This window comes from Chelonia mydas, chromosome 1 (assembly GCF_015237465.2).
Source record: "Chelonia mydas isolate rCheMyd1 chromosome 1, rCheMyd1.pri.v2, whole genome shotgun sequence".
Lineage (NCBI taxonomy): Eukaryota > Metazoa > Chordata > Testudines > Cheloniidae > Chelonia > Chelonia mydas.
This window is the reverse complement of record NC_057849.1, coordinates 7,486,508-7,556,698: the sequence shown is the minus strand read 5'-3', so window position 1 is coordinate 7,556,698 and position 70,191 is coordinate 7,486,508. Positions and strand designations below refer to the sequence as shown.

At 49.4% G+C, this 70,191-nt stretch overlaps 7 protein-coding genes across 8 annotated transcripts in view; 4 read left to right on the top strand and 3 right to left on the bottom strand.

Annotated features, from left to right (window-relative positions):
- Window positions 1-3,096: 3,096 nt before the first annotated feature.
- Window positions 3,097-4,191, top strand: LOC102947629 (olfactory receptor 51E2). Its single transcript, XM_007071381.3, has one exon. The coding sequence runs from the start codon at window positions 3,132-3,134 to the stop codon at window positions 4,068-4,070; it is 939 nt and encodes a 312-aa protein (XP_007071443.2). The 5' UTR covers window positions 3,097-3,131; the 3' UTR covers window positions 4,071-4,191.
- Window positions 4,192-11,429: 7,238 nt separating this feature from the next.
- On the bottom strand, window positions 11,430-12,484 carry LOC102946280 (olfactory receptor 52E4-like). The gene has a single exon (XM_037889641.2). The coding sequence runs from the start codon at window positions 12,396-12,398 to the stop codon at window positions 11,430-11,432; it is 969 nt and encodes a 322-aa protein (XP_037745569.2). The 5' UTR covers window positions 12,399-12,484.
- An 11,644-nt stretch (window positions 12,485-24,128) lies between these two features.
- On the top strand, window positions 24,129-25,091 carry LOC102946506 (olfactory receptor 52K1). The gene has a single exon (XM_007071376.2). It carries the CDS (start codon window positions 24,129-24,131, stop codon window positions 25,089-25,091), a length of 963 nt encoding a protein of 320 aa, XP_007071438.2.
- An 8,939-nt stretch (window positions 25,092-34,030) lies between these two features.
- Window positions 34,031-34,993, top strand: LOC102946737 (olfactory receptor 52K1). The gene has a single exon (XM_007071377.1). The coding sequence runs from the start codon at window positions 34,031-34,033 to the stop codon at window positions 34,991-34,993; it is 963 nt and encodes a 320-aa protein (XP_007071439.1).
- A 3,808-nt stretch (window positions 34,994-38,801) lies between these two features.
- LOC102946964 (olfactory receptor 52K1) lies at window positions 38,802-49,158 on the bottom strand. Of its 2 annotated transcripts, XM_043526786.1 has the most exons (2): window positions 49,146-49,158; window positions 38,802-39,739 (listed from the first exon to the last, which is right to left on the bottom strand). In XM_043526786.1, the coding sequence occupies exons 1-2, from the start codon at window positions 49,156-49,158 to the stop codon at window positions 38,802-38,804; spliced, it is 951 nt and encodes a 316-aa protein (XP_043382721.1). The 2 variants fall into 2 exon arrangements, with proteins under 2 accessions (XP_043382721.1, XP_007071440.2); XM_007071378.2 differs by lacking the exon at window positions 49,146-49,158 and having other exon boundaries at window positions 38,802-39,764.
- Window positions 49,159-52,657: 3,499 nt separating this feature from the next.
- On the top strand, window positions 52,658-53,626 carry LOC102947191 (olfactory receptor 52E4). The gene has a single exon (XM_007071379.4). The coding sequence runs from the start codon at window positions 52,658-52,660 to the stop codon at window positions 53,624-53,626; it is 969 nt and encodes a 322-aa protein (XP_007071441.4).
- A 13,572-nt stretch (window positions 53,627-67,198) lies between these two features.
- Window positions 67,199-70,191, bottom strand: part of LOC102947411 (olfactory receptor 52K1) — a 3,076-nt gene continuing 83 nt past the window's right edge. Inside the window, exon 2 of the mRNA XM_043526780.1 lies at window positions 67,199-67,868. Within this exon, the coding sequence (XP_043382715.1) occupies window positions 67,199-67,868 (670 nt within the window). The remainder of the gene's footprint in view (window positions 67,869-70,191) is intronic.

Here is a 70,191-nt window from a genome sequence, read left to right as displayed (position 1 = left end):
ACAGGAGGCAGCCAATCAGAGAGGGGCTGTGAGGAGCAGCCAATCGGGGCCGGGCTGGCCCATATAAGAAGGGGAGCAGAGCAGCTTCAGTCACTCCCTAGAGCTCGAGGAGGGAGGAGATTGGCTGCCTTGCAGGCTAATGGCAGAAAACACCCTGGACAGAGCAGTGCTGCAGGCAGAGACCCAGGGGGGCTAAAGGCAGCTCCTGGAGGGCTGCAGGGATCTGCACGCTGAGGACCTCAGGCAAGGGCCAAGAGGGTGCTGGGGCCATGGGGAAGTCGCCCAGGAAAACCTGCTGAAGAGTCGCAGGGGGTGCCAGAAGCAGCAGCCTTCTACTGGGTTGCTGGGCTGGGACCCGGCGTAGCGGGCGGGCCTGGGTCCCCCCCACTCATCACTGGGGAAGTGGCTAAACAGGAGAGTGTGGTCACCACAGAGAGAAGTGGCTGGACAGGGACTAAAGAGACGACCCCCGGAAGGGGGGAGCACCTAGTGTGGCACAGCCGGAAGGCTGTCACTGAAGAGGACATCACAGCCCTTGGAGGGACGTGGGTCCAGGAGCAGAAGAGGTGATGGACAGAGCACCACCAGAGCAGGGCGCACTGGCTACCCAAGCTAATTCCCGTATTGGCCACAAGGAGGCGCTGGAATGCTAAGCGCACCCCGTCACACTTGGATTTATATGGAGGCAATATGATATTTTCTGTCTTATTATTGTGGCGGGAAAAAATGTCCATGTGTTGTGTTTGGATCAGAACCAGCCTGAGGCCCTTTATTTCAAGCAATGCGCATTGCAAGGAGAAAAGGAGGACTTGTGGCACCTTAGAGACTAACCAATTTATTTGAGCATAAGCTTTCGTGGGCTACAGCCCACTTCATCAGATGCATAGAATGGAACATATAGTAAGATATACACATACAGATAAGTTGGAAGTTGCCATACAAATTGTCCAAATTTTGTCTTGTATGCAAATTTTGCCACTTCACTGTTTAACCCTTTTTCCAGATCTTTTATGAATATGTTGAATAGGACTGGTCCCAGTACAGACCCCTGGGGGACACCACTATTGACCTCTCTCCATTCTGAAAACTGACCATTTATTCCTACCCTTTGTTTCCTATCTTTTAACCTGTTGCTGATCCATGAGAGGACCTTCCTTCTAATCCCATGACTGCTTATTTTGCTTAAGAGTCTTTGGTGTGGGACCTTGTCAAAGGCTTTCTGAAAATCTAAATACACTATATCCACTGAATCTCCCTTGTCCACATGTTTGTTGACCCCCTCAAAGAATTCTAATAGATTTTTGAGGCATGATTTCCATTTACAAAAACCATGTTGACTCTTCCCCAGCAAATCATGTTCATCTATGTGTTAGATAATTCTGTGCTTTACTATAGTTTCGACCAATTTGCCTGGTACTGAAGTGAGGCTTACTGGTCTGTAATTGCCGGGATCACCTCTGGAGACTTTTTTAAAAATTGGCATCACATTAGCTGTCCTGCAGTCATCTGGTACAGTGGCTGATTTAAGCGATAGGTTACAGTCCACAGTTAGTAGTTCTGCAATTTCATATTTGAGTTAGTTCAGAACTCTTGGGTGATACCATCTGGTCCTGATAACTTACTACTGTTTAATTTATCAATTTATTTCAAAACCTTCTATAGACACCTCAACCTAGAACAGTTCCTCAGATTTGTCACCCAAAAAGAATGGCTCAGGTGTGAGAATCTCCCTCACATCCTCTGCAGTGACCCATCCCGGCTCACACAACTGGGTGACATTCATCCCCATGTCTCTTAGGCTTTCCGGAGCTTAATCCCTTTCCCCCTGAACTTGGCAACAATGCAACATATAGGGTAAACTGAGGCACACATAGGGGTCATAAAAATATTGCAGAAAATTCCCGTTTCATCACACCGGTACAGGGAGTAAAAGTAATATTATCCTGCAGCCAAGCAGCATTCCTAATGGTCTTCAGATGCTCGGAGCAGGTGCTACAGATTACATACATGCACCTTAAAATCTCAGCATGGACTGCAGTGGCTGGAGATGCAGGACAAAGGCAAACGGAAAGTCCCCCAGGGCATCCAAGCCAGAGAAGCAATTGAAACATTCTGCAATGGGCACTGCATGTGCTTTTTTCACCTGCAGCCCTCTCCATGGGGCTACCTACCCCTGACCCCTTTGGGGTGTCCATTACATTAGGTGGGGCTACAACCTCCCTCCTCCTTTTCACTCAGGGAGCAAAGGGCCCGAGAGTCAGGCCTCTCCCTGGTCCCTGTGAGCAGACCTGGGCCAGCGCCCCTGGGTCAGAGCAGGTGAGCCCAATCCAGCCGATGGAAAGGGGCTGGGCCGCACCTGGGCCTATTAAGGGCTGCAAGAGGCCAGCAGAGGGTGATTGGCGCAGGCAGTGACGGGGAAGGGAGGCCGCCGTGGGGTGGCGTGAACTCCTGTGGTGGGTCCCTGAAGGGAGGGGCTAGGGGCTCAGGGTGGAAGCCCTGGGCCTGCTGCGCTGACCAGAACTGGGAAGCAAATTTCTTGTTAGTGGCGTAGGCAGCGGGTGTCAAAGGCCAGGGCAGGCGAAGTCTCCCCTGACCCAGGCCCTGGTCCCGCCCGTGTTCTGCCCCGAGGCCCTGCCCTCACTCCCCCTCTACCCTGAAGCCGGCAGGGGCTCACTCAGCTCAAGCCGGTTGCCTGGAGCTCAGGCCCACAGGTGGCCAGAGGCAGCCCGGGGTGGTGCTTGGGCCAGCCTGGGGGCCAGTGGCCTGGGCGGCACTGGGGGGGGGCTGCAGTTCAGCCCGGCACTGAGGCCAGCGCTCAGGGGGCTGGCAGGCATGGCTGTGGAGGGTGTGGGGGAAAGTCCTTGGGGCTCTTCCAGCCTCACGGGTTGGGGGGTCCTCAGGGATCCTCTGGCTGAGCAGGGGGGGGGTCCTGGGGCAGATGGGGCAATGCTGGCAGGCTAGCCTCTCCGAAGGAGGGGTTCGTTCACCGCCCAGGGTTAGTGGCACCTACTTGCCGAAATCCCTTCAGACGCAGTATCACTAGACGTGCTTCATTTCAATACTCTTTCTCTGTCCCTGGCAGAGCGGAGAGACGACATGGAATAGCGTCACTGGATTTCAGCCGGCACACCATGCCCTCTCCTAACAACACTGACTTCAGCCCTTCCTCCTTCATCTTGTCTGGCACACCCGGTCTGGAAGTTGCCCGTTTCTGGCTGGCGTTCCCTCTGTGCTCCATGTACCTCGTGGCCATTGTAGGCAACGGCGCGGTGGTGTTCATTGTAAAAACGGAGCTGAGCCTCCATGCCCCCATGTATTTCTTCCTCTGTATGCTGGCTGCCGTCGACCTGGCGCTATCCACCAGCACCATGCCCAGAATGCTCTCCTACCTGTGGTTTGACTGGAGGGAAATCAGCTTCGGCGCCTGCCTGCTCCAGATGTTCCTCATCCACTCCCTGTCTGCTGTCGAGTCCACCGTCTTGCTGGCCATGGCCTGGGATAGGTACATGGCCATCTGCCACCCTCTGCGGCACGCCACCATCCTCACCAATCCAATGACGGCGAAGATAGGCCTGGTTGCTATGGCTAGGGGCGTGCTGTTCTTCCTCCCTTTGCCCTTGCTCATTCTTCACCTGTCGTTCTGCGGCTCCAATGTCCTGTCGCACTCCTATTGTTTGCACCAGGACGTTATGAACCTGGCCTGCACCAGCACCACAGCCAATGTCGTCTATGGCTTGACTGCTATCCTCTTGGTGATGGGACTCGACGCGCTGCTGATTGCCTTGTCCTACTTCATGATCATCAAGGCTGTCTTGCAGCTGTCCTCGAGGAAGGAGCGTGTCAAGGCTTTCAGCACCTGCGTGGCCCACCTCTGTGTGGTCCTGGCTTTCTACGTGCCACTGATTGGACTGTCCGTGGTGCACAGGTTTGGGAAAGGCCTCAGTCCACTGGTTCAGGTTGTCATGGGGGACGCCTACCTCCTGATGCCGCCCCTGCTGAATCCCATTGTCTATGGAGCAAGAACCAAACAGATACGCAGACAGATCCTGAGGTGGATTCTCCATCACTGACCATTTTTAAATCAAGATGGGATGTTTCTCTAACAGCTCTGTTCTGGGAATAATTCTGGGGCAGGTCTCTGGCCTGTGCTACGCAGGAGGTCAGACTAGATGATCACAATGGTCCCTTCCGGCCTTGAAATCCATAACTTAAGATAGTTAATGAAGGAGCCACTGAGAGACTTGCCTCCACTTTGTCTTCTGGATCCACCTGTCTTCTCTTAGAATCATAGAACATCGGGGGTGGAAGGGACCTCAGGAGGTCATCTAGTCCAGCCCCCTGCTCGAAGCAGGGCCAATCCCCAATTTTTGCCCCAGATCCCTAAATGGCTCCCTCAAGGATTGAACTCACAACCCTGGGTTTAGCAGGCCAATGCTCAAACCACTGAGCTCTCCCTCCCCACCAACTCGGTCACCCCACTCGCTTCTGAGCCCGTGCTCCAGTTGGCCCCCGCCTCCACTAGCCATTCTGAACCCCCCCAACCCCCCCGCAGCAGGCCTGGGTGCCCCGCTCTGTGCTACCCTGGCTCTGCGGGCAGGGTGCTGGGATGAACCCTGCTCCTGCGGGAATCCCGCAGCACGGGGCCCAGACGTTTGTATTGTCCCACATAAAACGACATTTCGCCTCAGAAGTGCTGCAGTGCCGCCTCTTGCCCCCAGAGGCCGCTGTGGCGCTAGACCAGCCGGCATGAGCGCAGCCGGCTCTTCTGGCGCCACAGCGGCCTCTGGGGGGCAGCAGGCGGCACTGCAGCACTGCTGAGGCGGAATGCGTTTTAGGTGGGAAAATACAGCGCGATGCTGGGCAGATGGATTCTGCACTTCCCCAGATGCGCAGAATTCCCCCCTGAGTAACCTGATCGACAGTCTTGAATGGGAGCAGACGTGAGAGAGTCTATGTGTGGGAATAGGCCATCTACTCTCAAGCACCTTATTCATGGCCGTGTTCGGTTTTTTCCAAATGCATGCAAAGGAAGGACAGTTGTATGACTGAAGCACTCCTTTTCGCTCGTGGAATTGCTTTCCAGGGGGCATGTTTGTACATTCCAGTTGTTCTGTCTGCCCCAAGGTTCACATTTTGGTGGGGAAACTTGACGCTGCCCTTTTTTCAAGCCACACTGTAGAGCAGAGATGAAAATGCTCTGATGCCTGAGCTCGTGTAAACTGGCATAACTCCGCTGACACTGAGGGACTGGCTCAGAGGCTATTACTCCCCTGCATCTGAAAGGGCCATGTTTACAGGAGAAACTACATTTACATTTTCACACTCGTCAATTTTTTATCTCCTTTCTTTACTCAGAATGTGTAATGTTTGTCTCAGACATAGCTATATGCAGACATAAATGTCAGAAATAACGAGCTCTAACAGGTGTCGCGGATCCACAGGATTAGTGCTGTGGCCCCCCAAGCTTTGGAACAGTCTCTGGGAGGAGCCCCGTCAGTGTGCCGGATCCCCTATGGGTCTTGCTCTTCCTCCAGAGTGAGCCACATGGCTTCACCATCTCCTTAAACTGAACCTCTGGGTTTTCTGCCCTCGTGCTTCACCCCATGAGCTCTGTTGAGTGAGTCCGACTGAAGCAGACCCCCGATGGAGGCTCGTCCACACTTCAGGGATTACTGCTCCTCGCCCAGCGTTTGCAGCAGCGTTCACAAACCAGTCGGGTTTATTCATTAACTGGAACATGGCATAAGGTAGTCTTTATGGCAGCAGAGAACTGAAGGTTAAAGCACAGTTCATTCTGGTTAGCTCAGAGCCCAGCCAAGCTGTAGTAACCCTTTGGCTCAAGCTCTGTTGGTCTCCCAGTCTGACTGCCCTGGTCAGAGTCCAGGTGAGATCCCCAGCTCCTTCTAGCAGCCAGCTCTTATCCCCCGCACCTCACCTCACACCTCTCAAGTCCTTTGATCTCAGGCCAGCGATTGTTGTTCAGTGGGGAAGTCCATCTCCTCATGGGGCGTTGGGTGCTAGGTGCCAATGGCTTGCTGATTGGACTTGCCACTGTTGTCCCAAATGCTCCATTGATATGGAGACTAAGGCCCAGAAAGCTAGGAGACTCCTAGACCTACGTCTCTAAGGTCCAGTCTACACTACAGACCTATCTCTGTATACCTATGTCACGTGAGGATGTGAAAAATCTACAGGCTTAAGCGACGCTGTTACACCGACCTAACCCACACGTAGACAGCCTATGTTGGTGGGAGAGCTTCGCCCACTGACATAGCTACCGCCTCTCGGGGAGATGGCTTAACTACACTGATGGGAGACCTCTCTCCCCTCGGCTTAAGAGCGTCTTCATTAAAGCACTAAAGTGGGACAGCTGAATCGGTGCAGCTCCACTGATGACTCATTTTAGGTGTAGACCTGCCCTTAGCCTGCCCTGGGTGCAAACAGTCCTTTCCCACCCCCGCTGGGTAACAATGCAGCACACGGGGAAACTGAGACACACACAGGACTCAAAAAACAAAATTGGCTAGAGGTCTGGTCAGCCTGCCTCCCATTGGAGGAGAGGAATGGCACACCAGAGCAGGGTATTGGTTCCAAGAGCGCCTAGTTGGCTCAAGGTCAATAAGCTGGCATTGGGGAGTGGCTAGAGAGAAGGACCATGTGGCTCATGGAGAACACATGTTGCTGTTGCTGCTGATGGAAGAAAGAGGCCCCGACACAGCCTGACGTTGGGGGTGCAGGCGCCAAGGGATTGGCCCAGAGAGCTGGCCAGGGCACATTCACAGCCGGGATGGGAGAGTGGCCCAGATGTAGCGGAGGAGCCCAAACCAGCACGGTGGCCAGAGGCCTGGGCACCAGGCAACAGAGCTGAAACTGCGGCTTGCCACTCTGAGCTCGTACTGCAAGAGGCAGGAGGCACCAAGTTTGGGGACTCAGAGACCCGGGGAGGGGCAGCTTGGACTTTTAGGGTATATCTTCACTGCCATGTAAGCCCAGGGTTAGTGGGATTTGAGTCAGTTGACCCATGTTAGAGAACCCTGGGCTGGAGCAGCTCCCCTATATTAAGGATTTTCTAACCTGTGCTCAAACCTAGGGCTCTGGTGTCCACACTGCAGTGCACAGACCCGAGTCAAAGTAACCGTGTCCAGGTCTGGATTTAGGGACAGGTGACCCAGGAGACCACCTGGGGTGCCGGGCTTGGGGGAGCGTTGGGTTCAGGGTGCTGTTTTTGTTGTTAGCCACGAAAGGGAAAACAGAATGTTTGAAGTAAAATGTTTCAGGCATTCTGTATGTGGGTTCATTTTTCACTAGCCTCCTAGAATGTTCTGGACCTTTGTAGAATCTCAGGGAACCTTCCAGACTTTCTGAGAACGACATTTCCTTTGAACCTCCTAGAATGTTGTCAGCCAGGCCCTCGTGTGTAGATAAGGGATGGGGTGTCGCCAGCCAGTCAGTGAGATATAAGAATGAAATGAAGTGAGAGACCAGCTGCAATATTGTGAACCTTGTTTTATTGTGTAATTGTGAAAGTGTACTTGTGCTTTAAGACTTGAAGAGTGAGTGTAAGGCTAGTGAGATACCAAGTGACTGAGGTTTACAATGCTCAGATGGAACTGGTGCAGTCGAGTAAACCTGAGGCCGGAATATGACAAGAGACGCAAAGCCTCGCAAATCAGATTACTGACTTCAAATTTCTTGTCTCAATTGCGGTTTGGCAAGGCATTAGAAACTCAGTCAATGGACATTGCAACTGCTACTACTTTGATGAGAAGCTGCCTTGATCTCGTTGTGGCCTAAGAGACAACAGATTTGAAGATGCCATCACTGCTGCCAGAGAAATGTGGAAAACTTAGGAGTTGAGCCTATCTTCAAAGAAACTCGTATTCATCAGAAGAAGAGACAGTTTGGTTATGAGAGCAGAGATGAGGTGATGGGAAGCTCAGAAGAAAAATTCAAGAGGGAGCTTTTTTGCGCACTCATTGACACAGCTAGAGTGTCCATTGAAGAAAGGTTTGGACAAATGAAGCACCACAAAAAGACCTGGAGGGTTTTGTATGACCTTAGTAAGCTGCCGGTGGACAGGAAAACACTCTTGAACAATTGTACGGAACTTCAATGGATGCTGACACACGGGGAAATGTTTGGATGTCAGTGATAAAGACTTCTACGTCGAATTGGACAACATCCGTCACATTTTGGTGCATGGGAAGCATTCTCTACTCCAAGTTCTCCAATTCATTCATGATGCAGAGCTGAAGGACACTTTTCCTAATATGTGGATAGCTTTAAGGATTCTGCTCACGCTGCCAGTCACAGTAGTGAGCAGGGCCATCCCTAGCGGGTGTGGGGCCCAGGGTGGAAGTGACGGATTCGTCTTCCAGGATCGACTGCGCCGACGAAATGCACCGGCCCGTGGGGTCCCCCAAATCGCGGGGCCTGGAGTGGTGGCCCCGATTTGACCTACCCAAGGGACGTCTCCGGTCGTGAGTGGTGAGCACAGCTTTTTGAAGCGCAGGCTCATTAAAATATATCTTCGATTAATGGTGGCTGATGAGAGACTGATATGGCTTGCTATTTTATCACTTGAAAATCCCATTGGCCAGTCATTGGCTCTCTCTCTGTGCTGAAGTTCCTGAGGGCAAAGGCGAGAAAAGCCACTATTTGAACTAAAGGACGAGGGTTAACATTCCACAGCTGTCACCTGCTGTAAGACTATTTAATGCTGGTCCACCCCAGGTTGGTGCACGGTTCCATTTCTTGTTGTTTGTACATATCAGTTATTCTTAAAATTAAAAAGTTTCGAAACGCATAGGGGCTCTCTGATAGTGTCTTTGCAGACTGGTGATCAGAAGAGACTGGGTTAATGCTGCTGTTTGTCCAGGCGGTGGAGGAGGGGGTCTTCTGTTTTCCATAGAGTGGCATGCAGATTGTTGGGATAAAAAAGACTAAGGAAGTTGTCCCATGGAATTGTGGGATACTTCCAATTGACTCCTGGGACATGAGTTAAGCAGGGCTGCGGCTACACTGCAAAGCAAGAGGGCTCATACCCTGGGTCCCAGCTTGACTTGACCTCGGACCCTCCAGCCCTGCAGGGTCTTGGAACTCTGGGTCCAAGTCCTGAGTTAGCGCAATTAAAGGGTAAATGTAAGGGGGATTAGCCCTGAGCCTGGGCTCAAGCCTGGGTTTATGTTCCAGTGTAGACATACTCTCAGTCGCATTAGTGAGTATTAGGCTATACATTGAGGCACTGGGGACTCCGTACATTGTGCTGGAGCTGAGGGGAGGACAGTGTTTGTGACTCCCCACAGGGGCCCTTGAACGGTCCCTACCTGAGGGCTCGTCTCTGCCCAGACTCAATTGTTGGTTTTCGCTGAGTGCAGCATTTCTGCATGGCACTAACTCCTGCCGCCTCAGGGCTTGTGGGATGGAACCAAGGGCTCTGGGCCTTGTAGGAGTCAAGCAGGGTATTCTCAGGAATGTAGGTTGGCATTGGGGATCCACTTAATGAACCTGGGGTTCTCCCACCAGCACTTAGTTCCCAGGGCCAGGCTCTATCCAGTAACCACAGCACTTCTTGACGGGTCCGGTGATGGAAACTTCCTCCTTCACTAAGCATGAGATACATGCAAGAATTGGTATCCCCTTTCCTCCTGCTGCTTTCTCTATAACTGGAGCTGATTAGAGAGCAGTCCCAGATGCCCTTCCCCCTCCACAGAGAGTCAAGAACGTTCTATACATGAAAATATTTGGAATAAACTATATTTTAGAGCATTTTATAAAGATTCTGCCGGGACAGAAATACCCTCCCTCCCCAATGGTAGGCAGCTCTTCTGAGCCCCCATTCTCAAGGCACATCAGTTGTCCCAACCTGAATTGACAGGAGCGTCCCATCATGTTACCATCCATCAAAAATTAAACATAAGGTTGGATGGGCAGTAGCAAACCAGTGGGGACAATAATGAGATCAGGGAAAACAGGCCCTGAGTGCCTCGGGTTACTCTCATGTGTGTTACAAGCAGAGCATTTCCACTTCCAAAAACTCTTGTTTTCGTAGTGCTGGTTTCCATGTGACAAATGCATGAGCACAGCTGGTCTGGCGCTATTTCCATTTGTCAGGCCTAAATCCTGTGGAAATAGCGGATGATATTCATCATAGTTAAAATGGAGTCCTACATCTCATACGATAGCAATGAGGGCTAGGGAACAGAGAACCTACCCAAGGAGGATTAATGGAGTTTTTTTCACCTCAACTCTTAAATCCACTGAGTGGGAGTGTGCTCAGATGCTGGTGTGCAGCGCTGAGGGGTGGCAGAAAGAGAAAGGCTTTCTCGTACCTTCTAATTACAGCTCTGGTTTCACCCCTTTCCATATCATTGAGAGCTCTGCTGAGACACCCTGTGCAAATACCAGTATTAATGAACAATGATAACAAGAGCAATGGGCCTTGTATGCAATCAGTATGCCCACAATTTCCAAACATCACATTTTAATCATTTCATTTTTCATTGCTCTTGTGATTGTGCATATTTTTGCATATATTGTGCACTATACAATTTCTCTCTTAAAATTGTCTTTAATACTGTCATGAAACAGACATAAAGGTGAGGAAGACACAAAGAACAGGTGATCAAAAAGTTGGAGACAGGGTGACATTACAAATGGAAGAAGGAGACTGTCAGGACATTGTTAAGCATTTTAAAAATAGCTTTTGAGTAACTTGCAGCACAGAGATACACTACAAAACATCCCTGACCAATGTAGGGGAGCATTTCAGTGTTGTTTTTTAGCCTTCCTCTCACAAAATAGCCAAGTTAACTTTTTCTGTAACTGCTCAAGTAAAGTCGCAAGATATGGTGGAAAGATACAATATGCATTCAGGGGAAAATTCTGCACTAGAACACACACAGAGGTTCTAGTTGGAGTCAGCAGAAGCCACACTTGGGCAGCTGTTCAAGGCTAACAGGTAGGTAAATATGCAGATTGATGCTAGATGGTTGGAAGGAGGGATGGGTGGAGGAATATAGGGATAGATTCATGTGCAGAACTTGGCCTCTGAGGTGGGAACAGTCTTTTACCAGGTGCTGTTGGGAAAAGGAGCATTGGTGATATTCAGTGTTAAAGGTGAGCCAGTGGTATGGGTAGAATAAGCGATCATCTAAACTTTCATCCCCCAGCTGCTAAAAATAATCAACTTCCACTAAATAATTAACTTCTGCTAATAATTAACTTCTGCTAAAAATAATTACTTGTGTTCATGGTGATTCTGTTCTTCTGGGTCTTGGGCAGGATTGTCAACGTAGTTGGAAGGAAGGAAGCACCAGAACTTTCAAGAGAGCATCTTCTTGTGGGATTTCGAGCCCCAAAGTCTCCAGGGTTCCTGTTAGATCAGAATCCGAAGCTCTGGGTGCCTGTCTGAACCTTCTGCATCTCGCTCATTGCTGTTTAGCATCCTCAAAGCCAAGCCTGGAGTCTCTTTGGATAGAATGGCTCAGCAGCCGGCCCCTGATCTGCTTGGTCTTCATGCCGTATATGATGGGGTTCAGCATGGGTGGCACCACAATGTAGAGGTGTGCCAGCAGGATGTGGATGTGCGTGGGGATGTTCTGGCCCCAGCGCTGTGTGTAGAAGGAGAACAGCCCCGGGATGTAGAAGAGCAGGATGACGCACACGTGGGAGCCGCAGGTGCTGAAGGATTTCAGGCGCGCGTCCCTGGAGGAGAGGCTCAGGACGGCCCGGAGGATCAGGATGTAGGAGATGGTGATGAAGATGGAGTCTGAGGCCACCACAAAGGTCGCGGTCGTTATCCCGTAGACATAGTTGAGCGTGGTGTCCCCACAGGCCAGCTTCACCACGGCCATGTGCTCGCAGTAGGAGTGGGAGATGACCCTGGGCCCACAGTAGGGCAGGCGGCTGACCATGCACGTCAAGGGGGTCATCAGGCTGATGCCCCGCATAAAGACGGCCAACCCGATCTTGGCGATGATGGCGTTGGTGAGGATGGCGGTGTAGCGCAATGGCTTGCAGATGGCGACGTAGCGGTCAAAGGCCATGGCCAGCAGCACCCCCGACTCCATGGCAGAGAAACTGTGGATGAAGAACATCTGGACCACGCAGCACTCAAAGCCGATTTCATGGGAGTGGAACCAGAAGATGCTCAGGATCTTGGGCACGGTGGAGGTGGTGAGCACCAGGTCGATGCCTGCCAGCATGCAGAGGAAGTGGTACATGGGCAGGTGCAGGCTCGGCTCCGTCTTGATCACAAAGAGGAGGATGAAGTTCCCCAGTAGGGCCACAACGTACATGGCACAGAATGGGAAGGCGATCCAGAAGTGGGTGGCCTCCAGCCCCGGAATGCCCATTAGGAGGAAGGTGGAGGGGTTGGAGTGATTGTAGTGTGACATGGCGCACGGCCAGTTTCCAGGACCATTTCGGAGGCTGGAATTGAAACCACACAGCGGGTTAGTGTCAGCAATGAAAACGCTTTGTCTTCTCTGGACCCCAGCGCATGCAGAAAGCCCCTCTCTGCCTTTTCCCATATGGAGAATTGCAGTCCCATCACCCTGCCTCCACCAGCTCCTGGGCCTCCCCAGCTTCATTCACCGCAGGATCCAGTTCAAAATGGCCATCTTTTCTACATCTCTCCTGGGATTTGCTCAAGCTGTGCACATGGAGCTTTTTTCTATGCTCTTCTCACGGCGGTTTCCCCTCAGAGCTGGACCACAGCTGTACCCTCAAGTCCAGTTTGGGGGACCTGAAAGGACAACTAGCTCAAAGTCTGAATGACTATAGTCAACAGCCCAGAAGGGTTTAAATGCCAGAGAAATGGAAGGTTCAGTAGAATCCTGAGATGGGGTCACAAAGGTCTTGATTCACCCCTGTGCCTCAGAAGGGGGTAAAGAGCATCTCCATCCATCCATAGAGATTCTGCGGTACAGTTTCATTCATTTAAGATTTCTACTATATTTGACTCTCTGCTTTCTTTCACACTCCATCAGCACAACCTAGTCTGTCATTCCAATATATTTTGTACCCTACTATTACCGTGTGCCATTGATTATCATCATTCCACCAAATTTCTACAATGCCTACTATAGCAATATCCTTATTTAATACCAGGCACTCAAGTTCACCCACCTTTTATTCCGACTTCTAGCATTTGTATACAGGCACTCATAAAATTTGTCAATATTTATCTTTCTGCCTCATGAAGTTGCAATGATCACAATCCTTTAATAACTGCTCTTGTACAGTGCTTTTTAGGCATAGATCTCAAAATCTTTCACAAAGGAGGGGAAGTATTGTTATCCTTAACTGTACAGGTGGGGAAACTGAGGCACAGAGAGGGGACTTGGTCAGCTACAGAATGGGAAATAAAACATGTCTCCGAATTGCCAGTCTAGGGACTTAAACTCATTAAACAATGAGTAAAGCAAAGTCTTCCAGTGCTTAAGCATCATATAGATGTATTTTTCTAAGCACTCTGTGTTATAGGCCCAAGGATAAATCCTCTATCCCTAAAATGCTCTGAGAATTTCAGTCTCACAGGCCAAGAAACATTTGAAAGATGGTTACCAGGGTTCACTTTGTGTGGTTTGCAGTTTAAGGCAATCTATTTCAACGTCTCTAACTGTGAAAATGTTGTCCAGGTGTTTTTCTCTCTGAGAGTTGATTGTAGAAAGAATGGAGCCCTTAGGGTAATAAACTTGGCGAGCTTTGAGTTCTTTGAGCCAGATCCACAGCTGGTGTAAGCAAGCACAGCTCCCCCTGCCTACAACGGGACGGGAAGAGCAAGCTGGCTGGGAAGACCATGCCCGTCCACCACCCTGAAAGCCTGTGTCTGCAAAACCACTTAATTTCTCTACCTCTCTGTTACTGGCATTAAGTTACCCCCTGTGCAGCGCTGACACCCCCAGTGGTTTCTGGCATTGTACCACATCTGGCCGTGTATAATAAAGCACCTTCAGATTCATGTTCCACACGAGATGCTGAGTAACCGGGGTGCTGTGCTAGAACCAGCTTCTCCTTGTCTCCACTACTTCACTCTCTCCTTATGAATGCTCATCCCCCGCCCGCATGGGACTCCAGTCACAGCCCCTTCCCCGCACCCGCTGTATTAGACCCTCACACTCGGGAGAAGCAGTTCCTGCCCTTGGAAAGCAGGAAGTTCAGAAATAGCCCGTCCCTTTGGCCTGTTTGGGTTCACTCCCCATGCAGACTGTCCCCTTGGCCTGTGCAGAAAATTCCTTCCCTGCCTCTGCAGGGAGTCTTATCTCTGCTGTCCTGTCGGTCACATGTCTGCCCTTGTCATATGCCCTGCAACTACGGCTCCCAGCTTGAAAGGGCCAGGGCCTTTCCGGCCTGCCCTGGGGGCATGAACGCACGTCTGCCCAAGGCCAGCGCTTTGCTCTAGGTTCCCAAACATTTACACGGAGTCTGAGACAGAGCTGTTGTTGGGGTGCGCTCCTCCACTCCCATCCAGGATTGCAGGGACCACTTCCCCTGTCCCTGGCAAGCACATAATAGCCCTGTGTCTAGGTGCCAGCCGTTGCTTACATGGAACTGTAATAAGAAAATATTTATCTATTATTGGCTACTGATCGCCGGAACAAAGAGAAGAGCCAGTAGCAGCGTGTGACCAGTCAGTGCTGCATGGACACAGCTTAGGAACGAGGCCTGTTGATAAACGTAGGCAGTTTATGCAGCCTTGTCATAGCCGTGTTGGTCCCAGGCTATTAGAGAGGCCAGGTGAGTGCAGGAATATCTTTACTGGACCAACTTCTGTTGGTGAGAGAGAGACACAGAGCTCTGTGTGGCCCAGAACCTGGTCTCTCTCTCACCGACAGAAGTTGGTCCAATAAAAGATATTCCCTCCCCGACCTTGTCTCTCTGCACACACTTTAGACAGGTTTGATTGTGGGTTCCAATAGCCCCCCTCAGTTAACTCTTTGGATTATTTTGTAGCTAACTGCATCTCATTAACTTTGTGTGCAAAATCATTGCAATTTTTTTTTAAATGCAAAACAGGTTGGAGATTTTAAAAAGTCCCCAGAAATGGGAGCTCACGTGGTAATGAATGAATTGCAGTAAAGCCCTGTGCAGATGGGGCTGCAGCATTTAATTACCAGTCATTTGCCTGAGGAAAGCTTCCCTGTGTTGGTAAAAAAGCTTCCCTGTGTTGGTCTTAGCCACGGCAGCTACATGCCCCAACACAGCAAGTGTGTTCTCTCGGGAGGTCTCTGGCCCCTTTAGCAGCAGCGTTCTGGCTGCCTGTCCCTGCTGCTGTCAGCAGTACTGCGCCCGAGAGCCGGAGTTTGAAGGGAGCTTGGCCCCACTTTGTCAGGGCTCTGCGCCCACGAGTAGCCTGCGTTTCCCACGAAGCCCCCGGCATGTGAAGCAGCATGTACCCGGCCCATTGAGCCGCACAGCTTGGGCATTCTGCCTGGATGGACATAGTCCCTCTGGAGACAGGCGTGAGTAGTGCTAATCTGCTTCCAGAGATGGGGAAAGTGAGACAAAGAGGCCGTGGCTCTGATCCTGCTTCCACTGAAGGCAGTGGAAAAACTCCCACTGGCTTCCAAGGTGCAGTATCGGGCTGTTACTTACGAGCAAGAAACCTGAAAGCTCGCGAGAGTCCCGGTTAAAATTCCTACCTCCCGGTGCTATTCTCCATGCACTGCCCTGGAATCCAGCAGGGCGATGAGAAATGCTGGGCTGATTGATGGTATTTCTGGTTTGGGAAATGGCAGAATTGTCACACAACACCCCCCAGGTCCCTTGTGGGGATCTTCCTACGTTTCACACCAGTGAGAGGCCGATAATTACCTTACTGCCAATCAGTATTACAGCAGGAAGGCTATGCTGCTGGTTGGAAAGAAATCAGGGAGACCATGGCTGCTCTGCTGAAATGTATTTAAAAACAGACCTTGCAGAGAAGTGAATTTATACAAATAAGTCGAAGTCACCAAAGAGATGCAGATTGGACTGTTGTGATGACAAAAATAGTGCAAGTACACAGGGGCGAAAAGAGGATTGCAAGGTGTTGCCACCCGTGTGTGTGTCTAAGGCTGTAGAAAAGAATGTTTGAGGTTGTGTTAATTGAGGAATAATTTGCAATCAAATCATTAAAGACTAAGAAATTCATACAAAGGGGGCAGAATTCAGGTTGTGTTATCGTTGGCGTTTCTTGAATTCTCAGGACTTCCCCTTCTCACAAGGCCTTTTTTCCATGTTATTAAAGAGCTCATTTATAAAGAGCCAAATTCTGCTCAGTTACACTGCTGTAAATCCTGAGTAGCTCTGCTTTAGTCAGTGGGATTATTTTACATTTACACCAGCGTGACTGACAAAAGGATTTGGCCCAAAGTTTTCCAGTCCATTTAAAAATTATGCATTAACAGGGCCCCTGATTAAATCCATACTACCCCAACTCACCTGGATCCATCTGTATCTTCTTCACCTACAGTGAATGCTACAGTCACACACATTCTGTGTGATTCTCCAGTCTGGCGGGACAACCCGCATGGGGGTATTTATACCTGTTAAAGAAATCCTCTTTCCTTCCCCAGCTGGGAATTCAGAGCCTTTCTTCATTACAGAGGAAAATCTGCGATCAGGCACAGGGAATAGCCACAAATAGTAGCAGTAAATTAACCCATTCCTATTTTACAGGCCCTTGGCTTAATAGCTACATCTCCATTCAGTAGTATGGGATTGATCTTCAAGAGGGGAAGTGCAAGTGTGTGTGTGTGTATGTCTTTGTGTGTGTGTGTGCGTGTGCGTGAGTGCCTAGTTTAAGTGTGCAAATACCCCAAAAGGCCTGTCTGGTGGGGGGATCTGCACAACTAAGGGGTGCATGTGCAAAAGTGTCTATGACGTTTGAAGACTTGTCCCTGCATGTTCAGGGCTCTCTTTAGGTATGAGCGTTAGGACATAGATATTCAGGCCTGTCTGTAAAGGCCTATACTTTAAGAATGTGGGTATATGTTTATCATTTAGCTAGTTATAGAGGTATAAAAGAAAGAATCAAAATCACTGTCTGCTTGTGTAAGGGGCTTCTCTCACTGTGACAGTCTGAGGCCCCGTTCCTTAGCTAAGGCCTTTGGCTAAGCAGCGGGAGCAGCCATGAGCTGGGAAGCGAAAGGTCACGTCCTCACATTCCAAACCAGTCACATTGAAATAAGGCAATCTGGGGCTGTTGGAAAGGTGATCCAATCTATCACCTCCAGAGAAAGGGAAGAGCCTAGAAGATGTAAAAGGAAATTTAGTTTGATAGTTTTCTGTTTGGTAAGAACTCACTTATCAATAGACACAGCTGGGAAACCCTTATGTCTTTATAGATTTCGTTGTGAAATCCTCACTTCTGTATTGTTTTGTCTGGTTCTGTGACTGTTTCTGTCTGCTGTATAATTAATTTTGCTGGGTGTAAACTAATTAAGGTGGTGGGATATACTTGGTTAGAGAATTATGTTACAATATGTTAGGATTGGTTTGATAAATTTCAGTAAAATGATTGGTTAAGGTGTAGCTGAGAATATTACTATATAAATTAGGGACAAACAGGAAGTAAGTTGGGATTCAAAAATAAGGAAAAAGGAACTTGGATTTAAGCTTGCTGGAAGTTCACCCCAAAAAACTTTGAATTGTTTGCACCTTTGGACTTCGGGTATTGTTGCTCTCTGTTCATGCAAGAAGGACCAGGGAAGTGAGAGGGTGAAGGAATAAGCCCTCGAACAATGAATATGATGTAATCAGTACCCTTTTTGGTTAAGAGGGTGTTACCCAGGGTTTTCAGAACCCAAAACAGTGGTAACTTCACTGCTTCACTCCAGGCAGTGTCATAATAAATCAGTGGGAACACAGCACTTCCGGCTGATGAAAGATTGATACAAGTCAGCGTGCTTTTATTTAAAACTACAATTTATTAACGCTCACACAGACACTAGCAATAGGGTTAGAACACCCCATATCATTACCTAGAATTCGAGATGGCATCGAGTAGTTGACAGTAGATCAGCGATGGCCGGTTGCTTCCCCACCAGGGAGCATGGTAGTGTCAAGAAAAAATCTCTCAGGATAGCTTCCGAGAACTGCTCCAAAGTACACGCTATTATCTAGTCTTTTTTAACTAACTTTTACAAAACACACAACTCATAGGGGGTGGGTCATCACCTCTCCTAACTTCAATCAACTGCTTATCAACAAACATTCCTAACAATCTTAGTCAGAATAAGCTTCTGTATCAAAGGTGTGCAAACTCTTGGTCTCTATCCACTTATTTTCTTTCCGTCTCAATTTGTTGATGCTTTTCGCCCCTCCTCCCATTCTCATTAGCAGAAACTGCAAGTCTGCAGCTAGTTTTGACCTTGCCTCCAGAAGCCCTGATTGTTCAAATTAACCCTTAGCGATGTGGTGTTCTATTTCATTAATTCATGGCGGCTGAATGCACACAATATGCTTGCAATTAGCTTGATCAACATCTGGAGCTACTACATCCATCCAATCCAGGGCAACATGGGGGCAGAATTAGGGTGGATGGATAAAACTCCCAGCCCCCCCCCGGTGCCCCAGATCAGGAGATCCATTCAGAGACAGGTTCCCAAAAGCTCAGAACTTCTTGTTCTGTGCGATATGAGGAGATCCTGGACAGAGGTGGTTTGGCTGCAGCTGTTGGGTCCTTTCCATATTAGGAATCAAACGTGGGTCAGATATTCAGATGAAGTGTCATGCAGGAACGGGGAAGGGACCTGCGTGCTGTGAAGCACTGCTCTTTCCGTCTGGCTGTGAGGCTGCCCCAGCAAGCAGGACACAAAGTCCTCACAGGTCCTACAGAAAAACGAAGAGCCATGGGAACTTCTGTTGGGTTCTTGCATGTCTGCCACTAACTGCGGGGGAGAAAGGAAAGACCTGTGGGCAAGTCATTCCAAAACTGTCCTCTGCAAAGTATCATGAACCTTCCTCTATGGCATCGGGTACTGGCCAGTGATGAGGGCAACATACTGGACTAGATGGATCTGGTCTGGGGATTTCTAGGTTCCTGCCTGGCAAGGCCTGTAAACCGCTATGTTCTAGCAGCAGGAAAAGGGCATTTCTAGTTGGGTCCACCTCTAGATCACGGAAAAGCAGACAATTCTGCAACTCCATTGCTGTCCCCTCTGTGGAATTGTGGATGGTGGATGCAAGGTAGAGTTCTAGGGTTGAATTATCCGCCTTCTGCTCTACCCCCTGGAACACAGACCCCGCTATCTCGGCTGGCACCTTGGTGACATTCCCAGATGAGGAGAAGCACAGTAGCAGAAGAGAGAGAACGACCCAGTGGTTAGGGCAGTAATTTCGGAGGCCTGCGTTCTATTCTTGACTAGGACACGGGTAACCTTGGGCAAGTCTCTCGGTCTTTCTGTTCCCAAGCTGTAAAATGAGAAGAATAGCCCTGCCCTACTCTGTTATCATACCCAGCGAGTTTTGGGAGCATCAGCTGTGCGGTATCTAGAACAGCTCACGTTCGGCAAGACCGGGGCTGGGAGAAGCCTGGTACCTTCAGTGAATTCCAACTTGGATCGTTGCATTCCAGCATCCTCAATTTCCCCTGGTAGGGGATGTGGTAGTGGAGGTGACAATCTCATACACTTTCTGTGCTAACCAGGTGTGATGAGTAGCTGGTGCCCAATGACTGTCACAGTCAAACCGATATGTGGCTGCATTTCAGTGCTGGCGACATATACGCAGTCCAGGAGTGCCGGAATCTCTAGTGGAAATTCCTGTTGCAAATTTTCACCTGGTCGCAAGTGGCAGACTAAGATTTGTAACAGATCTACTGGATCCTTCAGCTATAGATCCTCCGGTGGAAACCAAGAGAGACCAGTAAAAATCGACACAGATCAGAAGACATCCACAGAGAGGAGGGAAAGACCAGTTCAAGGATTCCCATGGAGTCGACTGGAATTTCCACTAGGGATAAGAAATCCCCCAAATCTTGGTCCCAAGTTTAAAATCAACCAAGTCTTTTGGAAGATTTAGAAAAGCCGAAGGAACTCCACCCCACTGAATTACGTTTTCTTTTCACTGCACCTCATCCCTTCTGGGGTCCAGCTAGAAATGGAAGCAGAAGAGCTAAAATCTCACAAGAATGGCTGCCTTGCCATATTGGCAGGTGGAGTGCGATCTGGAAGTGCCAGCACTGCCATGAAAGTGCCTCTTCTTAGGGTACGTCTACACCGTAAACCCCCCACCCCAGCGGAGCAAGTCTTAGAGTCTGGGTGAACATACCTGGGCTCACGGTACAGGGCTAAAGATAGCAGTGTAGACATTTCTGCTCAGGCTGGAACCGGGGCTCTAAAAGCTGGTGAAGGGGGAAGGCCCAGAGCCTGGACTTCAGTCTGAGCGGGAACATCTTCACTGCTCTTCTGAGTGCTGCGGCTTGAAGACCGCGAGCCGGACTCAATTGACCTGGGTTCTGAGACGCTGCCATGTTTTGGTTTGTTTTCAGTGTAGACTTATTTATAGTCAAGAGGATCCACTCATTGCACCGAATGTCTCCCCATTGGTCTGCATTGTTCACAGGGTCACTGAATGCCTCAGGGGCGTGTGGGACTGAAATGAGGTGAGATTTCTTCTCCTCAGGAAGTTCACCGCTCCTGGGAACTGAAACACCGACACAGATTGGAAACTCTGTCGGGCACCTTTTCCTTACACGTGTACAGCACCTGGCACGATGGGACTCGGTTTCCAGGCTGAGGCCTCTGAGCACTATCCCAATGCAAACTGAAAATAAAAACATAAGGAGGCCGGCTGTGGAGTAAATATGTATGAGGCTGTATTGCCTTTTCAAACTCCTGAGGCCTCTCCCTGTGAGTGGAGTTCAATAGCTAGCTTGTATTCGTAGTGACCGGGGACTGTGAAATATTCAGCCAGAAAGGAGCGGAAGTTGACTTGTCTGGCCAGGGTGACCCTCTTGTGTAGCCAGAGGAGCTACTCCGGGCACTAATGGTCTTGCCAGGGTGGATAGAGCCTCCTAAGGGAAGTAGTGGAGGGTTCATTGCTTGGGTTATTTAAAACGAGACTGGGCAGAGCACTGGGGGATCTGCTGTAGTGATCAGGAATCTGCAATGGCTGAGGGATTCTGGTCTAGGAGGACCGAAAATGGCTTTTCTCTCTCTCATTCCCAAGACGCAGGAACAGTTTCTATTCTCCCAAGTCTGAAAAGAAAGAGTGAACTCTGCCTGCCAGAGATGGGTGGGGAGGACAAAGTGGAAGCAGAGATTCCAAGCTGAACTGCGAGACCCCCCCCCCCCCCCCCCCCCCCGGGGAGGAGGTGAGTTCTCTCACCCTGGCTATAAATCCACCAAAGGCAGGCAGCTGCGGGTGAGCATGTAGACCTCACACAGCCCGTGAGGGAGGCTGACGCCCTGGGAAAGGAGGGGAGCGCTGCAGGATTCTGGTGAGTTTGCCCACAGAATCCAATTTGTGAGGGCAAAGGAATTGGACTGTTCTGTAGCCACAGACGGGTCTGAAGCAGAACCTCAGATCCAAACACACCCACATTCTGGGCAAGTTCAAAACCTGATCCAAATTCTGCTGCTGTATATTTTAATTTCCTATTTCATCTGCCCATTTGTATTGTGCCCCACCTGATCCAGCTTGGGTGCCTATTGCTAGGCATCTATAGTCTATATTTAGAATGAATGATCTGGTTTTTCACCTTAATGACTTACCTGGTTTTCCCCTCAATGAGTGATCTGGTTTTCAATGGGAGCTGATGGATGGTCAGCACCTCCTAAAAATCAAGCTAGGTGCCCAAGCTGGATGAAGGCAAATACTTTCAACACCCAAGATTGAGAATGTGGTGCCGAGTGGCTCTTTAGACATTTCACAGGCAGATTACCTCTCATGACTTCAGCGTTGGTCTTACTTCCTTTCTGTTAAGGTGCCTGGATTCTGAAAGGGGTTATGGAGTGCAGTTTATGTGCAAGAGACTATGCGGATTACATTTGAGGTTTGCTTTTTTGAAAAAACCTGGCCTTCCTTTCTCAAGGCACAATTTGCACCTGGAAATAACTGCCCCCACAAATCAGGTGTGTAAAGGCCTCCACGCCCACATTCCTGCTGGCAGATCATTGTGGGTGCAAACAAAGGTGGAAAGCCCTACAAGCTAATGACGGGATGGAGCCAGGAGCCATGTGTTAAAATTCCTCCACCAAATGATTGGGAAGTTTGGGGTGATTTTGTACATTCTCTAAATATTGAGAATTATTGACCTTCTGATATCACCTAGAATGTGCAAGACGCTGTACACACACACACACACACACGCGCACACTCACACATGCATGCGTGCACACAGATACTTTTCTTCATCAACATTAAGCCCTCTGTAACATACAGAGGGGGAGACAAAGGAATACAAACCAAAATATGGACCATTTTTTCCTACCATTATATGCCTCTGTGATGTTAAATACATGCACATCAGCTCTAGTCGATGGTCCCTTGTTCCTTGGCCGATTGGTCCTGAGAATGGGAGTGAAGCAGGAATGCAGACCGGTCCAGTTCAGGGAGGCTGTTCTATACCTGGAGGCAGCGTGGGAGAAGCAGACAGGTGTGCAGTCTGTCCCTGGAAAGAGTGGAGGGGAAAGGGGACAATACGAGAAGGGAACTGAGTGAATTAGTAAGGAGACGGAGCTGTGAAGGGCCCTGAGGATGAGAACAAGGAGCCTGTGGAGGGATTTCGTACTTTGGGTGTGTGAGAAGGGGCATGTGGACCAGAGTGGAGGAAGTTGCCAGAACCAAGGCTGGAGATGACCTGGGGTTGGAGATGGAGGAGAGTTTTTGTTGTATAGATAGAAGGTTTGGATCTTAGGAACATGATGGAGGTGAGGTGACAGGACTTGGATAGGCCCTGCACACGCAGGTCGGAGGGTCAAAGACGTCTGCCAGGTTGTAGCCCTGAGTGAGTGCGAGGCTGGAGTTGTTGTCAGCTGATAGAGCTGGGGGAGAGGAGAGGACTTGGCAACGAAGGCAATGAGTTTTCCCCCTTCCCCTGCCTACTCCCCAGCGTAAGAGACAAGAGGTTGGGGTCAGGGTGCTTTCCCTGGAATTCAGTCCCTACTCAACCTTGGTCAGAGATACCCTAACCATGCTGCAAAGCCCATATCTACTGTCCCAACTTCTCACCGGGCAAGTGTAGGAGTCATGGGGTGGGTCGCTGTCTGAGGGAGGGAAGGGTTTTGCTAAGTTCTAGACTATCTGGTTTCGGCTGATTTGCTTGATACGTTTTGTGGGTTGGGGCTAATCTGGGTTGATCTTGCACAAGTGCCTAATGCTCCCAAAATAGTAAAATAAATAATTTGAAATCTGAAAGCTGGAGATGTAAATGGAGTACGAAGTTCATTGTTTCTCCCCCAGGTGCTCAGGTACCATAGTGATGGCACTGAAAGAAACGCTCATGATAGCAGAAAAGGTAATCCAAAGGCATGCAGGGAAAATTGGAAAGTTTTCTGAAGAAAAGGGTTGGTGTCACAGATCTGATGTGTAGAGCCAACTCCAGATGTGACAGAAGTGGATGCTGACATAATAGAGTGGCAGATTTCTAAGGCAAGAAGGGTCCATTATGGCCATCAAGCCTGACCTCCTGCATATCACAGGCCAAAGAATCCACCCAATAATTCCTGCATGCAGCCCAGTAACTTGTGGTTGAGCTGGAACATCTCTCTGAGAACATCCAATATCTATTGAAAGACCCTGAGCCCCGGAGAACTTACTAAGCCTCTGACGGTTCTCTTGAACTGGTTAATTCCATCTTAGTTCCAGTAGCACAGTTGCATCTTATTCACAGTTTGCACTCTGAAGGTTTCAACTCGAGCCACTAGCACTTGTTTTGCCTTTGCCTGCCAGATTCAAGAGCCCTGGAGTAGCTGATATCTTATCACTTTGTCCTTACACCCCTGGATCCAGGCTTTCGTTAATTTGAGCTCCTCGATATTTACCACCCAAGCAATGTTTCTATCAGCTCCAGACCTTGTCATCCATTCCCAAAGGAGTTGCACCCCGTGAGCCAGAGTGGAGTGTGGCATCTGTCTGTTCATCCCATCTCTTATGTTTTATTAACAGGACAGACGTTGTTGTGAAACTTACAGAGGATGCTCCTGCAGGGCAACCTGTCAGCTCCTAACGGCACAGGCTCTGATCCATCAGTGTTCTTCCTGACAGGCATCCCCGGGCTGGAAGCTCTGCACCCCTGGATCTCCATCCCCTTCTGCTCAATGTTCACCGTGGCCCTTCTAGGAAACTTCACCCTCTTGTATGTTATCAAGACAGAGCCCTCCCTCCATCAGCCCATGTTCTATTTCCTCGCCATGCTGGCCGTCATCGACCTGGTTTTATCCACAACCACCGTGCCGAAAATACTGAGCATCTTCTGGTTTAATTCCAGGGAGATCAGCTTTAACGCCTGCCTGGTGCAGATGTTTTTCCTTCACTCATTCTCCACCCTGGAGTCTACTCTGCTGCTGGCCATGGCCTTCGACAGGTACGTGGCCATCTGCAACCCCCTGAGATATGCCACCATCCTGACCAATTCAGTGATAGCAAAGATCGGGCTGGCAGCTTTGGCCCGGGCTGTTCTGCTAGTGGTCCCCCTCCCCTTCCTCGTCAGGAGGCTGCCCTACTGCGGGTCCCACGTCATCTCCCATTGCTACTGCGAGCACATGGCCGTGGTGAAGCTGGCCTGTGCCGACACCAGGGTCAATAATGTCTATGGGATCATGGTAGTTCTCTTCATTGCGGGGCTGGATCTGATGTTCATCTCCCTATCGTATGTCAACATCCTAAGGGCTGTCTTAAGCCTGGCATCCAAGGAAGAGCAGCTCAAAGCTTTCAGCACCTGTGGCTCCCACCTTTGCGCCATCTTAGTATTCTACATCCCTGTGGTCCTCTCCTCAACAATACACAGGTTCAGGCGCCATGTCGCCCCACACGTACACATCCTGCTGGCTAATTTCTACCTCCTCTTTCCTCCCATGATGAACCCCATCGTGTATGGTGTGAAAACCAAACAGATTCGTGACCGGGTGCTTCTCCTGTTCCGAGGGAAAAGCTTCTAGGCTGAACAGGAGGGGCCTGCTGAGCAATCAGGAAGCAGAGGATGCAGGAGAGGTTTTCTGAGTAACTTAGACAACATGGTTGTGGGGGCTTTGTGTACGCTGGGATGGGAACTCCACCTCCGACTCCTAGGGAGCCGTACACCGTCCCCTACATGAGCTTAGCGCTGCTGGCCGGAAGGTGATCTTGGCCTTGACCTTGTCCTCACTTGGCCCCGTTTGTGGAGTGTGAAGAGGAGTGTGAAGGCTCCTTGCACCTTCTCTTGCTTTGCTGGAATCTGGCCTTTATTACTGACACACCGAGCCACAGCCATGGACGTCCATGCTGCAGGAAGAAACGCTGTATCTGCCACTGAAGTTCAGTCGGCTCTGAGATGGAGCAACACACCCGGGGCCATTTAGGCCCCAGAAGAAGTTCTGAGTGCTGGGTTCTTCTGTCCCAAACGTGCCACCAGGGACGCTGCTGGGTGCCAACCTTTTTTTTTTTTTTTTTTGGAAATCTGGCCTTAGTTGTGGTGCCTGAACATTTGAGAGTCTGTCCCCAGTGGTTTAACCCGACCGCACAGCAGCACAATGCACCAGGTCGAGAGAGGGGGGACGAGGAAAGGTGGATCTGCCTCAAAGTGCACTTCGAACCTCCCCAAATCCTCACCAGAGCGATCTCAGGCACAAAGTATTTAAAGTTCACTTTCTGATACTGACAATAAATCAATGAAACAGAGCATTGTCTCCGTGTGCGTGTGTATAAAATACTCGTGAAAAAGTCTTGCTCTACTTTGCTATCACCCTTGTTCCTGTTGACTAATATATGTTGGATAGCATATAGATATACATCACGTTCATAATATGTATTATCTGCACCATGTATATACGAGTAGCATGCATTAACTACCAATAACATTAAGCACAAATATTGTAACAAAAGAACTAGATAAGTTCAAAAAAGAACTAGATAAGTTCATGGAGGTCCATCAGTGGCTATTAGCCAGGATGGGCAGGGATGTTGTCCCTAGCCTGTGTTTGCCAGAAGCTCAGATTGGGTGACAGGGGATGGATCACTTGATGATTCCCTGTTCTGTTCATTCCCTCTGGGGCACCTGGCACTGGCCATTGTCGGAAGGCAGGATACTGGGCTAGATGGACCTTTGGTCTGACCCACTATGGCCATTCTTATGGTCTTAACAGTGATATAGCTGAAACTGGCCTGTACCATGATCCTTTTCATCCACTTAAGCTTAGTATCCCGTAATACTTTGCATTTTCTTAACTAAGCATTTGTCACAAGTAGGTAGGAGACTTGTAAACATGTTGTCACTTGTAAAATCACATAAATAATAGCAGCCGAAATTTGTACCTGGTGGAGGGCACCATCAGTATAAGGTGAATGTGGTGTCGCTGCACGGGACAGCTCTTTGGAGACTTGTATCGTATCAAACCTTGTTCCTGGGCCATATTAATCAACCTCCCTGACATTGGGCTCTTGAGTATATTTCCTAACAAAATAATGAACCAAAGTGTGGTCAAACGATACAATTTATCGAGAATTCCAGATCGTTGGAATAACCACCCATAGATATCGCTGCAGAGATCCTATGGCCCATTTTCCCTGGAAAACCACTGACATCGCCCCGCCATGGCTCCCCACCCCCACCCATAGTGCCAGGGGGGCATGGGCGGAGTTTGGAGGACTATGGGGATAGCCCCCCAAACTGCATACGTTGCTGGGGGGGCATAATTTAAAGGTTCAGCCGCCCCCTCGGAACAGCTCGAGTCACAGCCCCCAAGCTGGGCAGGCCCCCTCCCAGCTGCAAGGCACCCGCACCACCATGTACAACTGGGAAGTGGAGAGCGATGAGGAGTCCTGTGCCAGGAGCTGGCCCCAGCCCCCATGCTGGTGGGGCGGTGTCCGGTGATGGCCCCCACCCAGGTCCGGAGGAGCCCAGCGTCTCCGGCAGGTGGCAGAGGGCAAAGCGGAGCTGCCGGGGGTGGGCGAGGAGAAGGGGCCGGCCCCGAGAGGAGGTGGTTCCCAGGTGAGTAGAGGATTCATGGCTGTTCCTGCTGCGAGCCACACCCCATCATCCATGGCTGTTGGGCCCGCTGGAGTATCAGCCCTGCTGCCCCCCAGGGACCGGGGCTGGACTGTGTCACTCTCCTTCCACCTGGACACCTGTCTGACCCCCACATGGCTGTGCCTTGATTTCCCCCCCGCTGTGCCCCGATTCCCCCGCCACCCCCGCTGTGCCCCGATTTCCCTCCCCTGCTGTCCCCTGAATTCCCCACCGCCTGCTCTGCTCCGATTCCCCCCCCGCCCGCGGTGTGCCAATTTCCACATACCCCAACCGCCCCCCCAGGGACTGATCTCCCCCCCGCACCCTGATTTCCCACCGCAGCCCCTGGCTCCGGGGACTGACCCCTGACAAGTCCCTCTGTGCCCCAATTAGGCAGGGTCCGCGTCAACTCCTCCCAGCCCGGCTCTGCAGGTGGCAGGTGAGTCCCAGGGGATGGGGACTGAGACGGGGGTGGGAGTGCAGTGCGAGTGACAGGGGGCGGGGGAAGACAGGTAGGGCAGGGGGTGGGGCCTCGGAGTAAGAGGCGTGGTAGGGGGAGGGGCCTCGGTGAAGAGGTGGGGCGGGGCGGGGGCGGGGCCTCAGGGGAAGGGGCGGGACAGGGGGTTTGGATTTCAGGGATTAGAAAGTTGCCAGCCCCAGGCGATGGGCTCCAGGCGCACAGCGGGCTGCTGAGGGGCAGGGTGTTGCCTGGTCCCGTCGCCCCCTCGCTGGCCCCGGTCCCCGCTGAGGCGAGGAGCCGTGCACGCCCTGCGGTGCCCCTCCCCTGAGGGATGCGAGGCGGCCTGGGGAGGCCAGGCTGCGGGCTCAGCCCCTGGCCTGATTTCCCATTTGATCCATCTGAGGGGCGACGGCTTGCCGGCCTGGTGGGCGAGGCGGGAGGGGGCACTATCAATCTGCACCCACTGGTAGTGGGGGGCACAATGTAAAGGTTCGGCCACCCACCAAACAAGTCGAGTCACGCCCTCCCTCCCCCCCCGCCCCCGGCCCCATGCAGGTCCCTCGCCCAGCCGCACCCAGCTGGTACTCCTGGCTCTCCCCACGGGGTGCAGCTTCCAGTTCCCCTGGCCTCCAGGCTCACTTGACGGGCTCATCTCCGGCCAGCTACCGCACAGGGAGGGGGCCCGGCGGTACCATGTGACCGAGCAAGGGGCTGGTTCTGAGTCAGCAGGAAACCCACACGCAGGAGTGGGGCAGCCCCAACCCCACCCCTAGCTCATGGAGGCTGGGTGGTTTCCAGCCGTGGCTTCCAAGCCCCCCCCCGACTGTGTACACCTGGCATTAGTCACCATGTGGCCATGGTTAAATCCCCTCCCCCTCCCCACGGGTCCCTATGGAAGACCTGAAGAAACACCAGGGCAAGTGCCCAGCCCCCACAGGCCAGCAGTGACCTCACAGCGGGCCCAGCACTGCAAACCTGGGGTAGGCGTGGAATTTGTCCCCCAAGCGTGGCCCTGCTTTTTCTGGCTGGAGCTGCCCCCCAAATATTGAAGTCAAACTATGCCTATACAGGGGGGCCCTTCTTCCTACCCAAAGAGGAAGTGGTAGCAGCTGCGCTTGTGTAGTGTTGCTGCTTATGTTCCACCCCAGAGCTGGCTGCATGTCTGCAATGGATGAGTGGGTCTCTGTAGAATGAGGTTTGGGGGATTCTACTGGATAAAAGAGGCCATGTACACGTTAGATGTCATTATCCATCTCTTTCCCAAACCAGTGTTCAGGTGTCTTCATAGTCAACTCCAAGCAGAGCCCTAACATGCAGGGTGACGTCCTGCACACTGTATGTGCACTTTTGCACCTGCCCAATTTAGGTATGTAAATTCCCTGGTATACACGTCGGTTGGGGGGATTTGCACACTATTTTGTGGATATGTGCAATATGGACGACACGTGCATGCACTCTGCTGAGGGTTTGGCCCACACTTTTTCACGTAGATGTCGATATGAACACCAGCCCAGCAGGAGAGACCTGGGTTAATCTACATTCACCATTTGCTGTGACTCTCTAAGCCCCAAAGCAAACGTGCCGCGATAATGACCCAAGTCTCTCAACTGCCACCGAGTAAAGTCACCAGGGGGTCTGTCATTAGGAGGTATAAATACTCTCACCCAGTTGATCTCAGCTGAGTGCAGAGTCCTGCAGTTTGTGTGTGACTTCAGCATGTGCTGAGAGGGAAGAAGACGCAGCCAGGGTTCAGGTGAGCTGGGGCAGTTTATATTAAAGCTAATCAAGGAACTTTCTAAATAGAAGATTTTTAAAAGAAATGGAAAGCTTTGGGCCAAATCTGCTGTCAGTCAAACTGGTGTAAAACTGGAATGATTCTGGATTTAGGCCTGTATAAGTGAGAGTAGAGTGAGGTTGGTCATTTAGAAGGGAACTATTTAATTCCATCAAAAAACAAACAACCAAAAAAACTACAGGAAGAAACAAGTGAGTATTCCAAAATATCAGGGATGTTCAGGTTACACACAGAGTCATAGTTCTCTCCCCTGGTACAATTGCACTGTGAGAGACTCTTTTTTGGGAGATTTCAGTCTGGGGGACATATGTTTTGGCAGAGAGACAAGTAATGATTAGGACAGGGCGATCCCCTAAAACGAGCTCAGTCACTTGCTAAACTGGGCTCACTTGAACAATGTGCATTACAACTAAATGTGAGGTCCTACATCGAGGAACCAAGACCACAGATCACACTTACAGGATGGGGGGCTGTGTTTTAGAAAGCACTGACTCAAAAAAGAACTTGGAGTCATGATGTGTAACCAGCTGTACATGAGGTCCCAGTGCAATGTGGTGATGGAGAGAACAAATTCCCTCCTTGAAAGCATAAGCAGGGGAATATGGAGGGGAAATACAGAGGTGTGCGGCTTGGACTGACTGTCACTGGACGCTCTTTTTAGGTCCGGTGTCCACACTTCAAAAAGGTTGTTGACAGATTGAAAAGGGTTCAGAAAAGAGCTACAAGAATGATTTCAGATCTGGAGAACGTGGCTTAACAGCCAGAGACAGAACAAGCTCAATCTATTCAGTTTATCTGAGAGAAGGTTAAGAGGTGACTTGATCACAGTCTTTAAGTCCATAGATGGGAAGAGGTTTCTGACTGTAGAAGGTTCTTTAATCTAGCAGACAAAGGCAGAATGAGATCCAATGCCTGGGAGCTGAGACTAGACAAACTGAGATGAGAAACGGTCTAGCTCCAAGGGACATTATGGGTTTGAGGCAGAACTCACGTGGTGAAATTCTGTGGCCTGTGTTATTCAGGAGGCCAGAGCAGGTGATCAGAATGGTCCCTTCTTGCCTTAAAACCTATGACTCCATAATAATTTGATCAGAATTTATTCTCAGTTAATGAAATAATTAATATTTTTTCTACAACCTTAGATAAATATGGGCTGTAGCAGCTTGTAATATTTTTTCCCTTTGTGAAAATAGTCTCTGCATCTCTGTTCATTTGGATTTTTATAGCATAAGATTTCTTCTCTCCAAAGTCGGTTTTGAATACGTGCGTGCCGCAGCTATGCACCACACTACAACCCTCCTGCTGCAATATAAATAGGCATAAAGGGATTCATCTGAGTCTCTTTGCTTCTGGAACTGACGGCCTGTCCACATTCACGGCAGCACGTGGAGAGCCGACGCTGCGTGCCCGGCTAGCATGGGGGTAAAGAGCCGTGTCGATGGCGAGTCACTGCTTAGGCACGTAGAGAACAGGTCTGGCGGAACTCTAAGCTCTACACCCTACACAGTTCTCCACACACCCAAGCCGTGCTCCCATACCCACCATTGAGTGTCCCACTGCCTCCCTGCTGCCGGAGCCTCTCCCCATTGCAGTGAAAGGCTCCAGCAGTGGGGAAAAGCTCTGGCAGTGAGGAGCCTTTCCCCGCTGCCTCCCCACTGCCAGAGCCCTTCCCTGCCATGTGTAGCTACACACCTGCTTGTCAATGGGGTGCATAGCTACACATACCTCACATGCCGAGTGCAGACAAAGCTTCAGGAAGACGTTACGTAAGTCAGACTTTCTTGGTGTGCCATTTCTAGTTTTCCCCAAACCAGAAACAGCATAAGCGTAGCCTCACAATCCTGCAGTATTTCAGGGGAGGGCGGGGGGTGTTTCATAGGCCTGGAAATAGGGAGTTTTCGCTGTAAAACTGACCAGTTGTGAAGCCTCTGACAAGTATCATACAACATAAGAATGGTCATACTGGGTGAGACAAATGCTCCAACTAGCCCATTATCCTGTCTTCCAACAGTGGCCAGTACCAGATGCTTCAGAGGCAATGAACAGAACAGGACGATTATTGACTGATCCATCCTCTGTCATCCAGTCCCAGGTTCTGGCAATTAGAGGCTTAGGACACCCAGATCATCAAGTTGCATCCCTGACCATCTGGACTGATAGCCATTGATAGACCAATCCTCAGGAACTGATCTAATTCTTTTTTGAACCCAATTAGACATTTGGCCTTCGCCGCATCCCCTGGCAATAAGTTCCCCAGGCTGACTGTGTGTTGTGTGAAGAAATTCTTCCTCCTGTTTGTTTTAAACCTGCTGCCTATTAATTTAATTGGGTGACCCCTGCTTCTTTTATTATGGGAAGGAGTAAATAACACTTCCCTGCTCACTTTCTCCACACCAGTCATTATTTTATAGATCTCTATCATATCCCCCTTAGTCATCTTTTCCCTTCTCTTTGTCTTTTCCAATTCTAAGATATCTTTTTTGAGATGTGGTGACCTAACCTGCACGTAGTATTCAAGATGTGGCATACCATGGATTTATACAGTGGCATTAGGATATTTTCTGTTTTATTATCTATCACTTTCCTAATGATTCCCTGGTTTCAGTGTAGCAGCCATGTTAGTCTGTATTCGCAAAAAGAAAAGGAGGACTTGTGGCACCTTAGAGACTAGCAAATTTATTTGAGCATAAGCTTTTGTGAGCTAAAGCTTCCGATGAAGTGAGCTGTAGCTCACGAAAGCTTATGCTCAAATAAATTTGTTTGTTTTTAAGGTGCCACAAGTCCTCCTTTTCTTTCTAATGATTCCCAACATTCTGTTTGCTTTTTTGACTGCCGCTGCACATGGAGTGGATGTTTTCAGAGAACTATCCACAATGACGCCAAGATCTCTTTCTTGAGTGGTAACAGCTAATTTAGACCCCATCATTTTATATGTATAGTTGGGATGACGTTTTCCAATGTGTGTTACTTTCCATTTATCAACACTGAATTTCATCTGCTGTTTTGTTGCCCAGTCACCCAGTTTTGTGAGCTCCCTTTGTAACTCTTCACAGTCTTCTTTGGATTTACCTGTCTTGAGTAATTTTGTATAAAATCTGCAAATGTCACTACCTCACTGTTTACCCCTTTTTCGAGATCATTTATGGCTATGTTGAACAGCACTGGTCCCAGTACAGACCCCTGGGGGACTTTGCTATTTACCTCTCTTCAGTCTGAAAACTGACCATTTATTCCTACCTTTTGTTTCCTGTCTTTTAACCAGTTACTGACCCATGAGAGAACCTTCCCTCTTATGCCTTGACAACTCACTTTGCTTAAGAGCCTTTAGGGAGGAAACTTGTCAAAAGCTTTATGAAAGTCCAAGTACCCTATAGCCACTGGATCACCCTTGTCCACACGTTGGTTGACCTCCTCAAAGAATTCTACTAGATTGGTGAGGGATGATTTCCCTTTACAAAAGTCAGGATGGCTCTTCCCCAACAAATCTTGTTCATCTATGTGTCCGGTAATTCTGTTCTTTACTATCATTTTAACCAATTCGCCTGGTTCTGAAGTTAGGCTCACTGGGCTGTAATTACAAGGATTGCCTCTGGAATCTTCTTTAAAAATTGGCATCACATTAGCTATCCTCTAGTCATCTGGTACAGAGGCTGATTTAAGTGATAGGTCACTTACCACAGTTAGTAGTTCTGCAATTTGATATTTGAGTTCCTTCAGAACTCTTCGGTGAATCCCATCTGGTCCTGGTGACTTATTACTGTTTAATTTATCAGTTTGTTCCAAAACCATCTCTACTGACACCTGGGACAGTTTCTCAGATTTGTCACCTAAGAAGAACGGCTCAGTTATTGCAGAAGTTGGTGGGGAGTTCTTCCCCTGATTTCAATGGGAGTGGGATCAGACTCATAGGCTCTTTGGGTTTGTCTACGCAGCGAGCGGCAGTTAGCCTCACAGCTGGTGTGGACAGATGTAGGCTCGTGCTTCTTGGGGCACCGCGCTAAGAAAAGCTGTGTAGATGTTGAGACTCGGGCTCTGAAGCTGGTGGGCCGGAGCCCGAACTCAAGCTACAGTATCTACACAGATTGTTTTAGCGAGGTACCCCGAGCCTGTCGATCTGAGCTCTGAGACTTGCTGTGTAGATGTACCCTTGGTCATCGCTGAGATCAAAATAGCACTGCTCATGCGTGTTCCTCAATGAACCACATACATCCAGGCTGAATACCCAGAGTGTGCTGCTGAAGGTACCAGGTTCATCTTGTTACATGAAGCTTAACATGCCAGGTATTTCTGAGAGCGTGTGCCGTGCGGCCAGATATACGAGGTACTTCACGGCAGAATGCACACTAAACAATGCGCATCTCCTAGCAGCAAGGTACACCAGGTAGGATACTTGTAATCAAGTGGGGTTCATTAGTCGTCACTTGTAATGACATTCTAAAAACTCTAAATGATTTTGCACAGAAAAATATCAGGGTTTGTATGATTAGTGTTGTTGCAACATGACTGATGAACTCAACAAAAGGTCAGTCCACTTCCTCCAGAACTGAGACTGACCCCTAGTATGTATTTAATTTACAGGGTCTGTTCATTCCATGTGTTATGTTTTATTGAAAGGAAAGACATGTGAGACTTGCAAATGATGCCACAACAAGATAACCTGTCAGGTTTCAACGGCACAGGCTCTGATCCATCAGTGTTCTTCCTGACGGGCATCCCGGGGCTGGAAGCTCTGCACCTCTGGATCTCCATCCCCTTCTCCTCAGTGTTCACCATGATCCTTCTAGGAAACTGCACCCTCTTGTATGTTATCAAGACAGAGCCCTCCTTACACAAGCCCATGTTCTATTTCCTCGCCATGCTGACAGTCATCAACCTGGTTTTATCTACAACCACCGTGCCGAAAATACTGAGCATCTTCTGGTTTAATTCCAGGGAGATCAGCTTTAATGCCTGCCTGGTGCAGATGTTTTTCATTCACTCAATGTCCATGATGGAGTCTGCTCTGCTACTGGCCATGGCCTTCGACAGGTACGTGGCCATCTGCAACCCCCTGAGATATGCCACCATCCTGACCAATTCAATGATAGCGAAGATCGGGTTGGCGGCTTTGGCCCGGGCTGTTCTGTTCATGGTCCCTCTGCCCTTCCTCGTCAGGAGGCTGCCATTCTGCCAGTCCCATGTCATCTCCCATTGCTGCTGCGATCACATGGCTGTGGCGAAGCTGGCTTGTGCCAGCACTATGATCAATAACATCTATGGGATCATCGTAGCTCTCTTCATTGTGGGGCTGGATCTGCTGTTCATCGTCCTGTCATACATCAAGATCCTAAGGACTGTCTTAAGCCTGGCATCCAAGGAAGAGCAGCTCAAGGCTTTCGGCACCTGTGTTTCCCACCTTTGCGCCATCTTAGTGGTCTATGTACCAGGGGTTCTCTCTTCAGTAACTCACAGGTTCAGCCACCAAATCGCCCCGTACGTACATGTCCTGATGGGCACTTTCTACCTCCTCTTTCCTCCCATGATGAACCCCATCGTGTACGGTGTGAAAACCAAACAGATTCGTGACCGGGTGCTTCTCCTGTTCCGAAGGAAAAACTTCTAGCCTGCACCTTGTGTGGAGTCTAGTGCTGGGAAACGCATCAGCAAGTGCCCCACCCCCCTAATGCACAGGGATCATTAGTGCTGATGTATCTTTCTGCAGCATCTTGCATCTTGAACAATTTTAAAGCTCTTCAGAAACCATGGCGTGAAAGGTCTGTACATGCTGGTGTGGGAACGATGTCACCTTTGCACGGGGTGCAGCGTATAGTCCCCGTGCTCTGCCTGAGGTGTGGTGGTCACCATAGAAGTTACACTTGGCTGTGCTCCTGCCTCATTTGTCCATCACTAGCAAGAGGGCCAGGCCTGCTCACTCCTTGCCTGTAGGGAGGTTAAGTGTCTTACCTAACCTCACCCAGCAGCCCAATGACCGAACTAGGAAATGATCCTAGGTTTCTGGTATCCCAGTGCAGTGCTCTGTCCACTAGGCCCTGCTGCCTCCATGACAATGAGATTTTTTCAATTTTAATAAGCTGATTTCCTGGCTTGTAATGCGTGTGACATGGGGTTTCTCTCATAGCCAGTTCCCTACCCTATTATCTTTCAATCTAACTGAGAGGTCTTGAACTTCAATACAGTTCAGCACCTAAGTTTTGGCTGAAATAAGGCCCAGCCCAATTCTTATGAAATCAGTGACCTGAAGAAGAACTCTTCAAACACAGCTCAGATCTCATATTACTTTGGCCCTGTACACCCAGCTTTCTCACCCAGGGGTGGCCAACCTGCACCTGAGAAGGAGCCAGAATTGACCAGTGCCCATTGCCAAAGAGCCACAGTAACACGTCAGCAGCCCCCCGTCAGCTCCCCCACCTGCCTGCCAGCAGCCCTGCTGATCAGCACCGCCCCCTCCTTCCCCATGCCTCCTGGGGGGTGCAGGAGACTCTAGGGGGGAGGGGGAGGAGCGAGGGCACGGCAGGCTCAGGGGAGGGGGCAGGGCCTGTGGCAGAGCCAGGGGGTGAGCAGTGAGCGCCCCCCAGCACACTGGAAAGTTGGCGCCTGTAGCTCCAGCCCCAGAGTCTGTGCCTAGACAAGGAGCCGCATATTAACTTCTGAAGAGCCGCATGGGGCTCCAGAGCCACAGGTTGGCCACCCCGCTCTAACCTCTGAGAACCGAACGTCTCTGCCCTTCCCCTTCCCCCCAGACCCCACCCTCTCCCACCTGTGTCTTCCCCACTCCCGTCGCTCGCTCCCCATCCCCCATGACTCACCTGCCACCTGCAGAGCCGGGCTGGGAGGGTCTGACGCGGAGTCTACCTGCCTGTCCAATCAGAGTGCTGGGGTGGGAAATCGGGGCACAGCAGGGGGGGCCAGACAGGTTCAAGCCCCAGCCCCGGCCCGCGCCAGTACCTACTTGGGTCCGGGAGCAGCCTGGTCGCTCCCGGCTCCAGCCGCGGCTGCTGCTCTTCCCGCCCACTGACGGCGGAGGGGGGTCACTGCAGCGGTGTGGTCCGGACGCTGACAGTTTCCCTTTCCGACCGGATATTCTGGTCAAAAACCGGAAACCTGGCAACAGCCCTGTCACCACCTGGCAGCCCTGCCGCAGACACCCCCCAGTAACCGGGTGCACCCCACAGTCACCCCCTGCCCGAGAATGAAGGAAAGGACACAGGGGCCACCAGTGCTGGGCAGAGGGACTGGGCCCAGCTGTTACCTGTGTTGGTCCAGATCATGGCATTGTCCAGGTGGAAGCAGAGTGACACAGTCCAGCCCCGGTCCCGGGGGGCAGCAGGGCTGTTACTCCAGGGGGCCCAACAGCCATGGGCCATGGGGTGTGGCTCGCAGCAGAAACAGCCATGAACCCTCCACTCACCTGGGAACCACCTCCTCTTGGGTCCGGCCCCTTCTCCTCACCCACCCCCGGCAGCTCCGCTTTGCCCTCTGCCACCCACCAGAGACGCTGGGCTCCTCCGGACCTGGGTGGGGGCCATAGCCAGACACCACCCCAGCAGCATGGGGGCTGGGGCCAGCACCTGGCACAGGACTCCTCATCGCTGTCCACTTCCCAGTTGTACATGGGGGTGCTGGGTGCCTTGCAACTGGGAGGGGGCCTGCCCAGCTTGCGGGCTGTGACTCGAGCTGTTTGAGGGGGGCGGCTAAACCTTTAAATTGTTCCCCCCATTAGTAACCTATGCAGTTTGGGCGCCAGCGCCCCCCATAGTCCTTGAAACTTGACCCATGCCCCCCTGGCGCTGTGGGGAAAGGGCCTCAGGCAGGGGTGAGGAGCCACAGCGGAGCTATGTCATGGAGGCTGAGGGACCATTTCTCTTTATGCTACCCCAGAGGCTGCCATTTTCCAGGGAAAATGGGCCACAGGATCTCTGCAGTGATGTCTATGGGAGGTTATTCAAACTATCTGGAATTGTTGATAAATTGTATTGTTTGACCACACTTTGATTCATTATTTTCTTATGAAATATACTCAAGATCCCAAATAACCAGTGTCAGTCAGGTTTATTAATATGGAGCAGGAAAAAGGTTTGATACGATACCAGTCTCTAAAGAGCCGTCCAGTATGCTCCCCCCAGGTACAAATTTCAGCTGCTATTATTTATATCATTTTACAAGTTACACATGTTGAGAAGTTTCCTATCTGCTTGTGCCAATGCTTAGTTAAGTAAATGCAAGGTATTTGGGGATACTAAGGATAAGTGAATGAACAGGATCATGGTACAGGCCGTATCAGCAATATCACTGTTAAGACCATAAGAACGGCCATAGTGGGTCAGACCAAAGGTCCATCTAGCCCAGTATCCTGTCTGCCGACAGTGGCCAAAGCCAGGTGCCTCAGAGGGAATGAACAGAACAGGGAATCATCAAGTGATTGTCGCCCATTCCCAGCTTCTGGCAAACAGAGGCTAGGGACACCATCCCTGCCCATCATGGCTAATAGCCACTGATGGACCTGTCCTCTATGAACTTATCTAGTTCTTTTTTGAACTTATCTAGTTCTTTTGTTACAATATTTGTGGTTAATGTTACTGGTAGTTAATGCATGCTACTCGTATATACATGGTGCAGATAATACATATTATGAATGTGATGTATATCTATATGCTATCCAGCATATATTAGTCAACAGGAACAAGGGTGATAACAAAGTAGAGCAAGATTTTTTCACGAGTATTTTATACACACACATCCACACACACACACACACACACAGGGAGACAATACTCTGTTTCATTGATTTATTGTCAGGATCAGAAAGTGAACTTTAAATACTTTGTGCCTGAGATCGCTCGGGTAAGGATTTGGGGAGGTTCGAAGTGCACTTTGAGGCAGATCCACCCTTCCTCGTCCCCCCTCTCTCGACCTGGTGCATTGTGCTGCTGTGCGGTCGGGTTAAACCACTGGGGACAGACTCTCAAATGTTCAGACACCACAACTAAGGCTAGATTTCCAAAAAAAAAAAAAAAAATGGCCCCGGGTGTGTTGCTCCATCTCAGGGCTGACTGAACTTCAGTGGCAGATACAGCATTTCTTCCTGCAGCATGGGTGTCCTTGGCTGTGGCTGGGTGTGTCAGTAATAAAGGCCATATTCCAGCAAAGCAAGAGAAGGTGCAAGGAGCCCTCACACTCCTCTTCACACTCCACAAATGGGGCCGAGTGAGGACAAGGTCAAGGCCAAGATCACCTTCCGGCCAGCAGCGCTAAGCTCGTGTAGGGGACAGTGTATGGCTCCCTAGGAGTCGGAGGTGGAGTTCCCATCCCAGCGTACACAAAGCCCCCACAACCATGCTGTCTAAGTTACTCAGAAAACCTCTCCTGCATCCTCTGCTTCCTGATTGCTCAGCAGCCCCCTCCTGCTCAGCCTAGAAGCTTTTCCCTCGGAACAGGAGAAGCACCCGGTCACGAATCTGTTTGGTTTTCACACCATACACGATGGGGTTCATCATGGGAGGAAAGAGGAGGTAGAAATTAGCCAGCAGGATGTGTACGTGCGGGGCGACATAGCGCCCAAACCTGTGTATTGTTGAGGAGAGGACCACAGGGATGTAGAATACTAAGATGGCGCAAAGGTGGGAGCCACAGGTGCCGAAAGCTTTGAGCTGCTCTTCCTTGGATGCCAGGCTTAAGACAGCCCTTAGGATGTTGACATATGATAGGGAGATGAACATCAGATCCAGCCCCGCAATGAAGAGAACTACCATGATCCCATAGACATTATTGACCCTGGTGTCGGCACAGGCCAGCTTCACCACGGCCATGTGCTCGCAGTAGCAATGGGAGATGACGTGGGACCCGCAGTAGGGCAGCCTCCTGACGAGGAAGGGGAGGGGGACCACTAGCAGAACAGCCCGGGCCAAAGCTGCCAGCCCGATCTTTGCTATCACTGAATTGGTCAGGATGGTGGCATATCTCAGGGGGTTGCAGATGGCCACGTACCTGTCGAAGGCCATGGCCAGCAGTAGAGTAGACTCCAGGGTGGAGAATGAGTGAAGGAAAAACATCTGCACCAGGCAGGCGTTAAAGCTGATCTCCCTGGAATTAAACCAGAAGATGCTCAGTATTTTCGGCATGGTGGTTGTGGATAAAACCAGGTCAATGACGGCCAGCATGGCGAGGAAATAGAACATGGGCTGATGGAGGGAGGGCTCTGTCTTGATAACATACAAGAGGGTGAAGTTTCCTAGAAGGGCCACGGTGAATGTTGAGCAGAAGGGGATGGAGATCCAGGGGTGCAGAGCTTCCAGCCCTGGGATGCCTGTCAGGAAGAACACTGATGGATCAGAGCCTGTGCCGTTGGAACCTGACAGGTTGCCCTGCAGGAGCATCCTCTGCAAGTTTCACAACAACGTCTGTCCTGTCAATAAAACATAAGAGATGGGATGAACAGACAGATGCCACACTCCACTCTGGCTCATGGGGTGCAACTCCTTTGGGAATGGATGACAAGGTCTGGAGCTGATAGAAACATTGCTTGGGTGGTAAATATCGAGGAGCTCAAATTAATGAAAGCCTGGATCCAGGGGTGTAAGGACAAAGTGATAAGATATCAGCTACTGTAGGGGTCTTGAATCTGGCAGGCAAAGGCATAACAAGTTCTAGAGGCTCGAGTTGAAGCCTTCAGAGTGCAAACTGTGAATAAGATGCAACTGTGCTACTGGAACTAAGATGGAATTAACCAGTTCAAGAGAACCGTCAGAGGCTTAGTAAGTTCTCCGGGGCTCAGGGTCTTTCAATAGATATTGGATGTTCTCAGAGAGATGTTCCAGCTCAACCACAAGTTACTGGGCTGCATGCAGGAATCATTGGGTGGATTCTTTGGCCTGTGATATGCAGGAGGTCAGGCTTGATGGCCATAATGGACCCTTCTTGCCTTAGAAATCTGCCACTCTATTATGTCAGCATCCACTTCTGTCACATCTGGAGTTGGCTCTACACATCAGATCTGTGACACCAACCCTTTTCTTCAGAAGACTTTCCAATTTTCCCTGCATGCCTTTGGATTACCTTTTCTTTATCATGAGCGTTTCTTTCAGTGCCATAACCATGGTACTTGAGCACCTGGGGGAGACACAATGAACTTCGTACTCCATTTACATCTGCAGCTTTCAGATTTCAAATTATTTATTTTGCTATTTTGGAGCATTAGGCACTTGTGCAAGATCAACCCAGATTAGCCCCAACCCACAAAACGTATCAAGCAAATCAGCTGAAACCAGATAGTCTAGAACTTAGCAAAACCCTTCGCTCCCTCAGACAGCAACCCACCCCATGACTCCTACACTTGCCAGGTGAGAAGTTGGGATAGTAGATATGGGCTTTGCAGCATGGTTAGGGTATCTCTGACCAAGGTTGAGTAGGGACTGACTTCCAGGGGAAGCACCCTGACCCCAGCCTCCTGTCTCTTATGCTGGGGAGTAGGCAGGGAAGGGGGAAAACTCATTGCCTTCATTGCCAAGCCCTCTCCTCTCCCCCAGCTCTATCAGCTGACAACACCTCCAGCCTCGCACTCACTCAGGGCTACAAGCTGGCAAACGTCTTTGACCCTCCGACCTGCGTGTGCAGGGCCTATCCAAGTCCTGTCACCTCACGCTCCATCATGTTCCTAAGATCCAACCCTTCTATCTATACAACAAAAAGACTCCTCCATCTCCAAACCCCGGGTCATCTCCAGCCTTGGTTCTGGCAACTTCCTCCACTCTGGTCCACATGCCCCTTCTCACACACCGAGAGTACGAAATCCCTCCACAGGCTCCTTGTCCTCATCCTCGGGGCCCTTCACAGCTCCGTCTCCTTACTAATTCACTCAGTTCCCTTCTTGTATTGTTCCCTCTCCCCTCCACTCTTTCCAGGGACAGACCGCACACCTGTCTGCTTCTCCCACGCTGCCTCCAGGTATAGAACAGCCTCCCTGAACTGGACTGGTCTGCATTCCTGCTTCACTCCCATCCTCAGGACCAATCGGCCAAGGAACAAGGGATCATCGACTAGAGCTGATGTGCATGTATTTAACATCACAGAGGCATATAATGGTAGGAAAAAATGGTCTGTATTTTGGTTTGTATTCCTTTGTCTCCCCCTCAGTATGTTACAGAGGGCTTAATGTTGATGAAGAAAAGTCTCTGTGTGCACGCATGCATGTGTGAGTGTGTGTGTGTGTGTGTGTACAGCGCCTTGCACATTCTGAGTGATATCGGAAGGTCAATAATTCTCAATATTTAGAGAATGTACAAAATCACCCCAAACTTCCCAATCATTTGGTGGAGGAATTTTAACACATGGCTCCTGGCTCCATCCCGTCATTAGCTTGTAGGGCTTTCCACCTTTGTTTGCACCCACAATGATCTGCCAGCAGGAATGTGGGCATGGAGGCCTTTACACACCTGATTTGTGGGGGCAGTTATTTCCAGGTGCAAATTGTGCCTTGAGAAAGGAAGGCCAGGTTTTTTCAAAAAAGCAAACCTGAAATGTAATCCGCATAGTCTCTTGCACATAAACTGCACTCCATAACCCCTTTCAGAATCCAGGCACCTTAACAGAAAGGAAGTAAGACCAACGCTGAAGTCAAGAGAGGTAATCTGCCTGTGAAATGTCTAAAGAGCCACTCGGCACCACATTCTCAATCTTGGGTGTTGAAAGTATTTGCCTTCATCCACGCTTGGGCACCTAGCTTGATTTTTAGGAGGTGCTGACCATCCATCAGCTCCCATTGAAAACCAGATCACTCATTGAGGGGAAAACCAGGTAAGTCATTAAGGTGAAAACCCAGATCATTCATTCTAAATATAGATTATAGATGCCTAGCAATAGGCACCCAAGCTGGATCAGGTGGGGCACAATACGAATGGGCAGATGAAATAGGAAATTAAAATATACAGCAGCAGAATTTGGATCAGGTTTTGAACTTGCCCGGAATGTGGGTGTGTTTGGATCTGAGGTTCTGCTTCAGACCAGTCTATGGCTACAGAACAGTCAAATTCCTTTGCGCTCACAAATTGGATTCTGTGGGCAAACTCACCAGAATCCTGCAGCGCTCCCCTCCTTTCCCAGGGCGTCAGTCTCCCTCACGGGCTGTGTGAGGTCCACATGCTCACCCGCAGCTGCCTGCCTCTGGTGGATTTATAGCCAGGGTGAGAGAACTCGCCTCCTCCCCGCGGGGGGGGCTCGCAGTTCAGCTGGGAATCTCTGCTTCCACTTTGTCCTCCCCACCCATCTCTGGCAGGCAGAGTTCACTCTTTCTTTTCAGACTTGGGAGAATAGAAACTGTTCCTGCGTCTTGGGAATGAGAGAGAGAAAAGCCATTTTCGGTCCTCCTAGACCAGAATCCCTCAGCCATTGCAGATTCCTGATCACTACAGCAGATCCCCCAGTGCTCTGCCCAGTCTCGTTTTAAATAACCCAAGCAATGAACCCTCCACTACTTCCCTTAGGAGGCTTTATCCACCCTGGGAAGACCATTAGTGCCCGGAGTAGCTCCTCTGGCTACACAAGAGGGTCACCCTGGCCAGACAAGTCAACTTCCGCTCCTTTCTGGCTGAATATTTCACAGCCCCCGGTCACTACGAATACAAGCTAGCTATTGAACTCCACTCACAGGGAGAGGCCTCAGGAGTTTGAAAAGGCAATACAGCCTCATACATATTTACTCCACAGCCGGCCTCCTTATGTTTTTATTTTTAGTTTGCGTTGGGATAGTGCTCAGAGGCCTCAGCCTGGAAACCGAGTCCCATCGTGCCAGGTGCTGTACACGTGTAAGGAAAAGGTGCCCGACAGAGTTTCCAATCTGTGTCGGTGTTTCAGTTCCCAGGAGCGCTGAACTTCCTGAGGAGAAGAAATCTCACCTCATTTCAGTCCCACACGCCCCTGAGGCATTCAGTGACCCTGTGAACAATGCAGACCAATGGGGAGACATTCGGTGCAATGAGTGGATCCTCTTGACTATAAATAAGTCTACACTGAAAACAAACCAAAACATGGCAGCGTCTCAGAACCCAGGTCAATTGAGTCCGGCTCGCGGGCTTCAGGCCGCAGCACTCAAAAGAGCAGTGAAGATGTTCCCGCTCAGACTGAAGTCCAGGCTCTGGGCCTTCCCCCTTCACCAGCTGTTAGAGCCCCGGTTCCAGCCTGAGCAGAAATGTCTACACTGCTATCTTTAGCCCTGTACCGTGAGCCCAGGTATGTTCACCCAGACTCTAAGACTTGCTCCCCGGGGGTGGGGGGTTTACGGTGTAGACGTACCCTAAGAAGAGGCACTTTCATGGCAGTGCTGGCACTTCCTGACTGCATCCACCTGCCAATATGGCAGGGCAGCCATTCTTCTGAGATTTTAGCTCTTCCATTTCTAGCTGGACCCCAGAAGGGATGAGGTGCAGTGAAAAGAAAACGTAATTCAGTGGAGTGGAGTTCCCTCGGCTTTTCAAAACCTTCCAAAAGACTTGGTTGGTTTTAAACTTGGGACCAAGATTTGGGGGATTTCTTATCCCTAGTGGAAATTCCAGTCGACTCCATGGGAATCCTTGAACTGGTCTTTCCCTCCTCTCTGTGGATGTCTTCTGATCTGTGTCCATTTTTACTGGTCTCTCTTGGTTTCCACTGGAGGATCTATAGCTGAAGGATCCAGTAGATCTGTTACAAATCTTAGTCTGCCACTTGCGACCAGGTGAAAATTTGCAACAGGAATTTCCACTAGAGATTCCGGCACTCCTGGACTGCGCATATGTCACCAGCACTGAAATGCAGCCACATATCGGTTTGACTGTGACAGTCATTGGGCACCAGCTACTCATCACACCTGGTTAGCACAGAAAGTGTAGGAGATTGTCACCTCCACTACCACATCCCCTACCAGGGGAAATTGAGGCTGCTGGAATGCAACGATTCAAGCTGGAATTCACTGAAGGTACCAGGCTTCTCCCAGCCCCGGTCTTGCCAAACGTGAGTTGTTCTAGATACCGCACAGCTGATGCTCCCAAAACTCGCTGGGTATGATAACAGAGTAGGGCAGGGCTATTCTTCTCATTTTACAGCTTGGGAACGGAAAGACCGAGAGACTTGCCCAAGGTTACCCGTGTCCTAGTCAAGAATAGAGTGCAGGCCTCCGAAATTACTGCCCTAACCACTGGGTCATTCTCTCTCTTCTGCTACTGTGCTTCTCCTCATCTGGGAATGTCACCAAGGTGCTAGCCAAGATAGTGGGGTCTGTGTTCCAGGGGGTAGAGTAAAAGGCGGATAATTCAACCCTAGAACTCTACCTTGCATCCTCCATCCACAATTCCACAGAGGGGACAGCAATGGAGTTGCAGAATTGTCTGCTTTTCCGTGATCTAGAGGTGGGCCCGACTAGAAATGCCCTTTTCCTGCTGCTAGAACATAGCGGTTTACATGTCTTGCCAGGCAGGAACCTAGAAATCCCCAGACCAGATCCATCTAGTCCAGTATGTTGCCCTCATCACTGGCCAGTACCCGATGCCGTAGAGGAAGGTTCATGATACTTTGCAGAGGACAGTTTTGGAATGACTTGCCCACAGGTCTTTCCTTCTCCCCTGCAGTTAGTGGCAGACATGCAAGAACCCAACAGAAGTTCCCATGGCTCTTTGTTTTTCTGTAGGACCTGTGAGGCCTTTGTGTCCTGCTTGCTGGGGCAGCCTCACAGCCAGACAGAAAGGGCAGTGCTTCACAGCACACAGGTCCCTTCCCCGTTCCTGCATGACACTTCATCTGAATATCTGACCCACGTTTGATTCCTAATACGGAAAGGACCCAACAGCTGCAGCCAAACCACCTCTGTCCAGGATCTCCTCATATCGCACAGAACAAGCTATTCTGAGCTTTTGGGAACCTGTCTCTGAATGGATCTCCTGATCTTGGGCACGGGGGGGTTCATCAATTTGTGGGATCTTTTTGGACTGAGTGTGGGACAGTGTTCTTTGCGGATGTGTATATGCATTTATAAGTGTCCTGCCTTCCGTGCCGACTTGTAAGCAATTTGGGCAGGGGAAAATCAGTGCACTCTTCTTTGGCCCATGTTCCCAGAATAAAAGCAACCTCTCACTCCATTCCTGTATGCCTTTTGGGGAACTGGGAAGGACGTTCTTGTCGCTAAGGCTGACCAAGGGGAGTTAGGAGCTGTAGACTCCATTTCCAGCAATCCCAAAGACTTTCTGGGCCAGATTCTAATCCCAGCTATTGAGACCAGACTATAGCTCCACACAGGGAATTCACTGACCCTTTCTGTTTCTCCGTTTCCCCGCCTGTAAAATGGTGATAATACTGACTTACATTACACAGGTGTTCTCACTGAACTTTATAAAGTGCTTTGAGATCCTTAGAGGAAAGGTGCTATTTAAAGTGCTATTTATCCATCCACCCGAACTCTGCACCCTTGTTGCCCTGGATTGGATGGATGTACTAGCTCCAGATGTTGATCAAGCTAATTGCAAGCATATTGTGTGCATTCAGCCGCCATGAATTAATGAAATAGAACACCACATCGCTAAGGGTTAATTTGAACAATCAGGGCTTTTGGAGGCAAGGTCAAAACTAGCTGCAGACTTGCAGTTTCTGCTAATGAGAATGGGAGGAGGGGCGAAAAGCATCAACAAATTGAGACGGAAAGAAAATAAGTGGATAGAGACCATGAGTTTGCACACCTTTGATACAGAAGCTTATTCCGACTAAGATTGTTAGGAATGTTTGTTGATAAGCAGTTGATTGAAGTTAGGAGAGGTGATGACCCACCCCCTATGAGTTGTGTGTTTTGTAAAAGTTAGTTAAAAAAGACTAGATAATAGCGTGTACTTTGGAGCAGTTCTCGGAAGCTATCCTGAGAGATTTTTTCTTGACACTACCATGCTCCCTGGTGGGGAAGCAACCGGCCATCGCTGATCTACTGTCAACTACTCGATGCCATCTCGAATTCTAGGTAATGATATGGGGTGTTCTAACCCTATTGCTAGTGTCTGTGTGAGCGTTAATAAATTGTAGTTTTAAATAAAAGCACGCTGACTTGTATCAATCTTTCATCAGCCAGAAGCGCTGTGTTCCCACTGATTTATTATGACACTGCCTGGAGTGAAGCAGTGAAGTTACCACTGTTTTGGGTTCTGAAAACCCTGGGTAACACCCTCTTAACCAAAAAGGGTACTGATTACATCATATTCATTGTTCGAGGGCTTATTCCTTCACCCTCTCACTTCCCTGGTCCTTCTTGCATGAACAGAGAGCAACAATACCCGAAGTCCAAAGGTGCAAACAATTCAAAGTTTTTTGGGGTGAACTTCCAGCAAGCTTAAATCCAAGTTCCTTTTTCCTTATTTTTGAATCCCAACTTACTTCCTGTTTGTCCCTAATTTATATAGTAATATTCTCAGCTACACCTTAACCAATCATTTTACTGAAATTTATCTAACCAATCCAAACATATTGTAACATAATTCTCTAACCAAGTATATCCCACCACCTTAATTAGTTTACATCCAGCAAAATTAATTATACAGCAGACAGAAACAGCCACAGAACCAGACAGAGACCATGCAAATAAGAGCAAAGTGGGAACTCTAATGACAAAACAATACAGAAGTGAGGATTTCACAACGACATCTATAAAGACATAAGGGTTTCCCAGCTGTGTCTATTGATAAGTGAGTTCTTACCAAACAGAAAACTATCAAACTAAATTTCCTTTTACATCTTCTAGGCTCTTCCCTTTCTGGAGGCGATAGATTGGATCACCTTTCCAACAGCCCCAGATTGCCTTATTTCAATGTGACTGGTTTGGAATGTGAGGACGTGACCTTTCGCTTCCCAGCTCATGGCTGCTCCCTCTGCTTAGCCAAAGGCTTTAGCTAAGGAACGGGGCCTCAGACTGTCACAGTGAGAGAAGCCCCTTACACAAGCAGACAGTGATTTTGATTCTTTCTTTTATACCTCTATAACTAGCTAAATGATAAACATATACCCACATTCTTAAAGTATAGGCCTTTACAGACAGGCCTGAATATCTATGTCCTAACGCTCATACCTAAAGAGAGCCCTGAACATGCAGGGACAAGTCTTCAAACGTCATAGACACTTTTGCACATGCACCCCTTAGTTGTGCAGATCCCCTCACCAGACAGGCCTTTTGGGGTATTTGCACACTTAAACTAGGCACTCACGCACACGCACACACACACACAAAGACATACACACACACACACTTGCACTTCCCCTCTTGAAGATCAATCCCATACTACTGAATGGAGATGTAGCTATTAAGCCAAGGGCCTTTAAAATAGGAATGGGTTAATTTACTGCTACTATTTGTGGCTATTCCCTGTGCCTGATCGCAGATTTTCCTCTGTAATGAAGAAAGGCTCTGAATTCCCAGCTGGGGGAGGAAAGAGGATTTCTTTAACAGGTATAAATACCCCCATGTGGGTTGTCCCAGCAGGCTGGAGAATCACACAGAATGTGTGTGACTGTAGCATTCACTGTAGGTGAAGAAGATACAGATGGATCCAGGTGAGTTGGGGTAGTATGGATTTAATCAGGGGCCCTGTTAATGCATAACTTTTAAATGGACTGGAAAACTTTGGGCCAAATCCTTTTGTCAGTCACGGTGGTGTAAATGTAAAATAATCCCACTGATTAAAGCAGAGCTAATCTGGATTTACAGCAGTGTAACTGAGCAGAATTTGGTTCTTTATGAATGAACTCTTTAATAACATGGAAAAAAGGCCTTGTGAGAAGGGGAAGTCCTCAGAATTCAAGAAACGCCAATGATAACGCAAGCTGAATTCTGCCCCCTTTGTATGAATTTCTTAGTCTTTCATGATTTGATTGCAAATCATTCCTCAATTAACACAACATCAAACACTCTTTTCTACAGCCTTAGACACACACACCGGTGGCAACACCTTGTCGTCCCCTTTTCGCCCCTGTGTACTTGCACTACTTTTGTCATCACAACAGTCCAGCCTGCGTCTCTTTGGTGACTTCGACTTTTTTCTCTAAATTCACTTCTCTGCAAGGTCTGTTTTTAAATACATTTCAGCAGAGCAGCCATGGTCTCCCTGATTTCTTTCCAACCAGCAGCACAGCCTTCCTGCTGTAATATTGAGCGGCATTAAGGTAATTATCGGCCTCTCACTGGTGTGAAACGTAGGAAGATCCCCACAAGGGACCTGGGGGCTGTTGTGTGACAATTCTGGCATTTTCCAAACCAGAAATACCATCAATCAGCCCAGCTTTTCTCATCGCCCTGCTGGATTCCAGGGCAGTGCATGGAGCATAGCATCGGGAGGTAGGAATTTTAACCGGGATTCTCGCAAGCTTTGAGGTTTCTTGCTCATAAGTAACAGCCCGATACTGCATCTTGGAAGCCAGTGGGAGTTTTTCCACTGCCTTCAGTGGAAGCAGGATCAGAGCCACGGCCTCTTTGTCTCACTTTCCCCATCTCTGCAAGCCTCACGCCTGTCGCCAGAGGGACTATGTCCATCCAGGCAGAATGCCCAAGCTGTGCGGCTCAATGGGCCAGGTACGTGCTGCTTCACATGCCGGGGGCTTCGTGGGAAACGCAGGCTACTCGTGGGCGCAGAGCCCTGACAAAGTGGGGCCAAGCTCCCTTCAAACTCCGGCTCTCGGGCGCAGTACTGCTGACAGCAGCAGGGACAGGCAGCCAGAACGCTGCTGCTAAAGGGGCCAGAGACCTCCCGAGAGAACACACTTGCTGGGCTGGGGCATGTATCTGCCGTGGCTAAGACCATGCGTCTGCCTGCACTGAGCACATCCAGGGAGGAGACACGTTCCAGCCCATCACTAAGGGACCACATCGGCTGCACAGAGGGGGCAGACAAGAACTAGAGAGGGAAGGGTTAAAAATTCAAAGTTAACGCCCCTCAGCTCCTGTTCTGGTTTTCACCAACACAGGGAAGCTTTCCTCAGGCAAATGACTGGTAATCAAATGCTGCAGCCCCATCTGCACAGGGCTTTACTGCAATTCATTCATTACCACATGGGCTCCCATTTCTGGGGACTTTTTAAAATCTCCAACCTGTTTTGCATTTAAAAAAAAATTGCAATGATTTTGCACAAAAAGTTAATGAGAGGAAGTTAGCTACAAAAGGGTCCAAAGAGTTGGCTGTGGGGGGCTATTGGAACCCACAATCAAACCTGTCTAAAGTGTGTGCAGAGGGACAAGGTCGGGGAGGGAATATCTTTTATTGGACCAACTTCTGTCGGTGAGAGAGAGACCAGGTTCTGGGCCACACAGAGCTCTGTGTCTCTCTCTCACTGACAGAAGTTGGTCCAGTGAAGATATTCCCGCACTCACCTGGCCTCTCTAATAGCCTGGGACCAACACAGCTATGACAAGGCTGCATAAACTGCCTACGTTTATCAACAGGCCTCGTTCCTAAGCTGTGTCCATGCGGCACTGACTGGTCACACGCTGCTACGGGCTCTTCTCTTTGTTCCGGCGATCAGCAGCCAATAATATATAAATATTTTCTTATTACAGTTCCATGTAAGCAACGGCTGGCAACTAGACACAGGGCTATTATGTGCTTGCCAGGGACAGGGGAAGTGGTCCCTGCAATCCTGGATGGGAGTGGAGGAGCGCACCCAACAACGGCTCTGTCTCAGACTCCGTGTAAATGTTTGGGAACCTAGAGCAAAGCGTTGGCCTTGGGCAGACGTGCGTTCATGCCCCCAGGGCAGGCCAGAAAGGCCCTGGCCCTTTCCAGCTGGGAGCCATAGTTGCAGGGCATATGACAAGGGCAAACATGTGACCAACAGGACAGCAGAGATAAGACTCCCTGCAGAGGTTGGGAAGGAATTTTCTGCACAGGCCAAGGGGACAGTCTGCGTGGGGAGTGAACCCAAACAGGCCAAAGGGACGGGCTATTTCTGAACTGGTGAAATGCTCCAGGAGAATAGAGAGGCTACACATACAGAAAACTCAATAATAACAGGGGATTTCTACACCTCCCCCATTGACTGGGTACATGTCGCTTCAGGATGGGATGTAGAGATAAAATTTCTAGGCTCCATTAATGACTGCTCCTTGGAGCAGCTAGTCCTGGAACCCACAAGGAGAGAGGCAATTCTTGATTTAATCCTAAGAGGTGCATAGGATCAGGTCCAAGACGTGAATACAGCTGAACGGCTCAGTAATAGCGACCATAATGTTACATATTACATCCTTGTGGGAGGAAATACCAAAGGAGCCCACCACAGCAGCATTTAACGTCAAAAAAGGGAACTTCATAAAAAAGAGGAAGCTCGTTAAACTTCAATTAAAAGGAACGGTCACAAAGATGAAATGTCTGCAAGCTCCATGGAAGTTATTTAAAAACACCATAACAGAGGCTCAAACTAAAAATACTAATAAATTCTAAAAACTAATAAAAACAGTAAGATGACCAAAAAATGCCACCATGGCTAAACAGCCGAGTAGAGGATGCAGTTGGAGGCAAAAAGGGATTCTTTAAAATTTGGAAGGCAAATCCTACTGAGGAAAATAGAAAGGAGCATAAACTCTGGCAAGTCAAGTGTGAAAGTATAATTAGGCAGGTCAACACACAATCTAAAGAGCAACTAGCCAAAGACTCCAAACTAACAGCAAAAAAAGTTTTAAGTACAGCAGAGCAGGAAACCTGGCAAACAATCAATGAGGCCACTGGATGACTGAGGTGCTAAAGGAGCACTCAAGGAAGACAAGGCCACTGCGGAGAAGCTGGAATGTTAGGAACCATTAGGAAAGGGATAGATAATAAGACAGAAAATATCATCTTGCCTCTATATAAATCCATGGTACTCCTACACCTTGAATACTGCATGCAGTTCTGGTCTCTCCATCCCAAAAAAGATATATTAGAAATGGAAAAAGTGTATTGAAGGGCAACAAAAATGATGAGGGGGTTGGAACGGCTTCCATATGAGGAGAGATTAAAAAGACCGGGACTGTTCAGCTCAGAAAAGAGATGACTCGGGGGGATATGGTAGAGGTCTATAAAACCAGGACTGGTGTGGAGACAGTGAATCAGGAAGTGTTATTTACCCCGTCCCATAACATAAGAACCAGGGGTCACCCAATGAAATTAATCGGCAGCAGGTTTAAAACAAACAAAGGGAAGTATTTCTTCACCCAACGGATACTCAACATGTGGAACATGTTGGCAAGGGATGTTGTGAGGCCAAAAGTCTAACTGGGTTCAAAAGAAGAAGTAGATAAGTCCATGGAGGATTGGTCCATCAGTGGCTATTAGCTAAGATTCTCAGGGATGCAACCCCATGCTCTGGGTGTCCCTGTAGCTCTGACTAGACAGAAGCTGGGACTGGACAACACTCAAGGCGTGGATCACTCAAAATTGTCCTTTTTGTTCATTCTCTCTACAGCACCTGGCACTGGCCGCTGTTGGATGACAGGATACTGGGCTAGATGGTCTGACCCAGTAAGGCCGTTCTTATGTTCTTATTAGAGTTGTCATCTACACACACTGACCACAGTTAACTCCCAGATGACTCAGGTTTTCATGGCATAATGCAGGACCAAAGGCCCCTACAAGTAGGAAGTCCATCCAGGCTGCTACAGCCCAGGGTGTGTGCAATCCTACCTCCTCCATGGGGCAGCCCCACAACTGACTAACGCTGTCCTGAAAGTGAGGGATGAGGCCTGGGGAGCATGCTGATTCAGTGCCCCCACAAGGCTCAGCCATCACCTGCCCCTCCCCAGAAGGAGATGCTCTTTACCCCCTTCTGAGGCATAGGGGTGAATCAAGACCTTTGTGACCCCATCTCAGGATTCTACTGAACCTTCCATTTCTCTGGCGTTTAAACCCTTCTGGGCTGTTGACTAAAGTCATTCAGACTTTGAGCTAGTTGTCCTTTCAGGTCCCCCAAACTGGAATTGGGGTACAGCTGTGGTCCAGCTCTGAGGGGAAACCGCCGTGAGAAGAGCACAGAGAAAAGCTCCATGTGCACAGCTTGAGCAAATCCCAGGAAAGCTGTAGAAAAGATGGCCATTTTGAACTGGATCCTGCGGTGAATGAAGCTGGGGAGGCCCAGGAGCTGGTGGAGGGGGGGTGATGGGACTGCAATTCTCCATATGGGAGAAGGCAGAGAGGGGCTTTCTGCATGAGCTGGGGTCCAGAGAGGACAAAGCGTTTTCATTGCTGACACTAACCCGCTGTGTGGTTTCAATTCCAGCCTCCAAAATAGTCCTGGAAACTGGCCGTGCGCCATGTCACGCTACAATCACTCCAACCCCTTCACCTTCCTCCTAATGGGCATTCCGGGGCTGGAGGCCACCCACTTCTGGATCGCCTTTCCGTTCTGTGCCATCTACGTTGTGGCCCTGCTGGGGAACTTCATCCTCCTCTTTGTGATCAAGACGGAGCCGAGCCTGCACCTGCCCATGTACCACTTCCTCTGCATGCTGGCAGGCATCGACCTGGTGCTCACCACCTCCACCGTGCCCAAGATCCTGAGCATCTTCTGGTTCCACTCCCATGAAATCGGCTTCGAGTGCTGCGTGGTCCAGATGTTCTTCATCCACAGTTTCTCTGCCATGGAGTCGGGGGTGCTGCTGGCTATGGCCTTTGACCGCTACGTTGCCATCTGCAAGCCATTGCGTTACACCGCCATCCTAACCAACCCCATCATTGCCAAGATCGGGTTGGCCATCTTTGTGCGGGGCATCGGCCTGATGACCCCCTTGACGTGCATGGTCAGCCGCCTGCCCTACTGTGGGCCCAGGGTCATCTCCCACTCCTACTGCGAGCACATGGCCGTGGTGAAGCTGGCCTGTGGGGACACCATGCTCAACTATGTCTACGGGATAACGACCGCGACCTTTGTGGTGGCCTCAGACTCCATCTTCATCACCATCTCCTACATCCTGATCCTCCGGGCCGTCCTGAGCCTCTCCTCCAGGGACGCGCGCCTGAAGTCCTTCAGCACCTGCGGCTCCCACGTGTGCGTCATCCTGCTCTTCTACACCCCGGGGCTGTTCTCCTTCTACACACAGCGCTGGGGCCAGAACATCCCCACGCACATCCACATCCTGCTGGCACACCTCTACATTTTGGTGCCGCCCATGCTGAACCCCATCATATACGGCATGAAGACCAAGCAGATCAGGGGCCGGCTGCTGAGCCATTCTATCCAAAGAGACTCCAGGCTTGGCTTTGAGGATGCTAAACAGCAATGAGCGAGATGCAGAAGGTTCAGACAGGCACCCAGAGCTTCGGATTCTGATCTAACAAGAACCCTGGAGACTCTTGGGCTGCAAATCCCACAAGAAGATGTTCTCTTGAAAGTTCTGGTGCTTCCTTCCTTCCAACTACGTTGACACTCCTGCCCAAGACCCAGAAGAACAGAATCGCCATGAACACAAGTAATTATTTTTAGCAGAAGTTAATTATTAGCAGAAGTTAATTATTTAGTGGAAGTTAATTATTTTTAGCAGCTGGGGGATGAAAGTTTAGATGATTGCTTATTCTACCCATACCACTGGCTCACCTTTAACACTGAATATCACCAATGCTCCTTTTCCCAACAGCACCTGGTAAAAGCCTTGAACAGCTGCCCAAGTGTGGCTTCTGCTGACTCCAACTAGAACCTCTGTGTGTGTTCTAGGGCAGAATTTTCCCTTGAATGTACATTGTATCTTTCCACCATATCTTGCTGTCATAAATATAAAGGGAAGGGTAAACCCCTTTAAAATCCCTCCTGGCCAGAGGAAAAATCCTCTCACCTGTAAAGGCTTAAGAAGCGAGGATAACCTCACTGGCACCTGACCAAAATGACCAATGAGGAGACAAGATACTTTCAAAAGCTGGAGGGGGGGGAGAAACAAAGGCTCTCTCTGTCTGTGTGATGATTTTGCTGGGGACAGAACAGGAACGGAGTCTTAGAACTTAGTAAGTAATCTAGCTAGATATGCATTAGCTTCTGTTTTCTTTCCCTTACCAACCTCTGCTTCCACAAGGAACTATATGTTAAATTCACGGAGAGACTACAAGTTCTATCCAAAGTGTCTAGAGATGAGAGTGGACCTGCCATCCCCTGCACTCTCGAGAGATTAACTACCCAGTTCTTCTGCTCTGCAGACTCAGCTCCCCAGTCTCCCCTCTTTGGTTAGGACTTGTAGTCTCTGAGTGAATTTAACATATAGTTCCTTTTGGAAGCAGGTGAAAGGGTTTTTCCTCTGGCCAGGAGGGATTTTAAAGGGGTTTACCCTTCCCTTTATATTTATGACACTTGCAACTTTACTTGAGCAGTTACAGAAAAAGTTAACTTGGCTATTTTGTGAGAGGAAGGCTAAAAAACAACGCTGAAATGCTCCCAATCATTGGATGTTGTCCAATGATTAAAACGTGATGTTTGGAAATTGTGGGAATACTGATTGCATACAAGGCCCACTGCTCTTGTTATTATTGATCATTAATACTGGTATTTGAACAGGGTATCTCAGCAGAGCTCTCAATGATATGGAAAGGGGTGAAACCAGAGCTGTAATTAGAAGGTATGAGAAAGCCTTTCTCTCTCTGCCACCCCTTAGCGCTGCACACCAGCATCTGAGCACACTCCCACTCAGTGGATTTAAGAGCTGAGATGAACCAAACTGTCTCTTCTTCTGATGAATACGAGTTTCTTTGAAGATAGGCTCAACTCCTAAATTTTCCACCATTTCTCTGGCAGCAGTGATGGCATCTTCAAATCCGTTGTTTCTTAGGCCACAATGAGATCAAGGCAGCTTCTCATCAAAGTAGTAGCAGTTGCAATGTCCATTGACTGAGTTTCTAATGCCTTGCCAAACCGCAATTGAGACAAGAAATTTGAAGTCAGTAATCTGATTTGCCATGCTTTGCGTCTCATGTCAGATACTGGCCTCAGGTTTACTCGACTGCACCAGTTCCATCTGAGCATTGTAAACTTCAGTCACTTGGTATCTCACTAGCCTTACACTCACTCTTCAAGTCTTAAAACACAAGTACACTTTCACAATTACACAATAAAACAAGGTTCACAATATTGCAGCTGGTCTCTCACTTCATTTCATTCTTATATCTCACTGACTGGCTGGCGACGCCCCATCCCTTATCTCCACACGAGGGCCTGGCTGACAACATTCTAGGAGGTTCAAAGGAAATGTCGTTCTCAGAAAGTCTGGAAGGTTCCCTGAGATTCTACAAAGGTCCAGAACATTCTAGGAGGCTAGTGAAAAATGAACCCACATACAGAATGCCTGAAACATTTTACTTCAAACATTCTGTTTTCCCTTTCGTGGCTAACAACAAAGACAGCACCCTGAACCCAACGCTCCCCCAAGCCCGGCACCCCAGGAGGTCTCCTGGGTCACCTGTCCCTAAATCCAGACCTGGACACGGTTACTTTGACTCGGGTCTGTGCACTGTAGCGTGGACACCAGAGCCCTAGGTTTGAGCACAGGTTAGAAAATCCTTAATATAGGGGAGCTGCTCCAGCCCAGGGTTCTCTAACATGGGTCAACTGACTCAAATCCCACTAACCCTGGGCTTACGTGGCAGTGAAGACGTACCCTAAAAGTCCAAGCTGCCCCTCCCCGGGTCTCTGAGACCCCAAACTTGGTGCCTCCTGCCTCTTGCAGTACGAGCTGAGAGTGGCAAGCCCCAGTTTCAGCTCTGTTGCCTGATGCCCAGGCCTCTGGCCACCGTGCTGGTTTGGGCTCCTCTGCTACATCTGGGCCACTCTCCCATCCCGGCTGTGAATGTGCCCTGGCCAGCTCTCTGGGCCAATCCCTTGGCGCCTGCACCCCCAACGTCAGGCTGTGTCGGGGCCTCTTTCTTCCATCAGCAGCAACAGCAACATGTGTTCTCCATGAGCCACATGGTCCTTCTCTCTAGCCACTCCCCAATGCCAGCTTATTGACCTTGAGCCAACTAGGCGCTCTTGGAACCAATACCCTGCTCTGGTGTGCCATTCCTCTCCTCCAATGACCAGACCTCTAGCCAATCCGGTTTCTGAGGCGAGCTCCTCACTCTACCCACTCCCTAGTCGATCACAGTGTTGCCAATTCTCCCAGTTTTGTCACCAGTAATGGGATTTCCAGCCTGCCTAGGGGGAAAGGGCTCTGGGACAAGCACGCCACACTGGCGAGGGCTCATGGTAGGAACGCCGGCCATTTCACACTGCGGCATGTGCCTGCACAATTTGGGTAGAACGTGGCGGTGGGAACTCAGTGCTGCAGGCCGATATCCTCAGAAGTGACTCGTGATTTCAGGTGCCCAACCTGAGCTGCCTTTACTGACATTTTCTAAAGAAATTTGCATCCTTCCAAGCATGCTTATGTCATCTGGGGAGGTGGTTTAACTCTTCTGGCAAACAAACTCCTTCTGTCGGCATAAGCGGTGTCTCCTTCAGAGGGTGTTTCCGGCACAGCTATATTGCTATAGATATATCGGCAAAGCATCTGTAGTGAAGACAAGCCCTAAGGCCACCGTAGAGAGCTCTGGCTATGTAATGGGGCCTTAACATAGACGTACCTTGCAGCTACTTGCAGGCTGCTTCCTCCTGCCAGAGCAGTGTCAGGTGACTTTAGTGTAAATGACAGTCAGGCCATCTGATGTCTGTCAGGTGCTCAGATGTCATGGTGATGGAGACATATAAGCGCCTGGGGTGAGCTGGTAATGGAAGATGATAGGGAGGAAGAGCAACTCAATGCCTATTTTGCTTCAGTCTCCACACAAAAATAACATGTGACCGGAGAACTAGAGAAGTTATCACAGACAATAAAGGGGAAAGGATGCAGATGAGGATAAGTAAGAACAGGTCAGAGATCTTCTGACCAATCTGAAGGAGTTCAAGTCAGCAGGGCCTGATGCTATTTACCCCAGGGTACGGAAGGAATTAGCTGAAGAAATCTCAGAGCCACCGGCAATAATATTTTCAAACTCATGGATGACAGGAGAGGTCCCAGAAGACTCGAGAAGGGCTAACGTGGCGCCCATCTTTTAAAAGGGGGGAAAGGAGGAGCCGGGGAACAATAGACCCATCAGCCTGACTTCGATACCTGGGAAGCTACTAGAATAATGTGTAAAACTTTCCATGTGCGACTACCTGGAGGATGATGGGTGATCACTGGCAGCCAGCATGGATTTACCAAGAACAAATCATGCCAAACCAGCTTGATTTCCTTCTGTGACAGGATAACTGGTTTGGTGGATGGGGGAATGCAGTGGACATGATATACCTGGACTTCAGCAAGGCTTTTGACCCAGTCCCACATGACATTCTGATGAGTAAGATGGAGAAATGTGGTCTTGGCGGAACTACCATTAGGCGGATACATAATTGGTTAAACAACCACAAACAAAGTGTAACTATTAATGGAATGATGTCAGTTTGGAAGGAGGTGTCTAGTGGGGTTCCACAGGGGTCTGGGTCCAGTATTGTAGGAATTGAGAGTGAACGGCTCTAATTTGCAGATGACACAAAGCGAGGGGGGGGATTCCAAACACTTAGGAGGATAGAGCTAAAATTCAGAGGGATCTTGATAAATTGGAGAACTGGGCTATAGACAACAAAATGAAATTCAACAAAGACAAATGTAAGAAGCTACACTTAGGGAAGAAAAATTGAATGCACAAATACAGAATGGGGGATGACTGGCTTGGCAGCAGCACTGCTGAGAAGGGTCTGGGAGCTGGGATGGATCACAACCTCAACATGAGTCAGCAATGTGATGCCATTGCAAAAAAAGCAAAAACAACTTTGTGTTGCATTAACAGAGGCATAGCATGGAAGTCACGGGAGGTGATAGTACCGCTCTACTTGGCATTGGCTAGGCCTCAGCTGGAGTACTGTGTCCCTTTCTGGTCATCAATGCATAGGAAGGAGGTAGAGAAACTAGAAAGGATCCAGAGGTGAGCAACAAAGATGATCAAAGGGATGGAATACAAGCCATATGAACAAAAGCTGAAGGAACTGGGCATGTTTCGTTTGGAAAGAGGAGATTAAGGGGGGACAGGAGCAGCGTTCCCTCTAATTTTATTCGTCCATGTGCAGAATGAATTCTGTTATGTGCACCAATATGGAGGTGATATGTGACACATCACCTTCATATTGGTGCACATAACAGAATTCATGTGATGGGGGTGGAGCTGAGGGGTTTGGAGTGTGGGAGGGGGCTCAGGACTGGGGCAGAGTGTTGGGATGCTGGAGGGGATGAGGGATCTGGCTGAGGGTACAGACTGTGGGGTGGGGCCGGGGATGAGGAGTTCGGGGTGCAGGAGGAGGCTCAGGGCTGGGCCAGAGGGTTGGGGTGCAGGCTCTGGGGTTGGGCTGGGGATGAGGGGTTCAGGGGTGCAGGCTGCCCCAGGGCTGCGGTGGGGAGAGAGAACTCCCCCCAGCCCTCTCTCATTGCAGCAGCTTGGGGAAGGGGGAGAGGCATCTCGCCCCAGCTGTGGCAGCTTTGACGGGCCTGAGCCAGGCCAAGGGGTGGGGGCGCCTCCCCCCTGGCCGGGGCAGGTCTGCGCTGGGGCTGGCGGGGAGTGGCGCCTTTCCCTGCTGCAGCCCTGAGTCCCTGCATGGGGCTTAATAGGCGGCTGCATGGCTGCATGGCCACGCAACTTAGAGGGAACTTAGGACATGAGAGGGGTCTTCAGATACAGACGCTCCCCAGGTTACGCAAGACCCGACTTATGCAAATCTACACTTACAGAAAAAACTCCATAAGCTAGAAATAGGAGGGTTTTTTTTTTGTTTTTTTTTTTTTGCATAATGGTCGGAGATACCTTTCCAACTTACGCAAAACTCAAATTATGCAAGGCGTTCCGGAACGGAACGATTGCGTCAGTCGGGGAGCAACTGTACTTGACAGGCTGCCATAAAAAAGATGGGGAAAAGTTGTTCTCTCTTGCCACAGAGGGCAGGACAGGAAACAATGGGTTCAAACTACAGCAGAGCAGATTTGGATTCAATCTCAGGAAAAACTCCCTCACTGTAAGAACAGCAGGACAATGGAACAGACGCCTAGGCAGGTTGTGGAAGCTCCTTCTCTGGAGGTTTTCAAAAGGGGGCTGGAGCCATCTGTCCTGGATGGTTTAGACACAACAAACCCTGCATCTTGGCAGAGGGTTGGACTAGCTGACCCTCGCGGTCCCTTCTCACCCTGGGGGTTGATGATTCTATGATTGTCGTAGAATTCCAGCTTTGCATCGCGGAAGGGAGGGATGCAGCAGCTTTCCATGGCTCCCTTCACGGGGAGCGCAGGACATTATCAACTGCTCTGGAAACCTTTCTGCAGAGACAAATGGAGCAGAAGTGGCCCAAAGCCTCAGCTCAAAGTGCTCAGCTGCCCCACCCTGGAGGATCTACTTCCTCTTTCATCCGTATTACTGACATGCCTAACAATAGAAACAATATTCAAAAAACAGAAAGGCTGAGTGCCAATGTGCTGGATGACACAGGGGAAAGGGCTCTTTTGGGGGGGACGTGCGCTGGGGGGCTAGTGTAGCCCCATCCTGTCAGCTACAGTCACCTTCTAAGGTGCCGCCCACCTTCTAAGGTGTTTACCCTCCTAGCCATGTGTCTATTGCCCTTTTCTCTCTGAGTGTGTCCCTGTTCGAGGCTGAATTGAGCAGCAGGACACGGCTCTGCATACATGCAGAGCCCCTAGACAGGAGTCCAGGCACCATTCCTGCCCTGATCCCCGGCAGGCAGTGATGGACAGTAGCCCATTATAGGATCCTGTTGACTTCCCCACTCACCCCATCTCAGCTCCGCTGCCCCCTCCCCTCATTTCGCCTGCCCACTTGTGAGCAGGGGCTTGGCTACACAGCGCCTGCTTCTATCCCACTGTATGGGGGCTCGACGGCTGTGCTTCCCCCCACAGCCATGCTGGACCCACTCAGAATCAGGCCTTTAGCACATAGATTCTCCTCTGTTGTGCCACGGAGCTTGTGCCAGGCCCAGCTGTTATCTATGTTGGTCCAGGTCATGGCATTGGCCAGGTAGAAACAGAGTGGCACTGCCCAGCCCCAGTCCATGGGGGCAGCAGGGCTGAGACTCTGGGGACCCAACAGCCACAGATCATGGGGTGCGGTGGCTCAGAGCAGGAACAGCCATGAACCCTCCAGCCACCTGGGAACCACCTCCTCTTGGGGCCGGCCCCTTCTCCTCGCCCACCACCCAGCAGCTCTGCATTGCCCTCTGCCACCAGCCAGAGACGCTGGGCTCCTCCGGCCCTGGGCAGGTGCATCACCGGACACCATCCCACCAGCAGGGGGCTGGGACTGGCTCCTGGCACAGGGTTCCTCATCGCTGTCCACTTCCCAGTTGTACATGGAGGTGCTGGGTGCCTTGCGACTGGGAGGAGGCCTGCCCAGGGTGGGGGGCTGTGACTCAAGCTGTTCCAGGGGGGCGTCTGAACCTTTAAATTGTGCCCCCACACTAGCAATGTATGCAGTTGGGTGGGCAGTGCCCCCCACAGTCCTCCAAACTCCGCCCATGCCCCCCTGGCACTATGGGGAAAGGGACTCAGGCAGGGGTGGGACCCATGGCGGAGCTAGGTCATGGGGGGGCTGAGGGACCATTTCTCTTTATGCTACCCCAGTGGCAGCCAGAAATCAGAAGTTTTCCAGGGAAAATGGGCCACAGGATCCCTGCAGTGATATCTATGGGAGGTTATTCCAACTATCTGGAATTGTAGATAAATGTGTTGTTTGACCACATTTTGGTTCATTGTTTTGTTATGAAATACACTCAAGAGCCCAAATATCCAGTGTCAGGCAGGTGTATTAATATGGTGCAGGGAAAAGATTTGATACAATACCAGTCTCCAAAGAGCCATCCCATGCAGCGATGCTGCATTCACCTTACCCTGACGGTGCCCTCCTTCAGGTACAAATTTCAGCTGCTATTATTAATATGATTTTCCAAGGTACACATTTCTTTACACGTCACTAAAATTGTGGTCGTGGTGGTGCCAGTAGATGGAGTTGGAAGAGCATGGCAAATGTCTCTCCATTTTATCATGTCCTTTCTTCCCTCTTGGCTTTGCTCCCTGTTAGGGGGCTTATTCCTTCACCCACTTACTTCCCTGGTCCTTCTCGCATGAACAGAGAGCAACAATACCCGAAGTCCAAAGGTGCAAACAATTCGACGTTTATTGGGGTGAACTTCCAGCAAGCATGATTCCAGTTTCCTTCCTTAGTGTCCTCCTTCCCAGCTCTGACACCACAGAGCCTTACACCTGTGTCCCTGTTCCCATTCCTGCCCTTAGCCAAACATGATTCCAATTTCCTTACTCCCATTCCCTGTTCCCATTTCCCCCTTTAGCAAAACATGATTGCAATTTCCTTACCCCCATTCCCTGTTCCCATCTCCCCTCTTTAGCAAAACATGACTGCAATTTCCTTATCCCGCCACCTTCAGAGTCAGGTGAGCATTACCTCATTGTAGTCCCAAACTGACCCAGGGAAGGGGGGTGACTCACTCCAGAGTCCAACAGATCCTTTGTTGCTGCCTAGGCCAGTGTCCTTTGTTCCCATGAGGCTGGGTTGGGTTTGTTCCATACATGCCCTGATGAGGTGTGAACTGACCCTCGGCTCCTGGAGAGTTTTGCCTCGGCTTGTTTTAAACCATGAGGACACATTTTCAGCCTCATAACTATATGCATGAAATTACCAGCTATAACATTACTATGACAACAATACTCAGTGCATCATGATCCTTCTGAAGACACTCAACACGAAAAACCTTGCATTGGGTACCACACAATCATTTTATAAGGATGAACGTGGGGGTGCAGGGTGTTTCCCTGAAGTTCAGAGTGTCACACCTCCCCACTTAGTTCACTGCCAGAGGGTTAGTCACTGATTAGCTCAAAGGAAGTGCCTCCGGGGTCCTCTTTCCTGGAACGGGCGTCTGCTACCAGGTTCTCCCTTCCCTTTATGTGTATAATTTACATGCCAAGCTCCTGCAGGATCAGGCTCCAGCGCAGAAGTTTGGAGTTTGTGTTATAGTTCTCTTGGCATCCAGCCATCAAGGCCATGAGGCGGTGTGCCTCAGTTTCCCCACTCACACACAACAAATCAGGTTTTTTATGGTTTCTCTGCTGTGATAAGCTCTAGATCTGTTTACAGGTATTAACTGAGAACTAGCGTTACCATAAGTTTTAACATCGATATCAAAATTCTTATCCCAAGACTTAACATTAATACCCTTTTTTTTCACAGAGGGGAGTGTTAGATATAGATATTCTGGCCTGTCTGTAAAGGCCTAGACTCTAAGAATTTAGGTGTATTCTTATCACTTGGCTAGTTATAGAGGTATAAAAGAAAGAATCAAAATCACTGTCTGCCGGTGTAAGGGCCTTCTCTTACTGTGACAGTCTGAGGCCCTGTTCTTAGGCTAAGGCCTTTGGCTAAGCGACAGAGGCAGCCATAAGCTGGGAAGTGACCGGTCACCTCCTCACTTTCCAAACTAGTCACATTGAAATAAGGTGCTCTTGGGTTGTTAGGATACAATCCTGTCCTGATAATGCCTATCACCTCCAGAGAAAGGGAAGTGTCTAGAAGATGTAAAAGGAAACTTAGTTTGATAGCATCCTGTCTGGCAAGAACTCACTTATCAATAGCTGGGATGTGAAATCCTCACTTCTGTATTGTTTTGTGATTATAGTTCCCATTTTGCTATTGTTTGTCTGTATAATCTCTGTCTGGTTCTGTGATTGTTTCTGTCTGCTGTATAATTAATTTTGCTGGGTGTAAACTAATTAAGGTGGTGGGATATAACTGGTTAAATAATCATGTTACAATATGTTAGGATTGGTTAGTTAAATTTCAGTAAAATGATTGGTTAAGGTATAGCTAAGCAGAACTCAAGTTTTACTATATAGTCTGCAGTCAATCAGGAAGTAATGGGCGGGGGAGGAATGGGAACAGGGAATGGAGGTGGGGAAATTGGAATCCTGTTTTGCTAAGGGCAGGAATGGGAACAGGGACACAGGTAAGGCTCTGTGGTGTCAGAGCTGGGAAGGGGGACACTAAGGAAGGAAACTAGAATCATGCTTGCTGGAAGTTCACCCCAATAAACATCGAATTGTTTGCACCTTTGGACTTCGGGTATTGTTGCTCTCTGTTCATGCGAGAAGGACCAGGGAAGTAAGCGGGTGAAGGAATAAGCCCCCTAACAGGGTGTTTACAAGTATCTTTATGCTACCACGCCCTCTGTTCAGATAGTGTAGTTTGAGGTTAGTTTGTTCATTACCCATGGTGTCCTTTGACTCTCTCCCATGTTTAGGGGGATCCTGCATATTGGCTGGCCCTTTGGGGGCTGGTCTCCCAACCCCAGGACTGTACATATGCAGAAAATCCAGCTCCCCTTTTGGGATTACCCTGTGTTTTCCCCTCCCAGCACTGAGTCCTTCCCTGCCCCCTAGAGGGCTGTGATTGGTGCTCTCTGGGCTAGGTGTGTTTACCCTTCTATCAGATTAACCTTTTCCCAGCAGCTTTCCCATAACTGCTCTCTGTGTCTCACTAGCCTGGGGGAAAACACCCTCTTCTCTGTCAGTTGGGTCATTTGTGTTCTCACAAACTACCACCTGGCAATTTCCTGCTCTCAACTCCTCTGCTGTCACAGGTGTTGGAGCTGCACCTTGATGTAAAGAGACACAGTTACTTTCCAAAAACTTATCAGAAATACCATCCTGAAAAACCAGGACCTGGATTGGGGTACCCTCCATCACCCCTTTCTCTGTCCCTGAGAAGTCAGCTGAGAGACGGCCCCCCTCCAGAAAGTCAGTCACACAGTTCCCTCTCAAAACCTGGGTCATGGGCTGAGTGCCTGGGTGCACAGATGCTGACTCAGCCATTCTGTCCTGAGCATCCTCTCCCAAATGACCAGTGAGGAGACATTCCTGTACCCCCATTATTCCCTCCCCAGTTTCCTCCGCTGGGCCCCCTCTTAAGACACATTTCTTTGTGCTCTCTAGAGAGGGGTTTATGTCTGGTTCATCTGCAACTTGCTGGCAGCTAACAGCCTGAACAATTCTCTCCCTGGCAGGCGTTACACCCCCATCTTTTCCTGTTGTGGTGTTGCCTCCAGCTGCAGTGCAGGAGTTGGTCTCAACTACTCTCGTGTCTGGAAGCACGTGGCTTCCCCATGCTGCAGGAGAATCACGGAGACACTCTCCCATTCTCTCAGCAGTTCCTGAGACCTTACCCTTTCCCTTGGGTGTCCCAGCATAAAACTCCCTCCTTCTGTAGGCAAATACTTTAACCTGAGCTACATGGAAAAAATCATTACCGAGGAGCAGGTCAGCTAGGAGGTATTCTATTACTCCCACAGTCAAAACACTTTCCAAAGCTTCCCACACTGCATGGATTTTAGCGAATGGTATGAGGAATCTGTTTTCGCCCACCCCCACAATCTCTGCCATTTGGCCAGGCAGCATTCTGGCCTTTGGGACCACACTCTGCTTAACCAGAGAGATCTGGGCCCCTGTATCCCTCTGCCCCGAATATTCCCTGCCATTAATTTGGACAGCCTTAACATGCTCCATAGCTGGTTCTGCAGAGGCTAACCTCACAGGGCCAATATGATAAGTTTTGATTGCTTGAGGGGGTTCTGTGTTGAGGACAGCAGAACTAACATGAACTATTGGTTGCCTGCTTCCTCCTAGCACAGGGCATTTATTCCTCAGGGGATCAGTGGACTTACACTGATAGCACCTTTTGGGCTCTTCTGCTTTTACAGGAGATTTGGGATGAGGGTTTGAGGAATGGTTTTGGGGAGGTGAATACCCAGCCTCCCAGCAACCCTCCGTCTTGCTAGGGATAAAATAGGATCCTCCCTTCCCACCAGCTTTAAACTTCTCTTTCTGTGGCCTGGCCTCAATAGACACCTGAGTCTGTTCGAAGGCATCAGCTAAAACAGCCATCTCAGCCCCAGACTTTACATCTTTGTCCCACAGACACTGCTTTACATCAGCCTTACATATGCCTAGGAAATGCTTTTGAGCAACAAGACCAAGCATTCCTTCAAAACTTGCCACCTTTTTACCCGTCACCCATTTCCCCAACAAATTTTGTTTACATATTCCCCATTACTCATCCCAATATCCCTCTTAAGATCCCTAAATTTAACTCTATATGTTTCAGGGGTAATCTGAAAATTCGCAAAACAGTATGTTTAAATTTACAATAGTCTAAAGCATCTTCAATAGGCATTTCATGGAACACATTTCGAGCTTTACAGTTAATTTCACAATCAGGGTAGGAACTCTCTTACCAGTAGGGATTTCATGTATCACACACAGTTTGTAGAAGGCAGTCAGATATTCAGCAATATCGTCCTCCTCACTCTATGCAGGACATAAGTGTTCTCATTTTTGGAGTGATGGGAGTTGTTGGGGTCGGGGGCCTCTGGTTCTGCTTCTCTAGCCAGTCCAGCTGGTGTTTTCTCTCTCTCTCTCTTTTTCTTCTCTCTCTTTCTCTCTTTTTCTTCCATAGCCCTTCGTGTGCAGCCCCCTCTTCTTTGAGCCTCATTTCTGCCTGCTACATTTGAAACTGGCGGTCCTTTTCCTTCTCTGCTGCTTCCAGTCTGGCCCACTCTAGTTTTGTAGCCGCCTCACTGGTAGTCATTTTTCTGCTTTCTTGTGCTTATTTCCCTCACCCAAAATAAAAAAAACAGAAAATAACAAAACTGTGACCTCCTCCTGACTGTTCTTAGCCACTGCACTGAAGACTCACTTAAAATCACAAATATCAGTGCTTAAAGTGTGAACTCCTTTTGGAGTAACAAGCTGTACATACACCTTGCTCGCTGCGTCACTGTGACGGTCCCCTCTGCTCCTGGAGAGATTTGCCTGGGCTTGTTTTAAGCCTTGAGGACACATTTTCAGCCTCATAATTATGTACATGAAATTACAACCTATAACAGTACTATAAGAACAATGCTCAGTGCATCATAAGCCTTCCAAAGACACCCGACACAGATTCATAGATTCATAGATACTAAGGTCAGAAGGGACCATTATGATCATCTAGTCTGACCTCTTGCACAATGCAGGCCACAGAATTTAACCCACCCACTCCTGCGAAAAACCTCTCACCTATGTCTGAGCTATTGAAGTCCTCAAATTGTAGTTTAAAGACTTCAGGGAGCAGAGAATCCTGCAGCAAGTGACCCGTGCCCCATGCTACAGAGGAAGGCAAAAAACCTCCAGGGCCTCTTCCAATCTGCCCTGGAGGAAAATTCCTTCCTGACCTCAAATATGGCGATCAGCTAAATCCTGAGCCCTGAGCATGACAAACTTTGCACTGGATATGACACAATCATATTATAAGGATGAACATGGGGGTGCAGGGTGTTCTCCCGAGGTACAGAGTGTCACAGTGGTATTTTTAAACAACTTAGGATAGGCTCTATAATGTTCAGACACCACAGCTGCATTTGTTCCTGCAGCGTGCACGTCCGTGGCTATGGCTGGGTGTGTCAGTAATAAAGGCCAGATGTTCCAGCACAGCAAGAGAAGGTGCAAGGAGCCTTCACACTCATCTTTGTTACCAGTGCTGTACACATTGGGCCGAGTGAGGACAAGGTCATGGCTAAGATCACCATCTGGCCAGCAGCGCTAATCTCATGTAGGGGACAGTGTACGGCTCCCTAGGAGTCGGAGGTGGAGTTCCCATCCCAGAGTACACAAAGCCCCCACAACCATGCTGTCTAAGTTACTCAGAAAACCAGTCCTGCATCCTCTGCTTCCTGATTGCTCAGCAGCCCCCTCCTGCTCAGCCTAGAAGCTTTTCCCTCGGAACAGGAGAAGCACCCGGTCACGAATCTGTTTGGTTTTCACACCATACACGATGGGGTTCATCATGGGAGGAAAGAGGAGGTAGAAATTAGCCAGCAGGATGTGTATGTGTGGGGCAACATGGTGGCCAAACCTGTGAATTATTGAGGAGAGGACCACTGGTGTGTAGACCACTAAGATGGCACAAAGATGGGCAACACAGGTGCTGAAAGCCTTGAGCTGCTCTTCCTTGGATGCCACGCTTAAGACAGTCCTCAGGATCTTGACATATGATAGGGAGATGAACATCAGATCCAGCCCCACGATGAAGAGAGCTACGATGATCCCATAGATGTTATTGAACATAGCGTTAGCACAGGCCAGATTGACCACGGCCATGTGCTCACAGTAGCAGTGGGCGATGACATGGGACCCGCAGTAGGGCAGCCTCCTGAGGAGGAAGGGCAGAGGGACCATAAGCAGAACAGCCCGGGCCAAAGCCACCAGCCCGATCTTTGCTATCACTGAATTGGTCAGGATGGTGGCATATCTCAGGGGGTTGCAGATGGCCACGTACCTGTCGAAGGCCATGGCCAGCAGCACAGCAGACTGCATGATGGAGAATGAGTGAAGGAAAAACATCTGCACCAGGCAGGCGTTAAAGCTGATCTCCCTTGATCTAAACCAGAAGATGCTCAGTATTTTTGGCACGGTGGCTGTGGATAAAACCAGATCGATGACGGCCAGCATGGCGAGGAAATGGAACATGGGCTGATGGAGAGAAGTCTCTGTCTTGATAACATACAAGAGGGTGCAGTTTCCTAGAAGGGCCACGGAGAACATTGAGCAGAAGGGGATGGAGATCCAGGGGTGCAGGGCTTCCAGCCCCGGGATGCCTGTCAGGAAGAACACTGATGGATCAGAGCCTGTGCCATTGGAACCTGACAGGTCTTGTTGTGGCGTCTTTTGCAAGTCTTTCCTTTCAATAAAACATAACACATGGAATGAACAGACCTGTAAATTAAATACATGCTTGGGGCCAGTCTCAGCTCTGGAAGAAGCAGACTGACCTTTTGTTGAGTTCATCAATCATGTTGCAATAATACTAATTATACAAACCCTGATATTTTCATTTCACGTTCTTAGAATGTCATTACAAGTCACAAATAATGAACCCCACTTGGTTACAAGTATCCTATCTGGTGTACCTCGGTCCTAGGAGATGCATATTGTTTAGTGTGCATTCTGCCATGATGTACCGAGTATATCTGGCCACACGGCACATGCTTTCAGCCTAGAAATACCTGGCATGTTAAGCTGCATGTAGCAAGATGTACCTGGTACCTTCAGCAGCACATTCTGGGTATTCAGCCTGGATGTACGTCGTACATCGGGGAACATGCATGAGTAGTGCTATTTTGAACTCAGCTTCAGAGCCCGAGCCGCAACATCTACACAGCTATTCTTAGCGCGGTGCCTCGAGAAGCACGAGCCTGCGTCTGTCAACCCGAGCTGTGAGACTAACTGCCACTCGCTGCGTAGAGATACCAAAAGAGCCTACGAGTCTGATCCTGCTCCCATTGAAGCCCAGGGGAGAACTCCCCACCGACTTCTGGGATAACTGATCCGTTCTTTTTAGGTGACAAATCTGAGGAACTGTCCCAGGTGTCAACAGAAGAGGTTTTGGAACAAACTGATCTATTAAACAGCAATAAGTCACCAGGACCAGATGGGATTCACCCAGGAATTCTGAAGGAACTCAGATATCAAATTGCAGAATTACTAACTGTGGTATGTGACCTATCACTTAAATCAGCCTCTGATTACAGCAATTACAGCCCAGTGAGCCTAACTTCGGAAACAGGCGAATAGACTGAAATGATGGGAAAGAACAGAATCATCCCTCACCAGCCTAGTAGAAGTCTTTGAGGAGGTCAACAAACATGTGGATAAGGGTGATCCAGTGGCTATAGTGTATTTGGACTTTCAAAAAGCCTTTGACAAGGTCCCTCACCAAAGGCTCTTAAGAAAAGTCACATGTATTCAAAACAGACTTTGGAGAGAAGAAATTTTATGCTATAAAAAGTCCAAATGAACAGAGATACAGAAACTATTTTCACAAAGGGAAAAATATTACAAGCTGCTATAGACCATATTGATGGAAGGTTACAGAAAAAATTATTAATTATTTCATGAACTGAGAAAAAATTGTGATCAAATAATTATGGATTCATACATTTTAAGGCAAGAAGGGACCATTATGATCACCTGCTCTGAACCCTTTTCAATCTGTCAACAACCTTCTTGAAGTGTGGGCACTGGACCTAGAAAGAGTGTCCAGTGACGGTCAGTCCAAGCCGCACACCTCTTTATTTCTGCTCCATATTCCCCTGCTTATGCCTTCAAGGAGGGAATTTGTTCTCTCCATCAGCACACTGCACTGGGACCTCATGTACAGCTGGTTACACATCATGACTCCGAGTTCTTTTTTGAGTCAGTGCTTTCTAAAACACAGCCCCCCATCCTGTAAGTGTGATCTGTGGTCTTGGTTCCTCGATGTGGGACCTCACATTTAGTTGTAATGCACGTTGTTCAAGTGAGCCCAGTTTAGCAAGTGACTGAGATCGTTTTAGAGGACTGCCCTGTCCTAATCATTACTTGTCTCTCTGCCAAAACATATGTCCCCCAGACTGAAATCTCCCATGATAACAGAATTACACGATAAAGATTCTCTCACAGTGCAATTGTACCAAGGGAGAGAACTATGGCTCTGTGTGTAACCTGAATGCCCCTGATGTTTTGAATACTCAATGGTTTCTTCACATCATTTGTTTGTTTGTTTGTTTTTTTGATGGAATTAAATAGTTCCCTTCTAAATGACCAACCTCACTCTGCTCCCACTTATACAGGTGTAAATCCAGAATCATTCCAGTTTTACACCAGTGTGACTGACAGTAGATTTGGCCCAAATTTTCCATTTGCTTTAAAAGTCTCCT

Bases quoted from the DNA above. Each gene is read 5' to 3' on its own strand.
- LOC102946280 (XM_037889641.2), bottom strand. From the start codon at position 12,398: ATGTCACACTACAATCACTCCAACCCCTCCACCTTCCTCCTAATGGGC.
- LOC102946737 (XM_007071377.1), top strand. From the start codon at position 34,031: ATGCCACAACAAGATAACCTGTCAGGTTTCAACGGCACAGGCTCTGAT.
- LOC102946506 (XM_007071376.2), top strand. From the start codon at position 24,129: ATGCTCCTGCAGGGCAACCTGTCAGCTCCTAACGGCACAGGCTCTGAT.
- LOC102946964 (XM_007071378.2), bottom strand. From the start codon at position 39,764: ATGCTCCTGCAGGGCAACCTGTCAGGTTCCAACGGCACAGGCTCTGAT.
- LOC102947191 (XM_007071379.4), top strand. From the start codon at position 52,658: ATGTCACGCTACAATCACTCCAACCCCTTCACCTTCCTCCTAATGGGC.
- LOC102947629 (XM_007071381.3), top strand. From the start codon at position 3,132: ATGCCCTCTCCTAACAACACTGACTTCAGCCCTTCCTCCTTCATCTTG.